Source organism: Arvicanthis niloticus, chromosome 14, assembly GCF_011762505.2.
Source record: "Arvicanthis niloticus isolate mArvNil1 chromosome 14, mArvNil1.pat.X, whole genome shotgun sequence".
NCBI classification, from domain to species: domain Eukaryota; kingdom Metazoa; phylum Chordata; class Mammalia; order Rodentia; family Muridae; genus Arvicanthis; species Arvicanthis niloticus.
This window is the reverse complement of record NC_047671.1, coordinates 20344672-20416760: the sequence shown is the minus strand read 5'-3', so window position 1 is coordinate 20416760 and position 72089 is coordinate 20344672. Positions and strand designations below refer to the sequence as shown.

General features: G+C 40.7%; 1 long non-coding RNA gene across 1 annotated transcript; it reads left to right on the top strand.

The window, feature by feature from the left end:
• The first annotated feature begins 46097 nt into the window (after positions 1-46097).
• On the top strand, positions 46098-50753 carry LOC143434393 (uncharacterized). The gene is made up of 3 exons (XR_013103865.1): positions 46098-46289; positions 48142-48254; positions 50054-50753. It is a non-coding gene; the product is annotated as an uncharacterized LOC143434393 (long non-coding RNA).
• Positions 50754-72089: the final 21336 nt, after the last annotated feature.

Sequence of the window (72089 nt, the reverse complement as noted above, 5' to 3'; positions counted from 1 at the left end):
AAATAGATTGGGAAGAATAACATTTTGAATAGAGTCTGCAGTTTTTGTTTTTGTGGTGGACCCCAAGGACAGAGCTTCTGTTTTGGAAGGCAAGTTGTTTTTCTGACTGTCCTTTGTCTTTAACCATGACAAAGGGTAAGTTGGTGGTGTTTAAATTTTGGAAGGTGGTAGAGCTTTATCATTCATAGTTGTCTTTTGGGGAATTACAAAAGACACTGGAACAGAAATGGAATTGACAAACCCATTGATCCCATATCACAAGAGCAGAAAGGAGTAAAAACTGAAAAGACCCCTGTGTTTTCCAACACCCTGGAGGGTTCTTTCTGCTCTCACACCCAGACCACTTTCTGTTTTCTCCTCTGGAGGGTTCCAGTATCAAGTGTCTTTGTGTTAATTAACTCAGCATGTGGCACATAAAGGCCTGACAGCAGATAGCTAATGTTTCTGATATGCATTCAGTTTAAGAATTAGCTCCATTTCAAAGGACAACTTTGTCACAGTACCACTGACACTTGGGTTCGAGGAGAATTTCCATTTCTGGACAGTTTCCTTTGCCTTCTCTTATGCCTTTTCTCAGAAAAGGCAAACTGATTTGAACACTTTTGTACAAACTAAATAAAATCATGAAGGCATGTGTTTCAGTTGCCAATAAAGATAGACAATGAGTAGAACTCCATAATGCATTGTGTTTTTATGTCAATATATATTTCTCCAAGCATAGGAGTGCTATATAATACTTTAAAGAATATATTGAATGTATAAGTTTAGTTTGAAAGGTGGTTACATATACATTGGAACCTCAAATCCAGTTCTTTAGGAGAAATGGATATTGAGAAATCAATGTGGTTTCTGCTTTGGCCTGAGTATAATTGAGTATGGAGTAGCAGGAAGTTGCAAAATGGCTGCCCATATGTCTATCGCAGGCTCCTGACCTCACTTCCTTTGGTTTTATACAATGAGTATGAGAGAGGGTAGTTGGAGAAGGGAACATGAGTGAGGAGTGAATGTGATCATATTTCATTATGTACATATATGAGAGTATAGAGGAAAAATAAAACAATGACAGATGAAAATAAGGGAGATTTTTGTTGTATCATCTGTCTTTTAAGGTTTTCTTACAGGTCTGCATCCCTTAGGCACAGATTGACAGGGACCAAAGGACCACTGCTTCTCATTACAGCATATAGCATGATGTCAATCTCAGCTCAAGGGGGCAATGCTTGAAATGACAATTCCTGAACTCAGCATCACTTTCTCATTTTTATGTCCACCCCAAGCTCACTGAGTCCTCCTGAGCCTGGTGCCTTGCTAGATACTTTGCCCAAAGTTGGCTAGGATTTAAGACATGCTGGGTGGAGTTGGGCCTGATTCATTGTAGCCTCACATCTTATTTGATAGAGTGTTATTTACCATTGACCAGCTGCCCGGCCATCACCTGGTAAATTCCTTTTCTAAACTCCCAAACAGTCAAGCAAATGTAGAATACTGTTGTGTGGGAAGGTTGACAAGTTTAGCCATTTGGCATGGCATTCAGGAGTGGATTTAGCAGTAGTTTTTAGTTCTCTTTCAAATGCCATGACAGCTGTCCAAATTTATAAATGTAAAGTATATGTTATCACATACATTTGCTGAACATGCTATCAAATACACCACTAATATATGAAAATAAATCTGTCTGCCACTCTACTGACTCATGCTTCTTGAGATGCTGAGGAGATTTTGGGGGACCTACAAGAGCACCTCATGACTGGAGAGTTGGCACCAAGGCTTCCATAGTCCTTTGCCAGGAAATTTGTTCAGAAAATCTTCACCTCAGAATGGAGGAACAGAAACAGAGGAGTTATGAGATGGATAAAAGCTCTGGACTCTTAATGTCCTAGTAACGGTTCTCTATGGCATCCATTAATTCATCTTATTCAGTCATTTATCTATCCTTTCTGTTTATTGAATACCTATTTCATAATTCCTATTATTATAACTGACTCCATGAGGATATAAACACACGAACAAATATATCTGCTTTTTAAGCACTTCTGTGGATTTTTAGGTCTGCCACAGCAAAGCAATATATCACTGGATTGCTGAAACAACCTAACATTATTGTCTTGGTTCTAGCAGCCAGAAGTCTATGGTTTAGGCACTAGCTGGTGGCTTTCTTCTGAGCAAGAATGTGTTCCAGGCCTTGTGTGTGTGTGTGTCTTTGTGTTTCTATGTGTTCTTGTGTGTAGCCTGAATAGAGGCCAGAGGATAATTTTGAATGTTTTATTTAATCTCTCTTTACCTTATATTTTGAAATAGGGCCTTTCATTCAGGTCTCATCAGCTGGGATAGCAAGCCCCAGGGATTCTGCGAGATGGAAATAGAGGTGTACATCACCTACCTGGATCTTTTACATGGATCTGAGGATCCTAATTTAGGTCCTCATGCTTGAATGGTAAGCACTTTGCTGAGTGGGTCATCACCCCTGAGCTTGTATTTGTAGATGGCCTTTTCTTCCTTCCTGTATTTTCACAGGCTCTCCAGACCTCCTCTATCTCATGTTAGTTCTGTTCCTTCTAAGGACGAGTCATGTTGGATTAGGGCCTACCCTAATAACTTCATCTTAACCCCTCCTCTCTCCAAAGACTCTATCATCAAATAAGAGCACAGTTCAGGTATTGAGAGTTAGAAGTTCAACATGCGTTTTTTGGTAGACTGGGTGGAGACCACACAGGAGCTCCTATGATAGTTTCTATGCTGTAAATTAGAATAATTATTTTCTTTTAATCAATCCTGCCCTACTTATCTCTAAGCAATTCATAAGGTGATAAAAATGGTCATTAGCTTAGCTTGACTCTGCACACACAAAAATTCAGTTGTTGGACCTAGAGGAGAAATTCAATCGGAAGGTATGTGTTTGAAATCGCAGAGAGAGCCTGTGGTCAAGAGTGGGAACCCAAGTTCTCGCTGGTGTTTTCTAAAAGGATCAGATGCTGTGATAGGTAGGTGATTGCAGGTTTGAGTTCTTTGGGATAACTTCTGGGAGCATTAAAAAAAAAAAAAGGTTAAAATTTGAGTATCACAAAGAGTGTGACATGACCTAGATAATTCTCTTTCCTGCAAGGGCAAAGGGATAAAGAGCCGGAGAGAAGCCAGGGAACGCAGACGGACAGGTGGAGGTGGTGGAGAGGGAGTCACTAGTGCAGAAGGGGCAGGGAAGCACTGCTAGGACGATTTGGCTGACATCCTTGTGCTAGATATGAACACTGGTGTTCTTAGAGAAGATCATGGAGGATGAACACTTCTGGGCCGAGCTCTGAGGCAGTGCTGCGGGGTGGGGCTGCACTGCGGGGCAGGACAGTGACCCTTTGGACTTTTCTTCCAACTCTTCTTTTGCCCTGAAAACTTTGCTTCATCCCTCTAGCATTCTCAGCCAAGCACAAGGGACAATCTTAACCACTCTTGAAATAAAAAAATTCTGGTAGGAAACTGTCCTGGGTCAACATGATCCCAGAGACAAAGGCACATGCAGTAGGTAACAGACCTGCTGTATTTGCCCTTGAGTTCTTTCTGGATTCACAGTCTGCTCACACTAATGTAGCAGTAGCAGCCTTTCTTAAACCTTAATAGACTTGCTAGTTATCTGAGTGTTGTGGAGCTCAGTCCAGGAATGACATGGTCATTACTCTCCTAAACTCTTAGCAAGAGTTTACACTCTTGCTACACACTCAAACTTCAAAGTTTGGACTCATTAATGGTTCACCATATTAGAGGGTAACGGAGGAGGGGAGCTCATGAGTCCTCACGTTTTCCAGAGGATCTACTAGCAGTGGCAATCTCTGAGAGACTTTTTTTTTTTGGTGATGAAGACTTTTCTTTGGTGATGTAGCCCCTAACAAGTTGCCTATGCTTAACCCCCTTAAAATCGGGGGTTCACCAAGCTACACTACTGTGGAATGACTTCTTTGTTTCAGCTGTTGGTGTCTTATAGGAAGGGGTTGAGGGGTTATCAAAATATTTTTTCACATCTCCCCAGGAATTTCACACAATACTGTAAATGTGGTTAAGACACAGACTCTGATTTACAGAGAGAGTTGGGTGGACCAACTTGCTAACGGGCACACATGGAATGGAATGGCTAAAGTCTTTGGAAACATGGAACCCACTGAAACTCAGTGTCAACATTAACCTCCCCTACAGAAGCTCAAGGCTCAGGGGTCTTGCTGGTCAGGAACAGAGGACTCCCTTCTTGGCTACTCCCATCACCTTAACTTTTGCTAGCGCCTGCATTCATTACAAAGGTTAGGAGGAGGAGAAAAAAAAAATAACAATAGCATTCTTAATTGGATCCCTGAAAGAGATACTGCATTTCCACTGATTAAGGCAATTAAAGGTGCAGACACTGCTGCTCAAAAGCTGACATCTTCAGGTGTCTCATAACAAAAATGAATACCGCTGCTAGCTGTGCCACCTAGCCATGCTGTAAAGTAAATTAATTACTGCAACCAAACTAATAATAACAGCGCAGGCAGAGTTGTAGCAGACTTGTGGCTTACCATTGGAGACTGAGCGGGGACTTTTGCCTCTGTGCTACCCATGAGCACAACCCAGCAATTGCTGACTGTAACATTTCTATTGTATGGTTTATGCTAAATATGCATATCTTAATTGCATTAGTCAAAATAATTAGCTAATATATTTTTGCATAATGACGAGGTAAGCAAATATCACCATAGCTCAGTGGTTCTTGCATGAGTAAATTTGGAAAATTAATAGACTCCCAATTTCCTAATTATGTGTCTTTTATTCCATGCTCAAACAAAGAAACGCTGCTGCTTACTCCTGGGCATCTCGTAATTTAGTTTGCACCTTGAAAAATTTAAATTTAAAGCACCTGTGTTTGTTTTTCTCCTTCTTTTGCAAAAAAAAAAAAAAAAAAAAAAAAGAAAGAAAGAAAGAAAAAAAAGTACAAAGGAAAAATTACACATTGAGTTCCCTTTATCACCCTTAAATTGAAATGTGAAGGAATTTGTTGGTCAAAACATTTTCATTTATACATGTCAGTAGAATCTTGACTTATTAGACGTTTTTGAAACATCCGAAGAGATTGTCAAGGTTCTGTCGGCAAGGTGGCATTTCTTCCCACTGTCCTTCCCCTTGGATGGAGCTGTTACTTCTGTCTAGCTCTTTCCTCCTTCCCTCACAACTCCAGAGCAGTTGTCTGTTCCCTGCCCCTGAATGCAACAGTCTCCACCTGGCGGCAGACAGGAGCTTGCTGTTTTCCTTAAAATGCGTGGTGGCCCCCAGCTGGATTCCTTTGGGTTCCCCCTGCTTTCTTAGGGCCTGCGATTGTGAATGTGGCTAACACACTGAGCTACCTGTGGCACATTCTGATTTAACAGAATCTGCCCATTCCCACTAAAGGTGTCAGCCCTTCCTCACAGCCCTTCCTTAGCATGCTAATGGAATGCATACACACACAGCAATCTGCCCAAGAGGGCATTTGAGCAATATGCTAATATCCTCTACAGAGCTTGAGAGATGCTTGCCTTGCGCCTTTTGATGGCAGATTTCAGGCCACCACTTAAACAGAAGAATGTTCTGGGGCCTGTTGCCCGTCACATCTGGACAAAGCCCTCACTCCAAGCCTAAAGCCATCAGGCTAATGATAGGCAAGTCATTTAGACAAGAAAGCATCTGGGTGAGTATTTCCCTTAAGTTTCTGATGAGTGTTTAGCTATCTAGTGGCTTATGGGAAAGCAATCTGTAACCTGATAGGGAAGGAGAGCTTCACTTGATGTCTCTTTGCCTCTAAACAAGCTCTGATTGGATCAATTCCCTGAGCAGCTGTGGTGCTTGTCAGGCTCCCAGCTGTGAGGGCACTCTGGCAGGCTGTCAGCCATCCTCAGGTAGGTATCTACAATAGGTCAGTGTTGTAAGCTGGGACCCTTGTCCTTGTTCACATGCATGTCCCAGCAACCATGAAGAACTGTGTGTAAAGTAAGTGTAATTTGTATGTTTGCATAAGGCTGTCACTAAGATGGGAGAAAAGACAAAGCCATAGTCAGTGGGGTGAATGGGGGAGACCATGACACTGTAAAGCCCAGTTTTGTAGGATGGTAGCTGGCACGAGAAGAATAAACTTGGAAGCCAAATACTTACTTATATGCCTTGCCAAATCAGGAGAGAGCCAGAAGTCGCAGGGCGCTCACTAAATTCCCATAAGTAGCAAACAGGAGACAATTAGACATCTGGCAATTGAAATCTCGGAAGAGAAAGAAGTAAAGGCTTAAAGGAAGATATTCCTAGAGCAAACCCAAAATTCTTAGAGATGGAACGAGAGTCTCGGAAAAGGGATTGGCCGCTAGATCAAAGGATGGATGAAGATAACAAAGGCAACAATGGTGGATGGCAGCATCATGACCAAAGTGCCCAGGTAAAAGAGATCAAGGAATCAAGGAAAGTCCAACAATGATGGAAGAAATGTTTGCTGACTCCTCATGGTACAGGCCAGAGTGTTGCTTTTGATAAAAAATGATGTGCCTGGGTATGGATTATGGAGAGCCCTTTATCAAGACAGGAAGATGGTGGAAAAGAGAAACAATGTGTTCTTCCCTTTCCTTAACTCCCCAGAGTCCTAACAATGTCTTATATAATAGCAGTTTAGCACTGAGACCTTATACATGAAGAGACAGCCTGTATGTGACAGCAGGGTACAGTGCAGGAAATGAAGTCTCCACTAGAGAGGGGACAGGGCCAGGCCTTGCTTGCTGCTTTTAACACAGCTTGGGGAGTTTGAAAAGAACCCTGAGTATATCTAAGATGCAGAAATGGGAGCAAAAGCATAGCGGGGCTTACATTTGGATGGAATAAGCTGTCAGTTGTTGAGTATATAGCTTTCCCATAAGAGCTACGAGAATGGAGTATACTCCTCTTCAAACAGCCAATTATCTATGTGAATAACTAGTTTTGTTTTGTTTTGTTTTGTTTCATTTTAAACCCAAACACTTCATCAATATAGAAACCAAGTTTCAGGAGAGGCAGCCTATGGTAGCATGCAGATCACTACTGACCAAAATGTGATACAGTGTTACAAGGGAGCTTAGATACATGCATACTTTAAAACAACATGAAATACTTTAAAAACAACATGAAATAAAACAAAACAAAACAAAACAAACAAACAAACAAAACCAAGTGCAAAGTCATCCTGGGTAGACAAGGGTAATATGATGGAAGAATTCACATAGATTTGTTTAATTGATCATTTTCCTTATCTGTTCAGTCCAGTGCTTCAGGAAGTTCAAAAGAGCATAGGATACATTCCCTGCAAAAGTAAGTCCCTCAAGGTGCTCACCATGTGAGGATTTAAAAACACAGGAAATGGAAAGACTAAACAGTTTCCAGTTGCTACACTAGTCAAACTCTGGGAAAGGCAGAATGGTATATAGTTTGCATACTCTATGTGCATAACTATCCAAAAAATATAAACTGATTAACCTTTCTAGGTTAATGACCTTCAGACACTTAACTAGAATCTTTCAGCAGTGTGCCAAACAAAACTTCTCATACGTACTTCAGTCCTCCGTTCTTGCTCCAGTCATTCTAGGTATCACGGATTTGAAACACTGGGTTCTCCTATGCCTTCCTGTCTTAGGGTTTCATTGTTATGAAGAGACACTATGGCCAAGACAACTCTTATAAGAACAACATTTAATTGGGGCTGGCTTACAGATTCAGAGGTTCAGTCCATTATCATCAAAATGGGAGCATAGCAGCATCTAAGCAGGCATGGTGCAGGATGAGCTGAGAGTTCTACATCTTCCTCCAAAGGGTCCCAGGAGAAGACTGACTTCCAGGCAGCTAGGAGGAAGCTCACAAAGTTCACCCCCACAGTGACACATTTTGTCCAACAGGGCCACACCTACTTCAACAAGGCCACACCTCCTAATAATGCCTCTCCCTGGGCCAAGTGTATTCAAACCACCACACCTCATTGCTCTCATTGCTCCCACTTCTTTCGGTGGCTTCTTTGATTTCTACACATACTTTGGTAAATTCACACTCAAGTTCCTAGTGTCAGTTTATATAAGATATCACTTTATTCTGGTCTTTGAAGATTGTGTGTGTGTGTGTACACGTGCCTATTCGTGCATGTACAGATGGGTATGGGAGTGCAGGTTTGGGCAGTGACCAGAACAGGATATCAGATCTCCTGGAGCTAGAGTTATAGGCAATTGTGGGCCACCTGACATGGGTGCTGGGAACTGAATTCCCATGCTTTACAAGAGCAGGAAGTGATCTTCTCAACCATCTTTCCAGCCCCCTTCTAGTAAATGCTTTGTCTATCCATCAACCGGGACTTCTCTGTTACTCTACCTTAGCCCTAGTTTCCCATGTCAATTGATATTTATTATGTGTGCTTCATGTTAGGCTCTGAAATTTTAGTGCAGATAGAATATCTTTTTCATATTTTTCTACTTCCCTGTGCACCCTATGCTTTGTACTTAACAGACACTAAATTAGTGAAGAAGATAAATGAATGAATGTCATCAATAGAGGGTTTGTGTGCAAGGCTGGAGAAACTGGAATTCATCGTGCAGGCATGGTAGGCAAAAACTGCAGGAGGAAAATGCTTAGATTTAACTCACATGTTATGAAGTAAAATTAGAAAGGAGGAAAAAATCAGAAAAGAGAAACACATGGACACAGAGGAGAAGGAAAATCTATGGGAAAAAACAGTGGTACAAATCTACATGTTCATTTTGCAATTAAAAAATATCCTGCTTTTGTATCTGGAGATTGGAGTAGTTTTAGATGACAGAAAACATATGATTTTCTTATAAACAAATAAATCAATAAATAAACAAACTGAGAAAGCTCTTCTATAATCTCAATCAGTAGCAAACATCACCCAGAAGGGCATGTTGAGGTTGCCTTCTCTGCTACCTCTTGATGACGTGTGGATGTGAAGTTTAGACTACTGCATCCTTCTCTTATCTTTTCCAAGATTATATTCACTTATGCCATCTGAAGCCTGGAGCACAACTCCAGGAGATGCCCTCCTATGGATTGCTAACAAAGGCAAGTATAGGTTCCAGAGAACTTACCACTAGCCAACTGTTTGTGCCTGACCCTACACTTTTGCAATTGCATGAGCAGAACCTTTGGGTAGCTTCATGTTTGTGTGTGTTGCAGAGATCTTGAGACTGTTTAGCAGACTCTCGACTACCTTTATTCTACTTTGAGCTGCCCTTCAAAGTATCATTTATTAGGATACAATTAATAGAGCGAAGAATAAAGTCAAGGACTTTCATTATTAATTCCAAGTTTTAGGAACCATGCTGCGAATTTGGCAAAAGGATTTTGTCCCAGGGAACTTTGGAGAGCTCTCAAGACAGTGTTCTTAATAGGCCCTCCATTCTAACTGTAGCTTTGGACATAGGCTTCTTAACTCAGGTTCCTTTTACTTCTTCTTTCTTTCTTTCTTTCTTTCTTTCGTTCGTTCGTTCGTTCGTTCGTTCTTTCTTTCTTTCTTTCTTTCTTTTTTCCCAGAATGTTGGACTGGGCTGTTAAACAGCTGCTGTGTTTCAGCAAGATGCCGGTGTGTTTTATAGATGTGAGTCTTGTGTGTATGTGTGTGTGCACCAGTAAACAAACATGTGTATATTTAAAACCAATATTAACACAGTGTTAAGACTGAAAGCTTTGCATTCAAATCAGGAGATTCCAAAGTTACTGAGCTGTAACAGTCTCCTCTGTGTCATTTCCTGCATCTTGCTCCACAGACCCCTGAATCTCACAGGAGGGGATATTCTGTTCCAGGCTTCAGCCTAAAGCCACTTAGTGACTTTTCCTGATTTTGGAAGTGCTTTCATTTTACATCTCAAATTCATGATAACAAATGGAATTTGATTTAGAAATGTCAAGGGAAACAAACAAGGGGGTGTGGCTCAGGAAAGGTGTTTCCATTTATAAGTCAAAAACAGGCAAGTCTACTTTTAGCTTCTGCTTGATGATCATTATCCAAACAGGAGCTAAAAGGGGAGAGGAAGTGCTCCTCATCTTAGGTTCAACACTCAATTGTTTAAACCTTCTCCACTCAAAAATAGGAAACCATTTTTCTTCAAAATTGGCTCCCATTGCCTTCCTTAATGAGGACGACAGGCTTGCCAAATTTGAAGTTCACAGCTTCAGTCATTTTGAATTGCAGAAGTACAGCTAAAACATTTTAATAGTTTGTTTTTTTTATGATAAAAAAAAATGCAACTTTTTCTGTCTAGGTGTTTGACAATCCATCCTTGGATATATCATGTCTAAATTTAGATTCTCTTGAGTTCTCTGGGGTCTCAAGTGTTGGGTAGCTAACACAAATGACTTTTGTTCTGTCACTGTGTGCTTGTGCTGTCTGCAGGCTAACCTTCCATCTGGTTCCCTCTCCTGGCCATTCTCTGGGTAGAGTGGACTGTCAACAGGTGCTGGTTGGCTGGGAGACAGGATCTGATTGGTTAACTACTTGATACTTGACTCAGTGCCCCGCACATACTCACGCTTCGGTCTAACTTCTTATAGCAATTCTCACTTGTTTTTTCCTGCTTCCAAAATCTTCAGAGAGTTGCCAGATAATAAGAGACAAATTGTGCAAATTAAATGTCAGGAAATGGTGCATTCATCAGGGAGCTTTTTTGCCATCCATGGTACAGCCAATTCTCCTCTCCAAGCCAAGCATTTCTCCAAATTGGAGTAGGCTTGATGAATTTCTTCCTCCCCCCCCCCTTTTTTTGAGTTAAAATATGACAGCTGCTTATTTTCGTTTTTGTTCATCTGGTGAAACCAGAAGGGGCCCAAAGAAGTCATTAATGTCCAGTGTGTGAGGGATCTAGGAAGTGCATCGAGGGTGGAATGCATGAACAGGATTGTTCACCATATGTAGGCTAGAAACATCCTTATGTTCAGGGTCCATGGGTAAGGGAGCGAGTGTGTTATAATTAACTGTATAGTACATATGGTGGACTGGAAAGTTTACTCCTTGGAGACTAGTTGAGTTACAAAATCAAACAAACAATGGAAACAGTCAATTAACAATGACTCTATCAAACGTTTGTCACACAGCTCCTGTGGCTCCTGTGGCAGCTCAGGGGTGAGGAAGCATGAACATGTCCTGATCCTGGATCCCTACTTTTTTTTTTTTTTTTTTTTTTTTTTTTTTTTTTTTTTTTTTTTTTGATCAGAAAGAACAGACTATCACAAATGAAGTTAACAGATCCTGTTTACAAGACAGTAGCAGCATGTGTATGTGTGTGGGGTGTGTGTGTGTGTGGGGGAGAGGGTGGCAAAAATGAGTGAAAAAGCTTCACTGTAACTTTGCCAAGAAGCACTAGAAAGCTTTAGATTGAGTCCTTTCTCCTAGAGCCAATGCCTGTTCATCCTAAGAGTCTCTGTCCAAACTGTACTCCATCCGACAACAGGATAAGTAGGACCTGGATTTGAATACATTGTCTCTCTTGCAGTTCCGTTTCCGGGAAGACTGGTTGACTAGGTCTTTGATAGAGAACAATTTCTGGCTGGTGACTTTTATCCTAAGGGGTGGCAAATACTTTAAACTGATTTGTTTCATCATCCTCAAGTCAAAGACAAGCCATTTATGCTCCTAAATCTTGTCCCTTATCCTGCCTTCCAACTATAGTAATGTGTGAGTTTGCAGCTAAGCAAATGGGCCTTTGAATACTTTTTTTTTTTTTTAAAAAAAAGCTGATATCTTTTAGACATGTATCAACATACATTTAACAACCATGATCCCCTCGTGTATATTAACAGGCTCATTCTTAAAATGCAACCTCTCGGGCCAGCAACACGGTTCAGTGGCTAAAAGCACCTGCTGTACATGTTTGATGATCTCAGTTTAATCCCTGGAACCCACATGAAAGGCAAAGAAGAGAGTCAGTTCCAGGGTTGTTTTCTCACCCCAGCACAGGCATCATAGCTCGTGTGTATGTGTGTGTGTATGTGTGTGTGTGTATGTGTGTGTATGTGTGTGTGTGTGTATGTGTTTACATGGGCAAATGTTTGCACATGTGGTGTGTATGTATGTATCCAAATGTACAAACAGGCACACACACCAATAACGAAATACATAAAGAGTAAAAATAAAGTTCTTAAATATAGCCTCTCCTTTTGCATCGATTGTGACACAGTTCACAGACTAATCAATCAATAGCTAACTCAGAAGTCTCTGATAGCTTCCTACAACTCTTGGGATTAAGCTAAAATATCTAACATAGTCTAGATGACTTTCATTCTCCATATCTTTGGTTTTGTTCCCTCATCTTTCGTGATCCTGTATGCCCTGCATCCGGGTTACATTAGCCCAGTGGAAGTCTTTAGTTTCCAGAGATTCAGGGTGCTTTGTTAACTTTTCAACCTTTCTGGTCTCCTTTCCACTACCAGCATCTTCTTAACTAAGCCATTCCTGCTCCATCCTCATATATGCATGAATACCTTGTGCACACGGATTGTAATATTCTTCATACCTCTTTCTGTCTGCGTATCCTCCAGAAGACAACTTCAGTGATCCTAGGGGCCACCGTCTATGCCTTTGGGGTTCTGCACCAAGCTTGGCATCAACTGGGTAGTCAATAAGCATTTGTTAAACAGAAAACTGATTGATTTATTATTCTAAACACTAAGATTAAATAAGTATTCATCTAAAATTTCTTCTTTTGTCCTATGTGGTTAGCTTGGGAAGCATCTCATTGCTAGTTTACCTTTATTTGGTTCTGCTTTTTAACCTTGGCTTCCTTGCCTTTTTTCTCAAAGTCTCCAAGAGGCCTTTAGACTGAAATGTTAAAGTGTACAGAAATAAAAAGCCCCTTGGAGTCCAGACATGCTGTTTATAGCATCCAGGCCCTTGGGTTGCTTTGCAGGCATTACCAGCTTCTACATAACGTTGGAATCACAGAAAACATTATCCCCTCAGCAATGTGTGGCTGCTTCAACTAAAGTTCTGCAGTACAGCAGATATCTTGTGTTACATGCAGGCCTCTGAGAGTCTGGCAGGCAGAGTCACACATCACAGGGACTGTAGCATAATCAACTCCGACGAGATGGAGGCTTCCTAGGGTAGGGCATAGACTCTCCAGGGTTGGGAAAAGTCATCTTACTGTCAAGTTCTGCTTCCTGCCAACCGTGGTACCTAAAATATCTCTCACTAACATCTGCGTTCTTTCATTATTCTATTACTGTGTTGAACAAATGCCTTTTTAGGTCAAAACATAGTAGCATTGTGGTTTAATTTCAGTCAAGATGAACTAGGACACCTCTTAAAAGAGAGGGCCAGCACTGAGGAAATTTAATTACCACACAAATAACCATCTTCACGAAGGAAAAAAGTACAAATTCCAAAGAAATCTTAGATTCATGGCAAACAACAGGGGTGAGATGGGGAATCTTAGATTCTCTCTCTCTCTCTCTCTCTCTCTCTCTCTCTCTCTCTCTCTCTCTCTCTCTGTCCTCTCTCTCTGTGGGGGAGGGGAGGGAAGAAGGGAGATAGAGACAGAGGCAGGGAGAGGGAGAGAGAGAGAGAGCTCAGGTACCAAGAAAAATGTGGAAGGTGACACACAATAAGTTCGTTCACCCTTTCGCAGTCAGGTAGTCAAGCCCATGATTCTTTTAGACAGGAACTGAAAGGACAAAACACAAACTGTACTCCAGCTTCTCTTTTTAAAAATTAATTAATATTAGTTACATTGAGTTGAGTGCACATGTAGAAGTTAGGGGCAACTTTAGTGAGTGGGCACATTCCTTGGATCATGCGGAGGAAGGGTCTCTCTTGTTTCTGTTGCTGTTCTCTGTAGTTTAGGCTAATTGCCTTGCAAGCTTCTGGCTTAGTCTCTGGTATCTGCTAACCATTTTGCTCTAGGAATGTTGAGATTATAGATGCATGTCTCGGGGTCCCGATTCTTACATGGGTTCTGGGGCCTTCGGGCTTTTGTGTTTAGTGCCTTTATCTGCAGAGGCATTTCCCCAGACTTGAAGTTCTAGTTTCTCTAACTTCCTGGCTCCTGATTGGGTGGAGCTCAGACTGCTATAAACTCCCAGGATAGATTACAAATACCAACTGCTTAACCTCACATCATTTGTTCTTTCTGTCAAAGGGTGCCACACAATCAAACATAAGAAGCAGCACTGTACTTCTGCATCTGTGGAGCACATACTTCCTCAGTGCCCTCCCCAACCCCCCAAATTGGAGAGTAACATTGCCCTTGATCCCTTTTCTAGGGCACAATTTCTCCATCCCTCTCACACATCTGGCTGCTGCAGTATTTTCCTTCTCGGACAGACATGCAAGCTATGAAAGTTTCCCAGGAGAAGAGACTCCAGTGTGGAAATCTGCAGAAAGACTAGCTGATGCCCAGAGTAGATCTGCCCAGTATTTAGAGTCTTAATTTCAGGGACTGGAGAGAGTGATGCTTTTGGAGTGTACAGACCAGCTGGCACTAGTGGAAGTGTGAAGATACGCTGATGGGGGGTGGGGGGTGATACAGAGAAGGTTTGTGGTTGTGTTTTGAAGACTGTTGAATGCAACTGGTTTAATTGCCTTTATTCATCTGCTCTGGTACTTGCAGCAATTCGAGGGGGTCAATCTCTTCTCACTCCAACACATTTGGTGAAGTGTGCTAATCCTATGTCACTCAGGAGGCTGTCTCTGGGCAATAGATGTTGTATTTTGTTTGTATTAGGACATCCTCTCTGAGAGGACAGTGCAAGTCATAATGTAGCTCCATCTGGGGCTCATGTTTGGAAAAGATGAAGATGGAAGTCAGAGAGTCACAGACAAAAGTCAGAGGAGATAGTTCTATGTGGTGTGAGAGCCCACTGAGAGATGGAGGAAATGAGGGAGGGAGGGGGAGGAAGAAGGGAGGGTAGCAGGGAGGGAGGGAGACAGAAAGGGGAGCAGGAAGGGAGGAAAAGGAAATGGAGCAAAGATAGAAGCAGGAAGAAAGAGGGGAGAGCAAAGATGGGAGAGACAGAGAGAGACAAAGACAGAGAGAGAGAGAGAGAGAGAGAGAGAGAGAGAGAGAGAGAGAGAGAGACTTAGTTAGGGTTTTACTGCTATGAACAGACAGCATGACCAAGGCAACTCTTCTAAGGACAACACTTAATTGGGGCTGGCTTACAGGTTCAGAGGTTCAGTCCATTATTATCAATGTGAGAACATAACAGCGTCCAGGCAGGCATAGTGCAGGAGGAGCTGAGAGTTCTACATCTTCATCTGAAGGCTGCTAGCAGAATACTGACTTCCAGGCAGCCAAGATGAGGACCTTATAGCCTACACCCACAGGGACACACCTACACCAGCAGGGCCACACCTTCTAATAGTGCCACTCCTTGGGTTGAGTACATACAAACCATCACAGAGTGCGTGCACACACGCGCACGCGCACACACACACACACACACACACACACACACACACACACACACAGAGAGAGAGAGAGAGAGAGAGAGAGAGAGAGAGAGAGAGAGAGAGAGAGAGAGAATCTGAGTGAGCTACAAAGAGAAGTATTTGGGGGAATGAAATTTGAAGCAAAGAAAAGAAAGGAGAGTAGGAAGCAGACATGGAGAATGACAGAAAGGACAGAAGAATTTGAAGAACTTGGGAAGAAGGATGAAAGATGGGGAAAGAAGAAGGAGGGGGCGAAGCATATGTCACCAAGACTCAATCCTTTTATTTGAATGCTCTGTGCTGTTTTGGTCCCCCAGGCTCACCCATATGTACATGATGTTTTATTAACAAACCAAAATGACTCATAACTTTTCAGTTACATGCACTGCAGCACAGTGAGTTAAACATTCATAAAAACCCAATCCTCACCCAAAAATTTTCATACAAGTTAACCATATTTTTTTGTACCAAGTTTTCTTCAGAAATGTTTACAGGGGTGTGGAGGAGGGGTAAACTTCATATACTAAGTCCAGATTTCCCTGAGTGATATCAGCAGAGATAGTTCCTTCTGGAGAAATCTTTAGTTCTCTTTCCAAGAACCTGTCTGTGTTGTGTCTGGCTCTTGTAGGCACTTTCTGGGCATCAAGGGGTGCCAAAATTTTGGGTGGTCCAGTGTGCAGCATTCTAAGATGAACTTTGCATAGTGGGCTATTTTAATGTTTCCTTTGGTAGTAATAGTTTCAGAAGATCAGTAAACAATGTATGTGGATTATTTATTTTCCTTGGTGCCAACACTTGAAAGTAGAGCTATTTCATTCCACCATCATGGAAGAAATAGGAAAAAAAATGTTAAAGCTAATGTGACATTTAGCTAATGCACATACAGGAGTCAACTCACTTATCCACATAGTAAAGAAGGTTGTCTTTCTGACTAGAGAGCAAACGGCACTCACATTAAAAAAGGAACCAAATAATGATGGTGATACTACTAGTGATTGTACTACTTACAATGGGCATGGCTGCCATTGGGGACCAACCTTCTCTGACTGATACCCTGTGTTGGCATTTAGTCTAGGCTCCACCCCACAGTTACCTGGCAATAGCTAAGTGTGTCTCACTCAATATAAAGGGGGCTGCTTGCCCCCTCCTCTCCCTCTTGCCTTTCTGCTCTTGCTCTGTCCTCTTGCTCCTGCCCCTTCTCTCTCCCTATTCCCCTCCCCCCTCTTTCTTCATGTGTTCATGGCCTCTACTTTTCCACTCTCTCTGCCTTTCTCTGTCTCTACTCCCTCTACTACCCTCCCCATTCCCTGAATAAACTCTATTCTATATTATATAGTCTTGTGGCTGGTCCCTCAGGGGGAAGGGATGCCTCAGCATGGGCCTGCAGAGGCACCCCCTTCCCCCACATCTCACCACACCTCCACCAAACATCTTCCTTCTTTTCCTTATCTTTTCATAAAGCAAAACACCCTGAGTAGGAATTCAGTTTTTCCCTCATCCTGGCTCAGCAACTATTTGATGGTGGCTCTGCTCTTTGCAACTTTCCCTTTCTTAAAAGTTTCTTGTCGTTCTGGGCTCTGCCTCATTCTTCATCTTCTTTTTTTTTTTTTTTTTTTCACAGTACTCAGTGCCATGCTTGTCCCAGGTAGATGTTCAAGGCTATAAATTGACAACAATGGTCCCTGGAATGTGGGACAAGAAAACTGTCACATTCACATCCCATTGTCTGTTGCAGAACTGAGATGTGGAATAGCTGAATGTCTAGTGGGACTTTTGCGAGCATCACCCTAGTCTTTTCATCAGACAAACCAGTGAAACTTTAAATCTTTGGTTTGTTTTATTTCTTAATGATAACATAAGAGTAGGAAAGGGGAGGGAGATACAGATGGGGAAAGACTCCAATAGAGATTGTGTGCCTCCAAGTTCCTACCCAATGCAGATGATTTGTTTACCTAAATTAAACATGTCCCTCTTATGCATGCTTACTGTATGGTGTCATAAACCAAGAGCAAAGTCAAATGAATTCAACCCAGACCTACTCTTTCCATCCACACGCTGGAGCATCTTAAGTGGTATATATTATATTAAACCTGTGGTTTATTACTGTCCCATTTTGTCCAACAGGCACCTGACTGACACTTTATTCTTTATTTTTTTCTGTGGCAAAACTGTGGTCAGTAATGTTTGAGGATCTTAAGGTAACTCTGGTTCATGTAGTCTTTTGGATATTCAAGAACATTTTATAGTAAGACCCTGCTGAGTAGAACACACAGAGAGTCAGCACTGACTTTTAGCTAGCAACAAAGGGTGCATGCATTTAACAAGTGGAGTAGGGAAAGAAACATGAGCATCTTGTATTTAAATAGCATAGAGGAGGGATGGTTCTTTTTGTGTTCTTTGAAGGTGCAGCATCTCAAGATAGACTCTATAAGTGGGGGTATTTTAAGGTTTCTTTTGGTAATGACTTTCAGAAGATCATGAGGGGATTTGTGACTTTCACTATTCTTTCCATAACACAGGAGCTCTTCTATCAAAGTAGAGAACAGAAAAATTAATGTTATCCACTAACACATATTCACTGGAAGGCATGTTATCATATAGCAAAAACAAGGCCTTTAGATGGAGCTCTAACTAGTAGTAAAAACTTAGACATACTCCGACTCTCAGGGCTATATGTTCTCACCTGTAGTATAATGAGAAAACAAACATTGGGCTTTGAGAATCCCCTTGTTCCTGAGAAGGCTAAGCTGATTCCATGACAGGCTTCAAATAGGCAGTCAAGGAGACTAGGCCTAAATCTCTGTTTCCATGAACTGGGCAATTTCAGGCAAGACAGGCCTCAGAAGCTGCCCTGCCACCTGGCCTGAGGTAAGGACAATGCTTCAGCAGCAGTTTCCAGACCTACCCAGCAAGTTTCCAGCCCAGTTTACACCCCAGTAAGGGAATGTCCTTAGTGAAGGACCCAACAGATTAACATAGAGGTCGCCTACCCCAGAATTCCCTAGTGTGCCTACAAGCTCACTTGGTTGCTGTCTCTCTGTTCTGGTAATGGGAGGTCCCAGTACGCTAGACTTCTGTGGAATCGAACACTCTTTGCATTTACATACGACTTGCGTCTGGTATCACTCTTCAGCAGATCATGGAGCCTTACATTCCTTTCCATTGGACTCCTCTATGAACAGAAGTGAGAATTAACTTCGGTTCTTTACAGCCTTCCTGTCTTTGTCCCCAGTGTTGGTATCAGCCTCCGAACCCAGTGACGTCACTTTTAGGCGACTCCCACATTGCTGCCGAGGCGACAGGTACACGCTCCCAGAATCCACCTGGCTCCCTCACCTGTACCTGGGAGATACTACGTCACCGCCCATATAAAACAGGTAGTACCCCGGACTCAGGCTCTCTTTAACTTCTTATCTCCCCCACTGTCTCCCCACTTTTGTCCTTTCCCTGAATAAACCTCCTCCCCCCCTTGGAACCGCGTGGTCTGGAGTGGTCTATTCTGCACGGCGGCCGGATTTTCTTTCATCTTTCTTTCACCCAGAATAACTTTGGTTCTCTACAACTTTCCTTTCTTGGTTTCCTAAGTCTTTTGTCACCTCGACACAAAGGTACAAATTTGTAAGACGATGATCATACAATCACCAAACAACTTTTCTTTTTGATTTTCTTCTTTTATTGCTTTATTTCTTCCATTTATTGCTTCTCAAAAGGCATAGAAGGAAATCAACAGATATGTTAAAGTCCTAATATGTTAAAGTGACATCAAATTACATTTTCTAAGCAGAAGCAGGGGCTAGAGAGAATACTTTGTCATTAAGAGGACTTGCTATGCACTAGGAACAGACTTGAAATCCCAGAAAACATATACTAAGATGGGCATTGTCTACTTATCCTTGTAACCTCAGTACTGAGCTGGAGTAAAGACTGCAAGCAAGGTTGCTGGGGTTTGTTGGTTGCTAACTTCACTGAAAAACATGGACTCCAGGGTCAGCCAGAGACTCTGTCTCCAGGGAATAGGATAGAAAGTCATAGAGAATGCCTGTTCTGCTCTCAGGCCTCTTGTAAGCACCCTATACACACTCCACACATAGATCATACACACGCACTCTCACACACACAGACACAGGTGTACACACACACACATATATATATATATATGTATGTATCAGATACTCACACAGGTATACATAACACACACACACACACACACACACACCCCACACGGGGAGGGGGGGCGGGAAGAAGAAGAACAAGAAAAAAAAGAGGAAGAACAAGAACAACAAGAAGAAGAACAACAAGAACAGAAAGAAGGGAAGGAAGGAAGGAAGGAAGGAAGGAAGGAAGGAAGGAAGGAAAGAGGAAAACACATGGTCATGGTACTAGGGACCACAAGCCCAAGATCTTTTTACTGGGGGAAGCACACTCTCAAACCTGAAGCTTTCATGAAGATTTTGGAAGGAACATAATTCCCAGAGGAAATCCCTTTTCCCATTAAAATGTCTAGAGTAGAGTGAACTGCTTTTCTCGTCTCTGTATTCCTTCCCCTACTTGACACTAGAATTGATTCAGAGAAATGGCTGTACCCACAGCACATAATAAACATCTCCAGAAGAGCCTGGGAGGATGGGCAGAAGCAGAAAGGAGATGAAGGAAAATCAATTGCTTGGCGTTGACAACTTCTTCTTGTAATAACACTATTCTGTCACATTGCATTAGCAGCACTTTGCAATTGTATGTGTTTTTGCTAACAGGCTGTAAAAGTGTAATCATATGAGCACTGAATACATTGTATTAGTGGGAATGAGGAGATGTGTGCTTTATTATACCAGTATGGTGTATAATGTCTTGCTTACTGAAGTGAGACTCATCATTTTAGTGCAAGAATGTTTATTATTGGTTTCTTTGTTGTGACAACAGCACCTCCCTGGTATAATATATACTATATATAATATATAACATATCATAGTATAAAATATTAATATATATTTGAGTTTTCTTTCTTCTCTTCTGTCTTTTCCCACTCTGCATATCTGAGCAGCATGTTCCTGAACAATGAGATTAAAAAAACAAGTCACCCTAGAGTACCAAATTCTCACCCATCTGAGAAAGCAATGGCTCTGCTTGGGTTTGCTGACACCATTTGTAACGTTAATGGAATTGCCACTGCATTGCATCTTCTGCAAAGAAAGTTGTAGCAACAAAAGGAGTGGAATTTCACACTCATATGGCAGTGGCTGTGGAGTATCCCTAAGAAGGAAGCTTATGCTGAGGAAAAGGTGGCCAGAGTTAGAGACAGAATGGAGGAAGATAGGCAAGATCTATGATTCCTGGCTTCAAAGAATTTTAAGGGACTATATTCCACCCAGGGTTTCATTCAGAGTAATTTAAGATGGACTCTTCCCCGACTTAGTAAAATCTACATTGATCTTTCTTTCTCTCTCTCTCTCTAAGTGTGTGTGTATATATATGTGTGTGTGAGAGAGCGCGCACATGCGTGCATGCGTTTTTTCTGTTCCATTGGCTTATCTGTCCTTGAGCTCAGAAACTGTGCAGTATGCAACTTCTTTCTCCACTAACACTTGTCAAAGGTGTTATGAGCAGCTCTTTCTCAGCTGGATTAACTACAACTGGCATCTGGATCCATACTTGAATCTGTTTACCAGTGTTGCTGCTGCAGGTCAGTATCATACAGTGACTGGTTTATACAACAGAAATGTATGCTCTCCTAGTCTGGAGGGCAGAATCTACATGCACAAGCCTTATTTCTTTGAGCAAGGAATTCCTGCAGGACTCTCTTAGATCTTGGGTGATCCTGATGTCTTTTTGGTAATCAGTGTTTCTGGGGTTGTAGGCACATTCCTCTGATCTATGCTTTCATCTCCACCTTGCACCATGTTGCATGTGGTGTCTATGTCATCTTATAGTAGGGCTCAGTTAACTCCAATATGACATCATCTTAATGATTTATGTCTGCAATGTCTTAAATAAAGGCATAGACTGAGGTAACAAATATTAGAAATTCCACATGGAATTTGGTAGATTTGGTTGTGTGTTTGTGTGTATATATTCATGTGTGTGTGTGTGTGTGTGTGTGTGTGTGTGTGTGTGTGAATCAACATGCAACAGTACTCCACCTATTGTAGTTATTTACAATACATATTTTAGGTCAATACATATTTTAAGGTCAACAAAATTTTTCTTATATAAACCTGGCTTTGTATACTATTATAGTTTGTATTATAAATATCTCAAAAGTTCATGTGTCAGAACACTTAATCCTTGACTGGTGTGGTACTATTGGGAGGTGATAAAAACATCAGAAGATGGGGCTTACCTGGAGGAAATGGACCAGTGTTGTAAGCAAAGGCAAAGTAAAGAAACGACTATGTAGATTTTGCCCATGTATACAGCCTAGCCAGCTGGACTCTTCCACAGTGATCTCAGTGGCTTTGGGGGGAAAGAGATTGTTAGTCTTAGGCTTCTATATAGAGAATCATCAGTCATTGGCCACCAAACAGAGAAGTGTTAGTCTTTGGCCAGTAGTCCCAGAAGACCTGAAAATTTTTCCTGTGGAGGAAACCCTTGCAGGACTGGCCTACAGCGGTGGAGCAAAGTGAAACAAGGGACTCAGCAGTGTCTACAGTTTGAGCAGGGTCCTGTCGGTGGAGAGGTGTGGGGACAGTTTGTTCCTTGTGGTCAGTGTCAACACATTCAAAACAAGCTCCAAGTAGAGTCTATTGGTGTCCATCTTTTTGCAGATGGCTGTAGGGCCAAGAAGCTGGTATTTCTGCCTATCAGGGAAGTAATTTTCTTCAATCACTTTAAATGCTGTACTCATTAGATTTCTCTGAAGGGGTTGAGGGCAATCATCTAGTACCTGAGTTTGATTATTGTTTTACATGAAACAAACTTTATTTGTTTCTAGTTATGTACTTCAGGATCAACACTGGCAACACTTACCAAGGGCTAAAGCTTCTTCCTGTAAGTAAAGCGCATTTGTACTTAGCATGACTACAGACATAGTTTTGAACACATTAAAGAATTTGCTTGATCATACAGTGACTGACCCCCAAATTACCATTTCTCAACTATCTTTTAACAATTTACAAGTTTGTAGCTTTTATAAGATTAGAATTTTGCAATTTTATCTGTTACAGTTTGAACCTTAAAGACTTTGAACTGAAGATCTTGTACCATCAAAATAAAACTTTAAACCATGAATGCAGTCCACAGAGAGACTGAAACCCTATTTTCCTGTTTTTTTTTAAATAGCACCCTTTACAAACTATCAATTTTTAAAAATATGACTCAATTTATCCAAACGCCTAAAGCTTAAGAAAGTCAGCAAAGACAAAGCAGCTATAGAGACGGCGTCAAGTGAGTTTCTGATAGCCTGAGTAGACCTTAGGAATTCATAAACTGTAATCACCCAACATATGCTGTTCCTTATAAAATATCTTAGAAGTCCAGTTAGCAAAGACATAAATGCTCACACATACATCTCTAAGTCAGTTTTTTGTTAGTCTGAGTGGATCTTTTTAACCTTAGGAATTCATAAACCTTAACCAAATATTTGTCGTTAGTATATCCCATTGTTCATAAACAAGAATTAAATCCTAGTTATACATACGGTAAGGTACATCAAATTAAGATTACCTATGCATAAACTTTTAACTATGAAAACTTTTGTTATACATTTTCAGCTAACTTTTTTTTTTTTTTTTTTTTTTTTTTTACAGATTTTATATAATTTTTAACCATACCTAATGAATGAACTCATAAGGAAGTCCTAGATAGGGAAACTTTACAAGACTGTCTTACAAATCTGGAGATAAAACAAAGTTTACACTTCAGCAAAAACTTAGAGTTATAGGGGGGGGGGAGGATATTTAGAGAGTTAAACATCTGTGATTACATTTAGCCATTTTCAAAGATAGCAAACAAAACCAGGAAAATCAGTATGAGATAAGCCGTCGTAATCTCTGTTGGCAAGTTTACCTCTTAGCTGTTTTTAAGCACACAGTGTTTTTTTTTTTTGGACTGTTCAGTTTTGCTCTCCTTCTTCCTGTCACAGAGTCAGGTGGCCAGACTGTCTTAGTCACCATTTTATTGCTTTGGGAGGAGACACCATGACCAAAGCAACTCTTATAAAAGAAAACATTTAATTGGGGGCTTGACTATAGTTTCAGAGTGTAGTCCATTATCGTTACGGCAGAGAGCATAGTGGCTTGCAGGCAGACATGGAGCCAGAGTTGTAGATGAGAACTCTACATATTGATATGCAGTCCTCAGAATGAGAGAGACCCTGGGTCTTGCATTGGCTTTTGAAACCTCAAAGCCCACCCCTAGTTATGCACTTCCTCCAACATGTCCACACCATCTAATCCTTCCAAAGAGTTCTACTACCTGGTGACTAAGCACTCTGGTGGCCACTCTTATTACCACCACAGTTACTTTAGAGGAAACTTACAGAGACTTGAGTATGTAGTGAACAGGCCATACCTAAACTCCAGAACCAGGGTTTTCAATAGACTAGAACAGCATGTGTCATACCCAAAAGGTATTTGAATCTCTGTAAGACTGAATCGAGTGAGCAGGGGAGGGACGGGAGCAAAGAGCAAACATGGCTTGGAGATAGATAAGAACTTTTTGAGAGTGTAATATAGAGAAAGCCTAGAGATAAGAGATTTTCCAGATCATTTTCTTATGTGGTTGCAAAAGTTGTTATAAATAATAAGAATTTGAGAATGCCATTTTTCCCACTAAAACTTATTATGTAGTTTGTACTGAGGCCAAGCTGTTTGCCCTAAGACAGTCTATGAAACCTCTGAGTCCAAGAAAGGAAGAGATTAAGGAAGGCAAGCGTGAGGAGTTGGTGAGTCTAAAAGAGCCCATGGTTAGTTCAGGCTCCAGCAGGAGAGAGAGAGAGAGAGAGAGAGAGAGAGAGAGAGAGAGAGAGAGAGAGAGAGAGATCCATCCATGAGATATATTTGGTGGTGGAGAGGGAGCCAGAAAGAGTAAGATCGGAGAGTCTCAGGTAAAAGGGTCACAAATCAGAATTCTGCCAGGTGAGGATTCCAATAGTGTAGGAATGGAGACCTGGAGGGAGATAAGATAAGATAAAGAGAAAGTCCCATGGGGCAGAGTTTCAATCTGAGAATGTCCCCAGGGGGATCTGAATCACAATAGAGAGGTGTCCATTTCTATGTGATGGACACTCAGAAGAGACATCAGGGGGCAATGTTGTAGTAGGTTCCAGGAGTTGAGGGAGAAAAAAACCTGGCAGCTGCAAGTGAGACACTTACTGAGTAGACAAGGAGAGACCAATAAATAGTTAAAGGAGATGGAGAAGAAGAGGGCTCTAAAATTCAGAGTCAAACATGTTGGGTGGCAGATGCCAGCAGATGATCCATACTTTAGGAGGGACAAATTAACAAGTTGGTTCAGATGAGAGAGATCAGGTCCTTTGGAAAGGTGGCCCATGGTCCTCCCCTAGGTTTTGGCAAGAGAGGTAAGCAAGGGGCAAGGGCACAGAAAAAAAAAACCCACCAAAATGGCCACTCCATAGTTAGGGGACACTCCATAGTTAGGGGACAGTTTTTTATTGTAAGTAAGAGAGAGAGAGAGAGAGAGAGAACAGCTAGAGGCATCTGGACAAGTCCAGAGCAATGAGAAAAAGAAGCAGACCGGCCATGGCCAGGGCTAGATAAATAGGACATGGAGAACTCTAGCAGGGTGTAAGGAGCTGAGGGGATGGAAGTCTGTGACCTGGAATAGTCTGGAGCCAGCATAGTGAGGAAGTGAGGAGGTGGGGAGGGCCAGAAGTAATGAGAGGAGATTTGCTATTCATAACAGGCACATGTGAATGAGACCAAAAGAGTCTGGAAGATTTTGTGGGCTTTAATGTGCAACCACTGGTACATACCAAGGGAAGAGGCCCTTTATGGCAGCCAGAAACCCATTTCACACATTTCTGAGGAATGTTCTGTGTAAGCTTTTATCTCTCCAACAGCAGTCCTTATATAATCCAGCTTGAGCTGTGAGCCAAGACACGTGTGACCTTGCAAGTGTGCTGGCCTGCCTTGCTCTCTTCTCTTTCTCTGTGTTTGCTTTCTGACTGATGATCAGCTTAATTTTCTGGCAGGCACTTACACACGTGTGTGTGTGTGTGTGTGTGTGTGTGTGTGTGTGTGTGTGTGTGTGTTGTACTGCCGTGACACTAAGTGGTCATGGGCTGAAACTTTGAACAAAAATAAAACTGTTCTTCTTTTAAGCTGTTTGTCTCAGATAATTTGGCAGAGCAATGCCTTGCGTCCATCAAATGTCAAATGTTGGGAGTCTTCTGCTTTAGGGGTTGTACCCCAACAGTACAACCTACCAGGTGGCAAGCATTATTCCAAGTTGTTCTAGAGGCATTAATTCATTAAATCCTCATGGTCTCGTGATGAGGTATGATTCTTAGCTACTTTTCTATTGTAGTGATAAAACACGAGGACCAAGTTGAATTGAAGAAGAAAGGCTTTATTTTGGGGTTGTGGTTTTAGGGGGGAAAGAATGCCTGATGGTGGCAGCATTGCAGGAAGCAGCAGGCACACTGGGAGAAGCAACAGCTGAGTGCTCAGCTTCTTATCACCATCATCACCATCATCATCGTCATCATCATCACTATCATCATCATTATTATTATTAAAATTCACTTTACATCTCCATCACAGCCTCCTCTCTTCCCAGCCCTACCCTTACAATTTTTTCCCCTCATTGGCTCTTCCCCATCTCCTCAGAGAAGAAGAGACCCCTCTTGGGTATCACCCTACCCTGGGGCCAGTAAGAGCTTGGCTTCTGCTGTTTAAGCTTCGTGGCTGATCACTTTATCTTCCCAGGGTTTCTCTTGTTCACAGGCCACATCAGTCAAATTCTCCATAGCTCTAGCTGTTTTCTGGGAATGAATTTTCAGCAGAGCAGAGGCCGACAGCAAGCTATGAGTTCAGATAAGCCTCGAAAGACTTCAGCTACTTGACAAACCTAAAGATGAGATGGAAACAAGTTAATTCTGTTAATAAGCCTGCATTGTTTTCATTATTTATGCTTCCTTGTTTAAAAAAAAAAAGAATAATGGTATTTCAAGATTCCATGTAGCAGTTAATTGGGATTCTGTTATCTGATATAAATAATATCAGGGCCCTTTAATATTACAAGTCCCTGGTGTGGAATATCTAACTAATGAGGGATGACAGGTGGTCTGTGCTCAAGCCTTACCATCTTGTCCTAACACTCACCGTGATAAGTAACCCATCCTTCCATGTGGGAAACTCCCTAGGTGGCTCTCAAGGGAAACACAGGAAAATGGCAACATCTTCAGAATGATGACAAGGTTGGCAGAGAGCTAAATGCTGTACCACACTTGAAACTCTTGATTGTCGTTGTTTAATCAAGGCTGGAAGGCTTGGGTGAGTACCAAGTAATAATGAAGTCAGGGTTCAGTCTCTTCTGTAGGGTTTGGGCCCACTGGGTTCTTGATCCTGGATGGTTATTTCTCTCCATAGTGGGCAGGCAACATTCAAGAAGGGAGACGAGAATCGATTAATTGTTCTGACTTGGTAATAAAGGGGATAAGACATAGAATTAGCAACCAACAGTTCACTAATAGAAAGCCTCAATATTTGTGAAGAAAGGGTGCAGGATCTATATCAAAACATTTACCAATATTTTATCCAAAAGACACGGACTGTCTCTTATGGGTGCAAGATCCAAAGCTGTCCCTGACAGTTTAGGGGCTGAATATTTTCAAACTCACATTTCGTCGACTCTGTTTAGGTACAGAAACTCTAGAGCTAGTGGCACTCACAACTTCCTTCAAAGAAAAATCAGACATAAGTCTCATGGGAAGAACTGAAACAATATGTGCTCTAGGTGGTCTTGGGATGCTATAAATGGCACTCAAACTTGGTGGAGCTCATAGGGATGACCAGAAACTAACATGGCACTAATGACCCAACAATTCGACCGCTGGGGTGGAAACAGTCTGGTCATTGGGAATTTGGGAGCTAGTGAATATTTCTATGTCTTTGCCAAGGAGAGAGGCAACTAGAGCCTAAATCCTGGTTCAGATGGCCAAACCAATAATAAATTCAATTTAAAAAAAGCAATTCAATAATAAAAATGCAGGTGGAATTGGAGCCTTACACCCCACATTCCTATCCAGTGGCATGCTTAGATGAATTGGAGTGTAAGGGACACTGAGAAATGTCACTTTTTCTTCACTAACGTTTTTCAGGCGTTTTTATACATGGTTTACATGTTTATACACTGTCTATTGCTTCAGGACACATTCCCAACCCTCTGCGCCTCCACTGTAGCCTAGTCTGCTGCTTCTTTCCTGACCCTGCCAGACTGCTTCTGGATGTCCTACCTTTTAAGGCACAATGCTCTGCTTCTGTCGATCACCTGTTTTACTCTTGTCTCTGGGGACTTAAGTTAGGACACAGCCCGTGTTCCTCTTATTTTTGAGCCAGCTCTTTCTTCAGACATCTCTGTAGCCTGCACAATCTCATGCTTATTTTAAATATTCAGCAAAGCATCTTTGCACAGGAAAGTGATCATTACCTAAATCCTAATTTTGATTCTTGAGAAGCCTGAACGTCAGAAATTTATTTCAAATTATAGGGATCTTTTGAGCAGACTTCAATGGCATTTACCTAAGCCTTTAAACACGTTTATTCTATGAAGTAGATTAAACATTCCCTTCCAAATCTCTTGCCTCTAGGTGAATTTTATGGACTCAGTGGATGCTTTCTTTACAAACAGTATAAAATATTTTAAATCAGTTTTTGTCCAAATAATAAAACATCAAAGAGGGTAGATTAATGCAGGTCTTAGTTTTGTCCAATATATCCTGAAGTCATTTAGATTTTATACTCAAAGCAAACATTTAGTATGATATTAACTTGCACGGCCTGTTTTAGTTTAATTCATTACTTAAAATCCCTTTTTGGATAAACCCTGCTTTAATATCTTAATTTGTTCACAACAATTTACCCTTATCTCCCGTTTCCTCTCTACATTTTAATGATTTTATTTTGTTCCCCAAGCTCATAAGTAAAACGAAATAGCAATAAAATAGGTATGAAAGTGATTCAGATTCTAAAACCTTGGAGAATCCAGAGAGCACCTTTCACTCCTCCTTACCTTCATTCTTTAAGCATCAGATGATGACTTTGTGTTGAGTGTTGGGTTCCCTACCAGACTGCCCCATAATGGCAGTCTGCCCACAGCATAGGGCACACAGCTCAGGACAGCATAGTGTGTACCAAGATGTTGAACCACTGAAGGTGAATTGCTTCATTTATTTTTTCATCGATAGAAAGAACAGAAATACTATTATTTAAAATCTTACATTTTCTTCTCTGGAAGAGACTTACTGAGTATGGTTCATATTCATGACAACGTTTCAAAGATTTGAAGACTACCTTTATTTCCCATCAGTGAAACAATTTCTGTTAAGTGTGAAGAGTCTATTTCATTTGAACTTATCTGAAACACATACAACTTCTTTTGTTCTCCGCATACACTGCAGCTTGTGCTTTGCTAATTACAGGTTCTTCCAGACTCAGATGCGACATCCCTTGGGGACTGTGGTGAATATCTCACTAGGACTAGGTTCTTCCTTGTACGTATCTCTGGGAGCCCACTGAAGCTCTATGTGGCTACAAGAGCCATCCCCTTCCTGCTGACTTGTGAACACACTGCCATGGTCAACAGTTCAGCTATAATCAGGATGCTCTCAAGAGGCATTGCACATGCTCGGACTCAGTTTCAGAACATTGTCATCGTTCTGATGCAATATAAGCATTTACCATACCAATTCCTGATTTTGTCATTACAGAATCATTCATTAACTTGTTTTTGGATTCATACCATTGGCAATTTTTTTTTTATTAACTTTTATACACCTCACAGATCTTGTCTATTCTTACTGCTGTCAGCTGCTTGAATGGAAGTCTTACTTCCTGTTCTCTTTAACTTTGGTTTGGACCAATCCTGGCATAATCCCAGTGTAGGCGTCCTGTTCCAGGGCCTACTACCATCTGTTTTAATTTTACTTTCTTTCCCTTTTCTTTCTTTCCTTTCCCTCACTTTCTTTTCCTATCTTCTTTCCTTCTTTATTGCCTCCTTCCCTCTCTTCTTTCTCTCCTGCCACCATCTTTTCTACCTGATGTCCTTCTTTCCTTGTTTAAATCCTAGAAGAAGAAACTTGTCCGGTCGTGATCCTGATAGCATATCAGCTTCCCTGGGTTCAGTTGTCTTGTCAACAGGGAATGTCTTACAGGGATGATTAAGTTGATTAAAAAGAAAGAATGAAAGAAATAGAAAAAGAGAAAAAAAGAGAAAGGAAGAAAGGCAGTTTCCATATACACGTGTGTAATCTAGCAAGCTGCTCCCGGAAGCTCATCCTTGTGACTCTGACCTCTAGATTGACTCAGTCTGGCAAATCCTCTGAGAAGCAGCTTTAATAATATTACCAAAGGAAGTGAGATTAATCTGACAGGGAATTCTCTTGATGGGCTTGCTTCTTGGATTTTTGTCAGATTTCCTGAGAGGAATATAAACTATCACTTTAATATCACCTTTTTGAATCTTCCCCAAGATCAACCTTCTCACACATGACCCAAACCACAATTTATATTTGCACCTCTCTAGTGACTATAATTCTTTATCAATAACAGTTAGTGCTTCAGCAATCTCATCTGTTAATACATGGCTGCGTGGACATAGAGAGGTCCTGGGTAGACAGCCCCTGAAATGAGGACTTACTCAGTTGCTAATGGTACAGCTCGTAGGTAGCTTCCAACTGTCCCCAGTTGCACTCCCTTACTGCTAATTATCCTGGGATGCTTGACAAAATCTAGCCAGCACATCAGGGTTTGATTTAAGATAAAATACACATCTTTATGTGGCAAACTTGGAATTTTATTAAAGGGCAAGACACACCCAGAACATGGATACATGGATATGGATATATATATATATATATATATATATATATATATATATATATATATCAGATTTTAAGGATGAGGATTAAGAAAAGGAGAGGAACTGAGGGAAAGGCCAAAGTGCTTTCTAATGGGACAGATGTCTGGGGTGGGGTTGGGGGGGGGCAGAGAGAGAGGGAGAGAGCTGGAGAGAAACATAGAAACTAATGGTATCCAATGTTCAGAAATTCTACTGGGAAAATGCCATACACACATGTAACAAGAAAAATTCTTCTCTCTGGCTGGGCAGGCGGCTGTAGTAATGTTCACAGGCAGTAAGGACATGGTCCCCCAAATCTCAGCAGCAGGAACGCAGGAGCTGGGAGATAGATAATCAGAAGAGCATCGTGCCTGGCATATGCCTCCCATTCACGCTCTCCCCCATCTTTGAGGAGATTAAGACGGCTTTGCGCATGAATCTGTATGTTAATAAACCTAGGAGAGGATGAGATACTATTTCAGCTCTCTTATTCCCGAACTGCGTGTGGCTTCTGAGAAATTTCCCTTCCGTTAGTATTCAAGCCACTGGGAGAAGATTCCAAGACTGCAAGGACTGACAGGAGGGCTCGGCAGTCAGGATTCTGGCTGTTGTTGACACTTTGAAGTTACATCTGTGGGTGCCAATCTGGTGCCCCGATTCCCTCCTGCCTGCTAGAAGGGCCCCTCAGTATCATCACCCTCCCGACACCCCGGCCACCTGCCAGTTGGCATTCTGTGTCAAACTGGAGGCAGAGTGGTCCACCTTCCTTCTGGGTGAAAAAAAAAAAAAAAAAAAAAAAGGAAGAGGGCTGCAAAAAAGCCCCGGGAGCCACCCCTCGTGCCAGACATGCAAGCAAAACTGGCAGAGTGGAAAGAAACTGAAAAGGAATGTAAATGGGGGTGTGTGAGACAGAGCACAGAGGGCCCGGAAATGGCACTCTTCCTTTCTGCTTGGTGGAGGAATCACCTTTTCTCTCTGAACCTGGGGCAGGATAATGAGAACCGTGACAGCATCGTAGGGCAGCAGAGATTGGCCTAGCTTCCATCAGACAGCTCTAAGGGGATGAGACCCTTTGATGCTCCATGGAAGAGAGGAGAAAAGGAGAAGCAAAGTTTGTAACAAGCAAGTTTGCTCTTGAGTACCTTCAGCTTTTATGCTTTCATATGGTGACACTCAACCAGGTTTGGCAGAGGAGGAAGCAAACTCGGAAGCTGGGGGCTGCTATGGCATTGCACAGAGCAGAGAGATCCTCTTAGGGGGAGAAATCCAAGAAGTTGGCATGAAGCGCTCTCCTACCTACAAGACACTGTTTGGATGGTGACCAGCATTTCTGTGAGTCCACTCCTTCCTTTTGGAGGGTAATTCCCAGGTCAGATTGAAGGAAACTGGTACTTTCCGCTCCTGGATCTCAACTCCGAGATTTCAGACTCAAATATTCTTTACTCAACTGAACGTTAGCGTAAATAGGCTCAGTAGATTCTTTATAACCACTCCATCTGTGCTAAAACACCATGACCGAAAGCAACTTGGTCAAGAAAGAGGTTACCATGTACCATCATCCACGGGACTCAAGGCAGGAGGGGGCTAGAGGCAGGAGCTGATGCAGAGCATGGAAGGGTGTTGCTTACAGACTTGCTCCACATGGCTTGCTCAGCCTGCTTTTGTATAGTACCAAGGATCACCAGCCCAGGTGTTGTACTGCCTGATGTGATTCGGGCCTTACCATCAATTGTTAATGGAGAAAATGCCCTACGAGCTTGCCCACAGACCAATATAGTGAGGGGACCTTCTCAATTAAAGTTGCCTTTTCTCAAATGACTCCGTTTTGTGCCAAGTTGGTATAGCAGTAGCAAGCACACCCTCTAAGGTGGGAATCAAAATTTTTATCACTTTGAGTAGCATATTCCTTCACATTTCATGGCATTATGTTCTCTTTAGTATCTGGGTCAGATACCTGACCACCATCTATTTGTCCTTGCTTAACCTACCTTTATCAAGCTCGTCAACACGCCTGGCTGACCTGGAGACTCTTGCTCTTTTGTCTGTCCATTCTGTTCTTTATGAAGTTGGTGCTCTAGTCAAAGTGATCTTATTTTCCATCTCTTCTAGCATCATGGTCTTTCCAGTAGGCATCGTACTAAAGGTCACAGTACGATAGCGATGAAGCAAGGGGTAGTGTCATTAACTGCTACCGCCTTAAGTTTGCCCATTTATTCTGTTGATGTTTTCACATCAGCTGTCTTTCAGAGGAATTACAAGATTAAAATCAGATGGTATTACGTGACCTTCTTAGAAAATTCCATAGAAAATTGTAAGTTTTCAAATCCTCATGCACATACAAACATATACTACGTGTTGGCGTACATTGTTATAAGAATCTTGAAATTCCACGGCCCATTGGTTCCTCTCCCTGACTGGGTCAGTGTATTTAGAGATATGTATAAGCCAGTTCCTAAGCAAATTCTGTGGTTTAGAGAAACTGGTCTTTGACTGCTCCCCTTAAATGTGAATGGGAACAACAGGAGATGCTGTCTACTTACCTGCCTTGGGCACTGTGAGCAGAACAGCCCTGCTGACTGGAAGTGGGTGCTGCTTGCTGGGTGGCCTGAGTCAGGGACGCTATCACTGCTAGTACTTTTAATTACCCAGGAAGCTGATGTGTGATCATTGCATGTGTCCAAGCCTGCCTTCCATTTTAAACTCTAGCAATAATTGTTACCGCTTGCGTGGAGTCTTGTTTTTAATTCCTGTTGAAGGATAAAGTTGATGGGTATCTTCCAAGCCCAAGAAATGATTAAGTCTTTCCAGTTCAAGTCATCTGCCTTCACTGCAACTCAGGTAGTCTCAGAGGTACCTAACTTTACTGTCTTTTGTATTGTGTCTTAAATGTGTATTAAGGACACATTTTAAGAAAGCAAGTAAGAAAAAGGTATTACACAATTCTGTTCTTCTCATTTCCCTTCTAGAAGGGAAGAATGGGAAGAAGGAAGGGAGGGATTAGGAAAGAAAAATAGAGGGAGTGAAGGAGAGACAAGCATTCTATTAAACAGCAAATGCTTTTAAAGTTTGATCCTGACAGGTCAGATCTTCTGTGGTTGAAGAGTCTTCTTGGTAGCATCATCTTCAGATAGACCTTTCTGCAATCATGGAGTTCATAGAGATTCATCAGTTCTCTGGTATCACTTCATGCTCCCTGCATCGGATCCTGTTTTTCCCAGCTTTAAACCTTGAACAAATTCATCCATTTGGATGTTTTTCCCCCTTCTTTTTGAATTAGATATTTGCTCCCAGCCTGGGAGATTGCATGCCAACTTCCTGCCAGGAGCACCTTCCGCACAGCTGCGTTATAAATATCTGGGATGAAATCGGGGAGGATTAAATTGGAGATTGCAATAATCTTCCTGCCAGTGCCAAGGAGTCCTGAGAGGTTCGATAATAATATCTCACATTGCCCAATTAGATCTTGAGCCTACCGAGCTAGGAGTGGATCCAACTTTTGTTGGCCTTTCTCAGGGCTGATGGTATTTAAAGAGGTGCATTGCTAGCTAGTGTTAATGTCTCTTGGTAATTATTCTCTATTATTGGATTATTCTTTATTTAAAAGCATTGTGGGTTTTCCCCCCACTGTGGGAAAAAATAGATGCATGATCCCATCAGTATTTCTGCCATTTGAATTTCATGAATCACAAGATGCTAGTGGTTCCATTCCAGGGTCCTTATTTTGGAAGACAACAAAATTGTTTTTAACTTGTAAGAAGGCAGGTAAAAATAAGGAAATCTAGATGAGACTTTTGGATACTGCCCTGAAAAATGATTTTTCATGAGGCATGAGCAAGGCATGTCCTTGAAGTGGACAGAACACAAGCTGTGGCTGCTGTAGCCTGTGTCTTCCAGGGAGACAGAACTAACAGGAAATCTGCTTATTTTTTTAATTGCTCACATGATTGTGAAGAATGAGATGTCTCACAGTTTGTAGCTGCAAGTTGGAAGGCCAAGAAAGCCTGAGAAGTTAGGTACTTGTTCTTGCAGAGGACTGGGAGTTCAGTTCCTAGCACCTACATAGTGGTTCGTAAGTATCTGTAACACCAGTGCCAGCGCCCTCTGCTGACCTCTCCTAGTTGCAAGCACTCAGATGGTACATATTTATGCAGGCAAAACACCCATATATACACACAAAGTAATACAATAAATAAAAATAAATAAATAAATCTAAAAGTTATAAAAAGAAAAGGGAGCAGTTCATTTTCTTTTCCGTTTTTGCTCTATCCAGGCTCTTGGTAACTGGATGAGTTCTACTCACATTGGTGAAAGAGAAATCTCAATGTCTGTTGTCTGTCTCTCTCAGAAACATCTTCACTCTCATAAAATTTTTATTATGTTATGCTTCTTATTATTTGTGAATGCATGTGTATCTGTGTTCATGTGTGTGTGTGTGTGTGTGTGTGTGTGTGTATGTGTGTGTGCTTGCATAGGTTTATGTGCACCTCATAGAGATGTCAAATGGTAACAACAGATTCTTTGGAATTGGAGTTACCAGCTACTAAACTACCATGTGTGTAGCAGGAACTGAATTCAGGTCCACTTCAAGAACAGCCAACAATCTCTGAGCCATCTCTACAGTGCCCTGTGTCTTATTCCTGATTATATTTTTCTCATCTTAAGTATTGAGTTTATTGTTTCTTTTCTTTCTATTTGACAATACTTTCTTCTGTATCTACTAAATTTAATGTCTATTATGGGCAGGATATAATAATACTAAAATATTGGTCTTTTTGTTTTCCATAGAAAAGCCTTTTGTTAGGTCGTCCTGCCCTAGAGAGATGGCTTTAAGTAGCATGGTTTTTTTTTTTTTTTTTTTTGAGATCAAATATATTTTTATTTTTCCTTCATGATTTTTTTTTTTGTGGTTTCATGTTTAGAAAACCTTTTCCAACTTCAGGATTACAAAAAAGCTCACATTTTCTTCTCATATTAATTGAATAATTTATCTTTCCTCCACAGGTTTAAAATGTCATCTTTATCATTTGCTAATTCTTAAATATATATCAGCTATTTTTGGATTTTCTACTTGATTCCCCTGATGTGCTTATGTTGGCACCAATTTCAAAATCACTTAACAATCATGGTTCATGACATATTGGGTTATCTGCTAAGGAAAGCCTCGACTTATCACTTTTTGATTTCAGACATTTTTCTCCTACCGGTATTTCATTAATCTCCAAAGAGAAATTCTATTTGGGTGTTCAAAAGAATTATGTTACATTTAAGATCAAGTTACAAAAAAATCTGAGCAATGTTAGATATTCTTTCAATAAGACCACAGCTTCTCATTTTTCAACTTTTCTCATGGGACCTCCAGTAAAAAGATGCCGTGTGTTTTCAGTTTATTCCTAGATATTTTATGGTTTTGGTTACTACTGTCAATAGGATATTATTATCATATATTTCAAGTTTGTCATATGTTTGTCATAAGAAAATAGAAAGATATTGCTTTGCTAGTCAGTTTTTTTGCTTGCCTTCTTAATTATATGTCTTACAAGAAATCAATAGAGCTATAGCCTAAGAAACAATCAATTGGCTTAACCATTGTCAGAATACCCATAGACACCAGTATGAGTCCTTGGTGGGGTTCATATTTTAACAGTTATTTTCTGTCTCCTTAATAGCTTGAGTTTATTTTAGTTTTAAATCCTTCTCAAGTATGTGATTTATATTTTCCTAGAAAAATAATCCATTCTGTTGGCATTTCCGTTAGTAAAATGAAAAAAAAAAACTAATAATTCTCATATTTAAAAAATATTGTCGGATTTATATTTATTTTATGTATGTGAATGCCTTGCCTGAATGTATATATGTGAACCATGTGCATGCCAGTGGAGGCCAAAAGAGGGTGCAGAATGTTGTAGTAATTATTTTAAAAAAACGGCCACTGGTCAAGCTGGCTGCAGCATCTCTGCCTAGATCAGATGCCATGTTCTGAGGCCATGAAGCCACGTGTGCACCGCAACTCTAAACAGCCAGCCAGAAACACCAGCCCTGCCACCCATGAGACACCAGCATGAGAGATGGCTCTTCCAGTCTTCCACCATCCCACCAACCACACGGGCTCGGTACAGATGAGACTCTAATGCTTAGATTATCACACGGGCTCGGTACAGATGAGACTCTAATGCTTAGATTATTCAAAGGCTTATATATTTGGTAATGATCAATAACAAGATACCCATACAATCAGAAGTGTAACCCAATATCTAACCTAGATATATCAACTACCTTTGACTGTTACAGACAAGCGAACAACAACCTCCATGTCCTGCTCTCTCGTTCTCCGTCTCTCCCCTAGCTGCTCTTCCTCCTCCTCTTCCTCTCTTTACTCCTCCTCTTCCTCTCTTTACTCCTCCTTTTCCTCTCTTTACTCCTCCCACCTTAGCTCCTCCTACACAGAATCTCCTGGACCTAGAGTTAAGGATGTTTGTGAGTCACCATGTGTGCGCTGGGAACCAGATCTATGATCTCTTCAAGAGCAGCAAGTGGTCTTAACAGTTGAGCCATCACTCCAGCCCCAATTCTTATATCTTTATATTTTAAAGATAATTATGTGTGGTGTGACCAGTTGTAGTTATTTTCCATGAGAAAGCAGCTGAGGAGTAAGCAGGATTTTAGTTGTAATAATTTTTCAAATAAATCTCCTTTTCTAATGTCTGTTATAGGTAACCAACTATAATATCTAGAATTCTAGGCCACTGTTTCCAGTCTTTAGGATATTTTGCTTTTAGTTTGAGTCACACTAACTAGAATTGCAAAATCATCTTAACTGAGAATAGTGATAACTAATGATCATTCCTGGTCATGCTAGAGTCACTCAGGAACAGGTGTACATATACATATTACACTAAGCAAATTTCTATTTTTTTTCTAGATTGGGAATTGGTGATGAATTTTATCTTTTTTTTTCCCACTTTCCATAAAGGTTGTTGTATTTGTTCTCTCATTTAGCTTTCTAAATTGATATTTTCTATTAATCCATTTTATAGATTGGAGTGTGAGTGAGTTCTTGCCCCTTTGATGAAATGCCTGACAAAAATACCACTTAAAGTGGGAAAGGATTTATTTGGCTTCCTAGTTTCAGAGATGTCAGTCTCTCATGGCAGGGAAGGCATTGCAGAGCAAACCACTTCCCATCATAGAGGTCAGGAAGCAAAGAGAAGAAAACAGAAAAGGATGTTGGGATAGCATAAGATATACTCCCAGTGACCTGACTCCTCCAAAGGCCCCCTCCCAGTAATGCCATCCATTATATTATTCCACCAAGGAATTAATCCACAGATCAGGTCAGAGCCAGCATGATCCAATCTTGAGATCCACTCTTACAGACACATCCACAGATGCAGTCTATGCAGACATGTCCTAATCCAGTCATGGTGGCAATCACAGTTGACCACTGCTGAAAGCATCCATTGGGCACTATACAAAACTCTCATTATGAATCTAAAGTTAACTTGCTTGTATGTTATTTATCATTTTTGTGTGTAATAGCTGGTCACAGTATTAGCTACAATATTTTTGTGTTTCAACATTTTTTGTTAATCACTCTATTTTTGTCAAATTGTGTGCTTGTGTCTTCTTTATAATCTTTTTCAAAATTTTACTTATTTTTATTTTATGTGGCTTTGTGTTTTGTCTGCATGTATGTCAGAGTGAGGGTGTCAGATCCCCTGGAACTAGAGTTACAAACAGTTGTAATCTGTCATGTGGTGCAGGGAATTGAACCCAGATCCTCTAGAAGAACAGCCAGTGCTCTTCACTGCTGAGCCACCTCTCCAGACACTCTTTTTATAATGTTAAAATCTAAGTGATAGGAGATTTTCTGCTTCTCAAAGGAGGTTAGAATGCCGATTGCCGTGATTCTGGGATCAGGTTTTTACCTTTATTTTCTTTCCTGAATAGCTTCAGCTTGTTTCTGTTTTTAAAAATCTTTCCCAAGTATGTGATTTATATTTTCCTAGAAAATAATCCATTCCATTGGAATTTCAATTTGGTCGGATGGAAGAACCAATAACTCTCACATTTCGAAGGATAATCACACCTGCTGCAACATATACTTTTTGTCATTAATATCATTCTTTGTTTGGTTAATAATGACAGATGTGTCCTGAGTACTTCCCAAGCAAGTGATCTTATGATATAGGATTTTCATACATCACCTCATTTAACCTCAGAACAAGCTGCTGGTTTTCTTCAGAGCATGCGCATGAGCACTGCGCCTGGGACTATGCAAGCACTCTCCCTGTCACAATATATATTTTTTTAGAATAGATACTCAACAATTAAATTTGGGGTCCTTTGTTATACAGTAACATAAAACAACAATGAGCTTTTGTAGCAGACACTTACCAATCACTTCCTTCTGGTTTGTGTGGATAGGAATCTGCATCCCTGAAGTCTACTCTTCTAAGGAAATCAGTAAACCAGCACTGACTAACAAGTCAGAAGTATAAAGCAGAAGTCACAGCTTCTTGGTTTGTGTGTGTATGTGTGTGTTTGTAATCCATACGTAACCAGCAGAAAACAATTTCAGAGATATGCAAATACTAGTATAGTTAATCCACATTGAGTATATGACTCCATCCAGCATGAGGCACAAATGGAAAGTGTCTCACAGGATATGTGGCCAGCAGGGGTGGGAAGGCAAGGCCTTCCTAGTCAGTCTCAGGTGTTTCTGTTACCATAGCTTCTTGCTCTGTTGTCTTGCATTATCACTGCTGGTTTGTTTCATTTTATCCTTTGCTTCATTTGACCCAGTATTAAAAACTGACAATGGAAGAGGAAGAGGAATCAGTTTGCGAGTAGGGATGATGGCTCTATGATAGAAAATTAAAATATTGGAGACATTTTAAAAAAGCATTCAATGTCTTTGTTTCTCATGGGCTTTATTTAGTCTATTAAATAAAGAAATTTATTTTTGAATGATGTTAATTCTGACATAGAAAGTATTAAAAATCATTTGGACCTTTGAAAACTACAAGATCGACAAATGGGAGTTCAGGAGTATCTTGTGGGGATAAAAGATTCGTTCAACATGAGAGAGGAGAATCAGGGTTGCGGTCCACGCCAGGTAGCCTAATGTCCATTGTAGCAACGTCTTAAGCTGGACAAAAGAAAGAAAGAAAGGAAGAAAGAAAGAAAGAGAGAAAGAAAGAAAGAAAGAGAGAGAGAAGGAAAGAAAGAAAGAAAGAAAGAAAGAAAGAAAGAAAGAAGGAAAGAGAGAAAGAGTAGTGTAGTATGATTGATTGATTGATTGATTGATTGATTAGAATGAGACTGCTCCTGACTGGGTAATGAAGACATGGGTGGAGATGTCAGAATGAGATCCAGGAGGCTACCGCAGTACAAAATGTCATCACATGAATAAAACAGATTCCAGTGCTAACATGTCACCAAGAGTACATATTCTTAATGGTCACAAGGAACCCTAAAGCTGAAGAAATCAGAAATACACACTGCATCTTGGGCTAGTGTGGCGGGAAATTGTAAAGAAAGCCTATTGTCTGTTTGTAACTCGGAAAACTCCACATACCTCAGTGAAGTTCTATATTTTCAGCGTGTGCTGAATTATCACATTGCAGCCTTTTTGGAAAGAACTGTGATGTAATTTTGGAAAGGACTGTGTGAAGTGTAATTCTTTTCTTTCAGCGTGCATGCTTAGCCATTGAGGGCAAGTACTCAAGAAAGAGCTTCAGATAATGAAAGGTACATTTGTGGTGGAGAGTTGGCCCTTGTGACCTATGAAAACTCTCTCACAACCAAAAAAGAGAGAGGCTCATATGTTTCAGAGCAATCAGCTCTGTGAGATATGAGGTTTTTCTCCTGTTTATATGGAATACACCCCTAGAATTTGGAGGTTCTGAGAGGTAGGGAGTTGGCTCAGTATAACAGTGACTAATGACATTTGCTTGGACTTGGTGGATTTAAAACTCCTAAATGTAAATTCTCTATTCCAGTCTTCTCTGTATCCTTGTCTATCTTCTGCTTGATTAGACTTGGGGATGTTTACTGGTTGCAATAAAGGGGAGAGATTTGGGGTGTAACTGTACCATGTTTATTTTGAGTTACTATTTTCTTATTAACTACATTATAGTTCTCTAGAAATGAGTCATTCATCCTTGCACACTGAGTATTATGGATCCATCCAGTTAATTGTTTTAGTTGTTTGATCACATGTGTATTTTTATGAGTGCTTACTGAAGCAGCTATGAATTTATGATTTCAAGGATATCAGTGAGCAGACAGCCTACCAGAAGTCAGGAGCTGCTTCAAGGAATATGGATGGTACCAAGAACTCTAGAAACTCATCTTATGAACCATTCCCTATTTGAGCACTTCATGAGGCTCTCCCAAGGCTTGTTAGATGTTAAGTTTGTGTACCTTGCACCTTGTGAGTGCTGACTCTCAGATCTGTGTGACACTGGAATCCCCTGGGAAGCTGTCATGTTATTGAGACCTGGAATTGACCTCCAGGAATTCTTATTTAATCAGTCTGGTATACAACCAATGAACAAATGGTTTATCAAGGCTTTCTAGGTGATTCTAATGTGTAGCCAATTTTGAGAATCCATATGCTACTTTTTATGTTCAGGGATCAGCAAATTTTCTCTTTTTTTCTATAAAAGGCCAGATTGTGAATATTTGAAACTTTGCTGGCCATATGGTCTCTGGCCTGAATATTGAACTCTGCTCTTGGGGCACTAAAACAGCCACAGACAACATATTAACAAGAGAGCATAGATATGTTCCAATAAAACTTTACTAATGGACACTGTAATTTGAGTGTCACAAACTTTTCAGATGTCACAAAAGAATATTATCATTTGCTAGTTAAAATACTTCAAGTTGTAGAATGAGTGTAAACAAGCTAACAAAATGAATAAACAAACACACTAACAAACAAATCCTAGTGCAGATTCTGCCGCAGGGGATGAACAATCCGTACAACTTTAGGGCCGGATGACAGGGACAGCAGCCACTCTTAGCTTTGTTGCTGAGGGAAGTGTGACAAAATCAGCTGTCAGATGGGGAGAGTAGAGTTAGGGTTTGACCACAACGCTCAGCATCTCTCTGAGAAAGTGCTGACATGCATCTTCAAAATATGCTTTTTATTATTTTTTAAATTAATTGTATTTGAAGACAACTGAGGTGAAGAAAGCCTTTCTCCCAACCTCTATTTAAAAGTCGTCATGGAAATGCAACCAGTAGCAATGACTATACCATTTAATTTAAAAATAGTTTGGGTGGTGGAAAGAAGACAGATCCCCAGTTAAGAACACTTGCTGCTAGTGAAAGCAACTTGGGTTCGGTACTCTGGACCCTCATGTGGGCTCACAACCACCAGTAACTCCAGTTTCTGGGGATCCAACACCCTCTTCAGGCTTCTGAAGGCACCAGGCACACAGGCAGTACACCTATATACAGGCCGGCAAACACTCACACAGAAAATGAAAACAAATCCATCTTTAAAAATCAGAAAGTATCTTGAGCCATTGTCCAACTGTCTACACCCACATTGCTGGGTAAGACCAAACCTGTCATATGTTCGTTTGAGTGATTTCCTCAATGTAATTGAAATATAGTTTCCCCTTGTTCTCCGTGTACTGCCAGATCCAGCAAATAGTGTTAAAATATTATGGTCAATTATACTTATAAATCTTGCAGAGCTAATGAGCATATCCTCTAGATTGTGGCATTGGCTGGACACTTATCTTACTCTTCAAGATAAAATACCAGTCTGTATAATGCATTGCTAAGTTTTCTCCTTACTGCGCACTGTGTCTAGAATCCCGTTTTTCCATTAAATAATAATCATTGTAATTAATAGGCTGGTTATGTTATCTCTCTGATCTGGTTACAGTAATTTATCACAGGCATGTAAATGAACACCAGGAAAGTGGTACATCCTTCTTTTGAAAAGAAGGTAAAGAATATAAAATGTAATAACCCTCAAGGGGCCACGGCAGATGTACGTGGCTTGAAACTCACTGGAAAAGTGCACTGTGTGGAAACAGTCTCTTTTGTCATCAGGGCACTGTCCACTCTTCCCTTGCATCTTTCTCCCATAGTGATTCTACAAAGGTTGATGAGTGAGTGATGTCTTCTTCAAATTGTCCACAGTGCCCTGGGCTGGATCTGTGGATTCATTTCCAGCGCTGTGTCTTGCTACCAAAAAGAGAAAGAAAATGATGTTAGACAGAATCAATTCAGAGCTTAGGTGTTCTTGAGAAGGATTTTAAAACTCCTTTGCCTTACCCCTAGTTCTTTAGAGAGAAGTTGTTTCCACCTCCTTTGCTCCAGTTCTCAGGCACTGACCATTTATTATTATTATTATTATTATTATTATTATTATTATTATTATTATTAGGCAAAACAGGGAGGAGATAACAAAGATGTCAGTTGGGTTGGTCTCCAGGGTCTAGTGGAAGTTCAGCTGCCTATCTTCAGCTGGGTTGATCTGCCTGCCCTTTATTGCAAAGGCGTTACTCAAGCCTGTACATTTTATAATCCATAGACCTCATTTAAGAGAAGGGCAAGAGAAACCACATGATGTTAAGGTAACTTTGGCTCAGGCAGATGAAAGCATGAGTTTTGATTCAGGGGCTGGGTGTGTAGCTCAGTGGTAGGATGCACTGACAGCTAACACGTCTTAGACTCATATAATTGTGACAGACTCCCAGGTTGAAGGCTTTGGGGATGAAGTTAAATAGAAGACATCTCAATTCATCCTTAATAGAGCAGCCCTAACAACTGGTTTGCAAAGAGAATTAAATTTGAGTGTGTTCTTTAAGCATTAGAATAGTAACTGAGCTCCTTGGGAAAAATAAAAGGAACTAATGGGAAGGGACGGAAGAGAGAGAGAGTTGGGGCATGAGAGGAAGCATGGCCAAAGTACATCAAATATTTGGAAAAAAAAATGTTGCTATGAAATGCAATATAAGCATATGCCAATAAAGATTTATCTTCCTCGTGTTCTCTTCCTCTTCTTGGTCCTTCTTTCTTTCCGAGGCTATGAAGCTTGGGATAGAAACTGTCCATCTTTCTTCCTGTCCCCCACTCTTTCAAATTTTTCACTCAGAAGAAGAGGAAAAGAAGCAAACAGAAGCGATGAAAGAACAAAACGAGATCTTGCCATCCCCAGTATAATCCCACCAGAGACCTCTGTTGTTCACAGAACAAAGACCAGAACTTTTTGCCGCAGTGTTTAGATGATTTCAGCTGTCTAGGCCATACTGTCTTCCTCTGCGGCCAAGCTCTAACAAATGACCACAGACTTCAAGGCTTAAAAGAGCATCTGTTTGTGAACTTGCACTTCAGTAGCTCGGGTGCAGCTGACTTCTCCGTTCAGGTTATCACACAGGTTAGATCAAGTGTTGGGTAGACTCTGGATCAAGGTTTACATAGATCCAGTACTCATTTGGAGGCTCTGAGGAGAATTCCTCCTTCCAGCTCCGAGACCCACAAGTCAATTCTCAACCGGCCACATGAAGATTTTGCCTTGAGGTTTTACGATCGGAGTGAGGGAGGCATAGAGGCTGTATTGTAAAACAAACAAACAAACAAACCAACCAACCAAAAAGAAAAAGTAAACAAACTTGCTGCTCTGCTCCTGAAAACGTACGTCAATCCCAAAGGCCCCTCCGCAGGAAAAGACTGTGACAAATATTTTCGGGGGAAGCAACAAGTATGTGTGTGTAGTTCTTCTGGTTTGGGGACGGCCAGGGAAGCATCCAGGGGCCCCGAGTGTCAGGCAAGCGGAGAGGGTGCTGCTTTTTCCACCGACTGCTGCTGTTCTCCAGTTTCGAAGCACCAGCTGTGAGATGCTTGAACGGGTTAAAGCCCAGTGTGACGACAGCTTGTGCTGAGGTTCCTCCCTCTCCACTGTGACTCTTTGGAAGGAGCAGGAGAGTGAGGGCATGAAGGCAAGGAAGGATGTTTCTCTTCTTTGAAGCATCAGGACAGCTCCTTAATCGCCACTTATGTCTGGGTCCCAAGGTTTTCATTCAAGACGATAATAAAAAGACACCTCAAACCTACAGGGAAAACTCAACTACTTCGAGCAGCTTCGAGCCAAGCCTCTGGAGTTACCAAGCTCGAAAGAATCTGATTAATGACAGCACCTGAGATAAGTGGCACTTTAACCAACCTTAACTGTTGATGTATGATGACATAATGTCCCCTCCAATTAATGACAAGGATATAAAACACCTGTATTTAGCAGAGCAGATGCTGCTTTTATGGTTAGATGCGCAGATAATACTGACTTCTAAGGACCATCTATAACTTACTTCCTTAGTATTTGTGTCTATATTTATTTCATTTTGTGTTAGAGGTGGAGGAGGAAACATAACCTCAGATTCTACACCCAGGATGCAAAGAAGGTATATGCTTTGCTGTGATTTTACCAAAGACAATTTGCACCCCATGGTTGAGGTGATCTGCTTCAAATTCCAAGAGTCTTTCATATTGAATGAGTCTCAAGTTTGCTCATTTTTAAAATAAATATGAGCAATAACTTTAGTAAGTCAGACAACCAATCAATCAACCAATCAACCCAGCTGGTTAATAAATACAGCTTACCTATTTAAATCTGCTATAAACACTTATATGTAGCTTCAGCAGCACAGTTATTATATATTATTACATACACACACATATATAATATTGTACACACACTCATATATATGCACATATTTGTCTGTATTAGATGGCTTGAGCTTGTATTCTGTCGAGTTTCATGTCAATTTGACACAGCTAGATGAGCTTGGGCAGAGGGACTTCTAGTGGAGAAAAAGCCTCCAAAAGACACACGAGTGAGAGACATGGCATGCAGTATTTGTCTGTTGGTATCTGGTTTGTTTCATTTAACATGATGCTGGCAAGGATTTCGTATGGGGTTGCAGTTTATCAGGGGAAGCAAGGCATGAACAAGACAGTTAACATTGCATTTTGAGAAGAACAATGAGCAGTGGGCATTGGAAAGCCCGGGTACAGTGGGGTTGATGATGGCTGGGAAAAGCATCTCAGAAGAGGTGGATGAATGTGAGTGGGACAAGGGTGAGCAGGTAGACCACAGAGAGGACTAATCAGATAGAAGATTCTGCTGCTGAGTCAAAGACAATCCAGAATCTGAAGTCAAGGAAAAAATTGTTGTTTATAAAATGAATACTAGATCAAGGTCCACTAGACTGAGTCAAAATCTTCAATGCCATTGAAGACTAATTTAACTTTGTTTATTTGATAGAAATAAACTGATAACCTTAGGGTTTTTTTTTTATGTGCATGAGTATTTTGCCTACGTGTGTGTGTGTGTTTGTGTGTGTGTGTGTGTGTGTGTGTGTGTGTGTGTGTGCCTGATACCCATGGAGGCCAGATGAAGGCACCAGGTTTCTTGAAACTAGAGTTATAGATGGTCATTAAGCTGCCATGTGGATTCTGGGAACTGAATCCTGGTCCTCAGGCAAAAAGTACCATGTGCTCTTAATCACTGAGCCATCTTTCTAACCCTCAATTTCATTTCTTTTAAATGACTGTTTAAGACCCAAGAATAGGGGGAAAGTATGGGGAAAAAAATCTTCATTTTCTGTTTAACTTTAAGTATTTGTGTATCACTGCTACTGGGTTTTCTCTATTTTTAAAGGTTGCAAAACAGAGCTGAGAGACTCTGACGGTTGGAGTTTAACCTGATATTCAGAAGTCATGTCCAGATGACCCATGCTGTTGGCTGAAGTACAAAACATAAGAAGAGGGAATATTGGAAAAGTGGCCTTGTCATCATCACCGTTTGTCTTTGAGTAGAGTGTCTCTGGTAAATTCGTAGATGAAAATAAGAGTGATTTTTATTTCCTGGAGCTGGGGAATTCATGGCTTTTCTAGCCTTTCCTTCTAACTATGCTCTACTATGCAGAAGGAGGTAGATGTAGGTAAGCATGTTTTGGGATATTTAATTGGCTTCTGCTGAAAGCGATGACTCTTGCTTTGCTAAGGAAAATCTTTTCTGCATGCTCTTACTCATCTTTATTGGGTTCCCGAGGCCAGAAAGGGCACTGGACATAAGGCTGCCATGTTGGGAATGAATCCCCAGAAACATCCCTCCTTTGAAGTATCCCACTCACTCATGCTTTCACTCCCTGTGCTAAATCGCTACCCCAATCTCTTGCTGAATGAGAGACAGGAGGACTTTGTTAGTTCTGTTTTCAGTGTTGAGCAACTGGTTGGCCCTTTTCACCTTCCGTTTCCCACTGCTAGCCACAGGTTGGATCACTCTTACATAGCTGAGAGACACCTGGGGTAAAGGAAGGCAAAGCAGACAAGGTAGACTTAGTATCAGGTACAGGCTCCCAGGGAGTTAGTGGTCAGACAAGGCCCAAAGCATCTACAACTACTTAGACTAGTTCTGTTGCTCTTGGTTACACATCATAACTAGATGTTAGGACCCACTGCTGAAGATACCACTTACTCCGGATACAGAAAATAGAGAATCAGTCTTGTACTGATCAGGAAACTTCCTCCCTCACAGCTAATTTACATAGTGTCAGAAGGTGTTCTGCATTCTTCTAGGGAAGAAACCATATCAATGGTCATATCCAAACAACTACAGCTCCTACCTGCTGCATTACTGTCCTGACAGGTGAATTGTGCCCAACGTTGCAATAACATCTAGTCTGTTTTGGGAGTTACCAACCATTCTCTTGATGGGATTTGAAGCTTGCCCTGTATGTTTGACAGGAGGTAGTTCATGCCTGGTTCTATAAAAACAATCAAAATCCATGGGCAGAGAAGTCATAGGAACAAAAAGAGAGCCTATTGATGTTATCTTGTCAAACTATCTACTAAACATTTGCATGTATATTCATAGATTTATGCTCGTCAAAGAAACTTCTGGTTTCAGTGGATAGTGGGTAATGTAGAGATTCATAAATTGTCAAAGTACTGAGAATAAGTGATTCTGTATCTTCATTGGTAGATGGGACACCTATGCAGGGCTCATAAAATATATATATATATATATATATATATATATATATATTTTATGATATATATATATCAGAGGAAGAATGTGCCAGCCAGCCATTGTGGAAGAAGTTCGGTGCAATGCTGTCCTTTGGACATAACATGGCTGTTGCACACATGAACTCACAGTAGTTGTGATGAACTCGAACATGACCTTGAAAAGACTAAGCTAGTAAAACTATTTAATATGGAGGAGGGAGGGCCTTCTATCCCTAGTTGAGGGCATATTGGGGAAGAATCACTTTTTTTGTAGGTGTGCCTACTGGTAGGTTGGGTGCCCATACTTCCCTGTGTGCACAAGGGGAGTGTGAACTGGACTCAGTGGGTTATTTAAAGAAAAAAAAATAAGAGGCTATGAATTTGGGAGACAAATGTGATTGGGGGTTGGAAGGAGGGAGTTGGAATGGATATAATCCATATATAGTATATGCATCTGTGAGATTTTCAAACAAACAAACAAATAAAATCAAACTTTTGACTCCCCTACTCACCCACCAAAAAAAGAAACAAGACAGAACAAAACATGTTTTCAATAAACTTTCAAACTTCCTTATTTATTCCTGTATTCCCTGTGCTCCAGTGTTTGAGGTAGGCCACCCAGCTTCTTGGGACACTCATTTACAACTTTGCTCTTCTTGCTCTTTCAGATAAGGATGGCAGACTAGAATCTACCTCTGTGGGAGTCAGTGAAGGAGATTCAGAACACAGAACAACTTTGACATCTTCACTTCTGTCTCGTGGCTTCTTGGAACCTTCTCTGGTGACTAGAAACACTGGTTTGTTCTTTCTAGCCTCTCACAGTGCATTAGGGATCCCCTGTGCTGTCATAGGTCCCCAGATATCTGCGTTGATTTGTTGTTAGTGACATGCAGCCACTGTATTATGTTTTAGAAACCATTACAAAACCCACAGCTCCATTGTCTGGAAGAGTTGGGAGCAAGTATAGTTTTCTTGTTTATCCTCATAGAAAATTCATTATTATTATTGAAACCATGTCATTTTGGAAGAAAGAAGAGAAAACCATGTTTTCATGTTCCTTGTGACAGCTTTTCAGACCTAGTATTATTAGCAAGATGGTTTCTATTCTCCACTGCTAGTCTAAAAATGGAGAATTAGAACCACATTCTGTAGAACTTGGGAATCTCTCAAGTTATGTAAGATAAATAGGGCCTATGGTTTGGGATGAGAATAGAGCCAAGAAGTATGATCAAGACTGTATTCCCTTAGTTTTAACTCAGCCACTTAGGACCCAGTTGCTTTTAAATCTTCATATCCCATTTTTTTTGTCATCTGTCAAATGGAGTAATAATAGCAACTACTTCCTAGAGATGCCATATGGATTAAGTAATTAATATCTGCAAAACTCTTGGAACAGGGCCTAGCAGATAACATGGATATGAGAGATGTTTCTTAGTAATACCTAAGCAGTCATTTGCTGTCTATCTGCAGCCTGCCAGAAATTCTGCTACCTCTTAGGAATATGAAACGACTCAGTCATAGAAATGGTATACGTAAGTTACAGGTGGTGGTGGTGGTGGGGGAGGATGCAGAATCAAAGCTCTCAATGAGCTTGAACATTTTACCATCATCAAAATACAATCCCACTTGACAGTGGCAAGATGCTCATGTACTCTCTTGTTCCAAGGGTTGGGAACAGGGGACCATGTCTTCTTGGTCCGTACAAGAAAGCACTGTCTGGATACATTCTCATGTACAGGTGTTATAAGGAGGAGACATACTAAGTTACCAATATGTAGCTCAATCTTTTTAATTTTAAAAGATATATGTTTTTATTTGTATGTGTGGGCATGAGTACACATACACACATGTACATGGGTGGCCAAAGAAGCCAAAAGAAAGTCTCCACTCCCTAGGAGCCTTGTTATAAAGCTGATGTGGGCTCTAAGAATCAAAGCTGGTCCTCTGAAAGAGCTAAGTTAAGTTAAGCAGCAGATAACTTTGGAGGCACTTACCAGTTTAAATATCTCACTTTCAAAAAGGGTGTGTGTGTGTGTGTGTGATTCTGACCAGCAGAAGTAATGTCTTCTTTGCCTGAAACAGCAGGGTGCCTTATCTTCTTTCTCACATGTGTGTCCATCTTAAAACTGGCTTTTAAGCATAGAGTATTTCTTCTTAGAGAAGAGTACCATTTTCTCCATCCAAAAATAGTGTCCCTTCCAAATCAGCTCAGCTTTTGATTTAGTTTGGTTGGAAGTGAGACACTCATCTTTTGGACTGATATGTTTATTTGGATATCTATATATTTTTTTTCACGACAGCATTATATGAAAGTTGAATCCTACGATTCATAGAATGTAAACAGATACCCTTTCTCACACATTTGTGATTCCAACTGAATTTTTGGTCAATGCTCTTGGTCCTGAGAGTCTAAGAAAGGCTAGCGCATCCCATAGTGATCAGGAAGTTGTGCATTTCTGGGTGAGAGTGCTAAATGGAATTAAACAACAGTAATAGGTTAAGGAGACAAGTTAAGGAAGGCCCAGTAGCTGTAAGCTACTCGAAATGAATGATGTCTTTTTCTTCCCTCTGTTGACATAGGAACACAAATAAGCTTCCAGAAAGATGGAAAGGGAAAGTGTGGGTATTGTAATCTCGTCTTCCTGGTAAATCTGCGAAAATCAGAAACCACTGCAAAGGGGTTAGTTCACCCCCTCTCCCTGCACCCAGGAGACATTGTTAAATAAGGGCTCAAGAGAAAGCAAACCCTGCAACTCCAACCTTGGCTCTCCACCTTCATCATTCTTGCATTGGCTAGAAAGTAGACATTGTTTCTCTGAGCCTGGTTTGCCTGGCTATGGACAGTTCCCAGAATGACTGCTTGTTAAAAGCAGCACCATAACCAGATGAATCTCTGCAGATGATTCCATAAGATGACAAGGGACGTTTATGAACAGTCTCTTTAAAGATGCTGTACATTTGCAAAGCACTGTGGGTAAAAAAACATCATGTGAAGGGTGCCGAGTCAGGGGCCAGAGCAGCTGGGAACTCAGAGGCAAAGGACACAGGCAAGCATACGTCTGCTTCAGGTTACTTACCTACTTTACATACAGAGCTGAACTTATTGGATGAAAAGCTTCGTGAAGCTAAATGGATGAGGAAGGCAGACACCACATGTTTTCATGTAATGGCTTTTCTACTCCTCATGAAACAGAAGATCGGTTTGGGTGTGACACAAGAGAGATGACTCCATTGAAGACCCGGTTTACTCATCTACCCGAACAGCAGTAGATTTCCCCATCAAGGTCTTTCTGCTTTTTAACGTTCTCTTTTAGAGTAAAACAATGACCATAATAATAAGTAATGCATAATAATAAGTAATGCAATTTGAGGATATACACGGCAACACCATCAAAGCCTGTGTATTACCTCATCCTCTCTGAACCATTCCATGAGGCTCTTCCCATTACACGGGGTGCTGAGAGAGGATCTGTTAATTGTTCAAGATTAAATATCAGATTCATTGTTCACAGTGTATGGTCTTAGAGAAGGTCAAGGTTGGCAAATTAAGGTAGACACAATGAAGCCAACTCAACCTGAGACTTGCCATGCCGGTCAGGGATAGAATACTGCTTCTGTACATGAGGGTAAGGGAATGTTCAAGTCTGAGCCTATCCAGGACTATGTGGGCACTAAATATAGTAACTGTGCTTAATGTTTAGTGTGTGTATTTTGGGCTTTGCTGTTGTGGTGTTTACAATCCATCCATGTCTTGGTTAAGATCAGTTAAGGTCAAGGGCAGTGAATACTGGTACGAGGTAGTACAGAGGTAACTATTCTGCTTGGCATAGATCTAGCCATGTCATAAAAGGCTTAGGAATAAGTGATTGTAAGGGACACCAGACCTAAGTAACAGAGGCTTAGCAATATATAATTTATTGTTAATATCTATCTAGATATCTAGATATCTAGATATCTATAGATAGATATCTATAATTTATTGTTAATATCTGTCTGTCTGTCCATTGTTCCAACCATCCATCCATCCATCCATCCATTCATCCATCTATCCATCCAGATAGATGGATAGATAGATATAAACTTGTAACCCAAGGGTAGGCAAAGTCATTTCCGGAAGTCATCCTGCTTCCAGGCTCCTTAGCTTATGCTGTTCCACTCTCATGAAGGATAGTTACTATTTTATGAAACAAAATGGCTGGCTTAGACTCCAGATATCAAATCCAAAATCCATTTGAAAAGAAGTTGGAACAAATGATGGTCTTACATGGTATGTTCATTTATGTTCCTTTCTCAGAATTTTATCTTTAGACTATGTTATGTCACCATGAGGAGGAACTAATTCCCTGCCACTGTCAATATTAAAAGACAATATGGTCGGGCTGGTGAGATGACTCCTCAGGTAAAGGAATCTGCTACCAAGCCTGATGACCTGAGTTCCATCCCTGTGATATGTGTGCTAGATTGACTCCTGCAAGTTGTCTTCCGGCTTCCAGACATGTCCTGCGGCACATAAGCACACACCTATGTACACACACTAAGTTAAATAACATGAATAAAAATTGTAAAAAATAAATAAATAAAGGCAGCGTTATAAAGACCCTCTCACTTAAGGGCCATCTTACATTTTCAAGTGGTATTTTCCATGGCAAGTATCCTTGCCTGAATCTTGACTATTCTCCAGTGACCCTCTATTCAAAGCTCACTCCCCAGCCTGTGATAGTACTGGAAAATAGTGGGTCCATTAGGAAATGAAGTCTCATAGACATAAGTTGGGTTGTTGAAGACGTACACTTGAAGTAGACTTTTGGGAGCCTAGTTCTTTTCCTTCTCTCTTATCTACTTCCTGTTCATCATGAAGTGAGTCACTTCCTTTACCAGGTGCTCTGTCATAATTTATGTTGTCCATAGGCCTAAAGGCAATGTGGCCAGGTGACTATGGCCACACCCTGAAATACCAAAGCAGTGAGAGAAAATTAACCTTTACTCCTTAGTGTTGATTGCCTGAGGTATTTTTGTCATGGTGACAGAAAGGTGACTAACTCTTGCAGATACCTTGTTAATGACCAAAAGAATTACTTTCATAGAGAAGAATCTTCAAGGGAGTTTTCTGTAAAATTCAAAGTAAATAACATCAGGATTCTGGGCTGAAATTTGGGGCCAAACTTCTGTTTGCTCACTCCTGAAATCAAGAAAAGATTGACTAAAGGTAAGAAACTGATCACTGGGGAAGTAGAAAAAGATCGATTGCTTTCATCCCTCTTTGAGGGCTATGACTGGAAAACCACATGTGTAGAGATTATACCCGGGTTTGAGCAGTAAAAGTCACAGCCTCATGGAGACTAGAGTTGCATCTGGTTGCACAGAGTCTTTGAAGTACAGAATATTAAAGCTTTTGTCTTTGTTTGTGTTCTGTTGCTGTGGAGAGACACCATAACCATGGCAACTCTTATAAAGGAAATCATTTAACTGGGGCTTGCTTACAATTTTAGAGGTTTAGTCTATTGTCATCATTGCCAGAAGCATCATGGTAGCAGACAGACAGACATTGTGGTGCTGGAAGTTGCAATTTCTAATCCAGATTTGCAGGTAGCAGAATTACAGAGAGCCCCTAGACCTGACTTAGACTTTTGGAAACCAAAGCCCAACTTCTGTAACACACTTCTTCCAACCAGGCCATACCTACTCCACTGAGGCTATACAACCATTGCCTCTCAAGTTGCCTTACTCCCTAATGCCCAACCATTCAAATTGATGAGCCTTTGGTGACCACTCCTATCCAAGCCACCACACATTGGTATATATTAGTTACTCAAGAGGCATAGTTTACCAACTGTTTTTTTTAATTAAAAAAATATTATTTTATTTTCTGTGTTTGGGTGTTTTGACTACATGTAGGTGTAGGCACAGCGTATATGCCTGGTACCGACAGGGAAGAAGGCATTGGATCACCTGAATTTGGAGTTACAGACAGATGTGACCTAACTGTAAGTAATTAACACTGACTAAAAATTAACATAAATAAAGAAAATATTTCATTATAAGTATTAGTTAATCTAACAATAAGAGTGTTGGGCATCATTATATCTACAGATATCTCAGCCAGAATTCGTGACATCAGGAAAAATATTTATGTTGATCTCTTAGGATTCCCTATAGATAACCCAGCTTCCGCCATTTTCTATATTTGGATTATTGTTTTCTAGATTCAGCTGCACTAAAATGCACCTTAGTGATAGAGTGGGTATCTAGCATGCATACAAGACACACTGGGTTGGATCCTCAGAACCACAAAATATTCTCAAGAAGTCTGAGTTACTAAATTTGAATCTAATACCCTCCTGTTGTCTAAAAGAGGATGATCTATATTGACAAAGTCACAAGGTCAAATGTACTTACAGCAGTGGTTCCAAAGCTTCCCAATGCTGTGACCCTTTAATACAGTTCTTCATGTTATGGTGACCCATAAACATAAAAATTATTTTTTATTGCTGCTTTATAACTGTAATTTTGTTACTGTTGTGAATCTTAATGTAAGCATCTGTGTTTTCTGATGGTCTTAGACAAACCCTGTGAAAAGGTCATTCAGTCCCTAAAGGGTTGAGACCCACAGGTTGAGAACCTCTGACTTACAGGCTTGTTTACCACAGAAGACTTAGGACACTTGTAGGAGGAAAGGAAAGGACCACTAGAAATCAGAAAGGATGGGTTGTGTGTCACTAACATGCAAAGGAGCTTGAGTAACAGAACAAATCAGAGACTCAAATGTCTCATGGTTCAAAAGCAACAAGAGGATTGGAGAGATGATTCAGCCAGTAGAAATCTTGCCTTCAAAATGTAAGGGCCTGAGTTCATATACCCAAAGCCTGTGTAAAAAGCCGGGTGTGGCGACTCTTCTGCAATCTCAGCATTGCAGGATGGGAAATGGAGGGCTGAGGACCCCTGGAGGCTGGGAGAGGTGATGCAGCTATCCTGGTCTAAGTGATTCTGATCTCGGCCATGGAGAGACCCGATCTCAAAGCAAATGCAAAAAGACCCAGACACAAAAAAGTGCACACGTGCATCAATGCACATTTAGCCACACACGTACCCCAGTAAGATAGAGAGCAAATCTGTCAAATTGCACAGAAGCTCTTGGATTAATAAAGAAAAAGTCCAGAATCTGGAATGTTGACAAGGTCTACTTCAGATTCCCAGTCAGGGAGGAAAAAGCAGCTGATGATGAGGAGCTGAAGACAAAGGAAGACCATGACATTGCGTATGGTGTACGTCTTGCTGATCAGATGCTGAGAAACATGGGTAGCAACTCTGCCTCACACTCATGGATAGCTCCATGCTTCTGACAACCTCCAGGATGTCCATGAGTGAGGCCACATCTACATCACAACATTGCTGCTAGGATCTAAGCTGTCATCTTCCTCTTACTCTGAGCCATTTGGTCTAGCTGCCATAAATAAGGGCTTTACAGCCAAAAAGCTTCCGATTCAAGTCATGCTTACTCTACACGTCCATGTGTTGCTGGGAATGTAGCTTAGTGGTCAACTGTTTGACTAAAATCTTGACATTGACCCTCATTAGCACACACACAGACACACACACAGACACACAGACACACACACACACACACACACACACACACACACACACACACACACTGAATTTCCTTAATCTGTTATTTTTCATTTGTAAATGGGAGATTTTCACACCTATCCAATAGAGCATGTGACCCAATTACCTCTGAGACCTAGCAAGTAGTGTACTTTTCCTCTTTGATGCTAGCTCCTTCTCTTGCTCTCTCTTTCTGCTCACCTCCCTCTCTCTGTACTTATCTAGATACTCTTCACATGGGCCAGGCAGAACTGAAATCTAGGAATCTAGTGGATTCGGGGAGGTGGATAGTACTAGCCCATCTTAGGGGATCGGAGGAGCCCTCTGCTTCCTGGGTGTGCGGCTGATAAATTCTCAGGGAGATTATTGGTGGATACAGTTGTTAGCTTCCTGGCTGCTATATGCCTTCCTACAAATGGGGTGACTTAAAAATGATACGAATGTGTCATCTTCTGACTCAGTAGGTAGAAGTCTTCCTGGGCTGATATCAAGGTGTTGGCAGGGTGTTGTTCCTTGCTGGACACTCCATGGGAGACACCATTTGTTTGTCCTTTGACCTTCTTGGGTTGTGGCCTCAGATACTATCTCTGCACCCATCGACGTCTGAATAGGTTCTTCCCATACTGCTTCCTGGTAAGTTCTTTTTCTTCTGCCTTCTTGTTCTATTCAACAGCTTTGATGCTGAGATGCCGTCCACGTGACTAATCCAGAGTACTACTCTTAAGATCAGCTGATGGCAAATTTCATCCCATCTGTTAACAACATAGTTACCCATTTTCAACATTTCAAATTCTGGACTTCTCCTTCATTAATCTAAGAGCTTCTGTATAGTTTAGGCAGAGTTGATCACTATCTTATTGGGGTATGCATGTGGGGTATGTGTGATATTGGGCATCACCAAGTTGCCCAATATAATGATAGCTCCCTGGATTAGGACATGGACATACCTGGGGACTATTATGCTACTTACCACAATCTTAATATTTTTTTAGACTCATTCAGTGCAGCCTTTCTACCAATACATTGTTTTATCTTTTCTATTTATACTAGGGATTGCTTCCTTCATTCCCAGATGGTCCTATAATCCCAAGATAAGGCAACCCAGCCACACCTACCTCAATTTGAAAGTATCAGCTTCTCAATGACATTTTCAGACCCATCCCACCACATTCCAGGATTCCTGGATCCTCTCCTTCTGATCTATTGTTTTCATGGCTCTTCTACCTACGTTACATACTACGTGTTTTCCTTGTTATTTTTATGTTTGGGTCGCTCCCTACCACATGATGTGTCTTTTACATAACAAGCAATAAGTCATAACACAATTAATGAAAACAAAATCATCATGAATGCTAAATGAAAGCAACTAAAATGACAGTACCCAGGCACGAGTGTTTTTATGGCAATTCCTAATTGTCTCTAGCTTCTAGAATTATTCGCATCAAAACCTTCTGTCCAAATTTGAGGACACCACAAATTCTGCTAATAAGCCCCAAGAAACTTCAGCTCAAACGTGTCTTTGGCAAACAAACCAACTTTAACTTTCGGAAAGCCACAGAAATCTTCCACACGGCAGACTGTCTATTGACCTTGCCTTCCGGGAACTATTTGTGCCGGATGGACGTCTTATGAAGTCTGCACCAACAGCTCGGTTTGCTTTCCCTTCAGGCAAAGCATCTCTGCTCTTGAATGCAAGAGGCCCCACCAGTGTCCTCAGGATTCCAGGCTACCACCGCAGCTGTCACAGTGCGCAGTGCGCTGTGGTATTCAGGAATGTGGACAGAAAGCCCTATATGAAAGGGGGCACCAGACAGGCAGGGAAGAGAGAACAGCCCCCAAACTTGTGAATGGCGGGGATTTTTCAAATCAATCTCTACAGTACAGCTTCCCTGAATTCGCTGAAAATGTGCAGTTTTCCTTTTGCCAGCAAGTCAGGTTCATACCCCAAGCGAAGAAGAATTCCTTCAAGCAGGCCAGCAGCTGCAGCACTCCGAAGAGAAAAAGGAAGACAATACATTTTCTTGCTTCAGTTCTGCAGTGGCAGGTGCGCACCCAGGGGCCCTGCCTCCAGAAGGAACTCAGTCTTGGCTGGAGAGCTGTCAATTAATCATCCAGGAGAATGCCTGGGACAGCAGGGAGAAAAGTCTCATTCATTTCCGCGGGACCACACGGCAGCCACCAAGTGCAATGTTTTCTGCAAATAAGAGTTCAGCTGCCTCCTGGCTCCAGGGGTCATTTGTTTGTTCCTGCATGTTAAAGAACAGCTCTCTACAGCTTCACACAGGCCTATGCTGAGTCTGCCCAAGGAATTTGGCGCATGCCTGGTAGTTATTCACTTTCACTGTGCAGGCATCGAATGTGCCTACCCTATTTCTTCACCCAAATCAATTCTGTTCGGCCCTCACCGAGATCCACTGCTGCCTGGTGCCACAGATTTCTCTTCTTCTTCTTTTTTTTTTTACTCCCTTTGATGAATAAAATTGTTGTGGTGTTGTGCCATCATCACTTACATCGACTATGATTTAAAAAACAAAAACAAAAAAAACCCCAACCTGCCTGTAACCACCCACCACCCACCACCCACCACCCACCACCCACCACCCACCACCCACCACCCACCACCCACCACCCACCACCCCGTTCCCCTTTGGCCTCCTCATAACTGAAAGTATGTTCTTTGTCTCTGTATCTTTAATCTCTGGATCGATCTCTCTTTTGCTCTCTCTCAACATTTTTCTCAGTCACTCTTTATTATAGCTTTTGAGACAAGGTCTCTCACTGAATTTGGAGCCCACAGACTCCTCTAGATTGGCTGGCCAGCAGGCAAGCATGTCCCAGTTGCTAGGGTTACAAATGCGACTTCCATGACTGTTTTTCTTTAGGTAGGTGCTGGGGATCTGACCTTGGGTCTTCAGGCGTGCCCAGCTAGGCTTCTACCACTGAGCTGTCTCCGTAACTGTGGTTCTCTATCTTTAAAATGAAAAATTTCCCTCTGAATCAGAACTGAGATTGGGTACTAACCCTAAGTATCAGTAAAAGCTCTAAAGTGTCCAGTTTGCAAACGGTTATTTCACAATAAAGAATGGTTGAATCTTACACTTCCGGATTCAGGTGGTGAACCAGTCTCTACCATGTAAAATTCATTTCTATATCCAAACCCACTGTAGTACAAGCTCATAGGGACATGTCCTCATCAGAATGGACAGAAGTATGATACAATGCCCACTAATCCTAATGGGTCCCATTAGATATATTTTTCTTCTCAGTTTACATTTTTTGCTTGGAACTAAGGAACACCTTTCTTGAGAGTAAGAGGATGCCACAGAATCTATGTTCTATCACGGTCTTGGAATTGATTATCAATTCCTCCATACATTAAAATCACATGCCAGGCAATATGATGGAAGGCATAGAGGTTCCATAACCTCTGCAAACTGTGCCACCACCTGGGTAACAAGCGGTCAACATGAGCCTATGAGGGACATTTCTCATTCAGATCACCACAGAAAGGAACTAGAGAAATGCACATTTTAACGTTTATAAAAGTTAGACTCAGGGTTGGTGAGATGGCTCAGTGGTTAAGAGCATTGACTGGTCTTCCAGAGGTCATGAGTTCAAATCCCAGCAACCACATGGTGGCTCACAACCATCTGTAATGAGATCTGATGCCCTCTTCTGGGGTGCCTGAAGACAGCTACAGTGTACTTACATACAATAAATAAATAAATAAATAAACAAATAAATAAATAAAACTTTAAAAAGTACTTATAAAAAAGTTAGACTCTAGTTTTTATTTATTTTCTCTTGGGAATAAGCGATCCTTTAATTGTTAAAGATTTCTACATTATTAAAAAAGAAACTCCCCCTTATGAAAGGAGAGCATGTGTGCCCTCTGACCTCTTCCTTAGCTTTTTAAACACAAGGAATCCGAATTGATATTTTAAAAGGTTTTAATGACAAACCCGGATCTTCAGTGAAGGATGTTGTGAGTTTGCCTTCTCTGTCCCTGATGCCCAGTGAAATCGTGATGAAGGCTGTGAGAAAAGAGGTTTGTGCTCACACGCACTCCTAGAGCACATGAATCAGGGCATGGATATTTTCACCTTCCTCAAACAGTTTTTCCCATGGAGCCAGGAGGAGAACCAGCAGTAGCATCCTGGGGAAAGGGATAAACACATCTGCCAAGGTCTCTTTCATTTCCAGTCACTGTCCTGGATTCTATAGACCAGAGGGTCTGTTTGAATGAAAGGAACAACTTGTTACTTTGATATTTTAATCACAATTAGCCACTGGCTGATCTCACTGAGTCAGGAGTAAACATGTGAATTTAATTTCTCCTGAGTCAGAGAGAGAGTTTATTCATTCTGCCTGTGGGCCTGTCTGTGGCATCAAAGAATGTCCTTGGAAGAACACGTTGCTCCTTCAGGGATCCCTGAAAGGTCCCATGTAGACCACAACTCTCCCTGAAACCATTCCTTTCTCCTGTTTCCTTTTCTTACTCAGATTTACTTGGCATTATACAAGTATTTACTTTGTTTCATCTTAAGACAATTTGGTACTGTTGTGTCTAATTTCATTAGTCTCTGAATTTTAGTGCATGATTGCACTAAGTCTAAAGGTTAACTTGGGAGCATTAAATTATTTATAAGAAGTTACTGAATAGCCGGGCGGTGGTGGCGCACGCCTTTAATCCCAGCACTTGGGAGGCAGAGGCAGGCGGATTTCTGAGTTCGAGGCCAGCCTGGTCTACAGAGTGAGTTCCAGGACAGCCCGGGCTATACAGAGAAACCCTGTCTCGAAAAAACCAAACAAACAAACAAACAAACAAAAAAAAGAAGTTACTGAATAATATACTATTACATTTGATAAACATTTATTTTGATTTACCCATTTTTCTCTCATATTTATTGATTCTTAGTTTATATTTTTATGTGTTCACTTTTTCTGCTACAGAACATCCTCAAGTAGGTTTTGTAGGTTCAAAAGTATGTTGGATAGTTTTTTGTTTGTTTGTGTTTAGAATTCTAATTAGTAAGGGTGGTGATGGTGGCACACACCTTTAATCCCCATATGCAAAAGCAAAGGCAGCTAGATCTCTGAGTTTGAAGCACAACCTGGTCTACATAACAAGTTCAAGGCAAGCCAGTGAGAACCTGTCTCAAAAAAGTAAAACATTCTATATAGATAAAGATTACTTTTTAATATTTTTTATTCCATTTTCTTCTGGCATCTGTTGTTGAATAATTTTTCTGTTGGCTTATTTGTAGTTCCTCTGTAATAAAACTCTCATCCTTGCTAGCTCTGAGAATTTGTATTGATGTTTAGGATTCAGAAACTATAGGTCTTTAACCTTTTTCTTGTCTTTTCTTTGTGTGTGTGTGTGTGTGTGTGTGTGTGTGTGTGTGTGTGTGTGTGTGTTATACATATAAAGGCTAAAATTGCTTTTTGTGGCACTGAGAATTTAACCAGAGTCTCACACATGTCAGACAAATGCTCTACCATAAAACTAAATGCCAGCTCTTAAATTTTTAAAAAAAAAATTAAATTAAAGGATCTGGTCAAATTAAACAGATTTGCATCTAACTCATTCTATGGCTTAAGGAAGCCGTGAGGGCACCATCCTCTTGCCTCAGACTCCCCATTATCTAGGATTTACAGAACCTTGCTACCTTGCTCAGCTCTGTAATGTTCTAAAACTCAGGGCTGTCTCATCAAATAACCCCTACTACCGACTCATTCATAGACATAGGATGCAAATTCTCACTGAGCCATTTATATACCTTGAATTCTCATTCATAGTTTTAAAATGTAGATAATATCTCTGGGCTAAGTTTTGTGACAACCCCTCATTCTTACTTTCCAGTTTTCCGTGTGGCTCAGTCTGGGATTCATTCCATCTATTGGGTTTTAAAATTCAACGACTGTATTTTCATCTCCAAGTTGGTTTATTTATAAAAAACGTTCCACCTGTTCTTCTTTTACTTACTCGCATCAATAGATATTTTTCATAATTTGGTCTTTGTGGATCTCACCCCTTACATCACCTCACTGAAGGTTGTAAATATATTCTTCTAAAGTTCTTCTAAGATGAATGCCCTATTATTTCTGTTTCTTTGTGAATGAATTCTGTTTTTAAGTTCCTTGACTATCTTTGGGGATATTAGTTTTCTTTGTGTGCTTTTAGTTACAGTGCGTAGATTTGTCTTAAAGAGAATGGCCTCACTTTCTTCCCAACCCTTGTTTGTGGCTTTTGGGTGTTGTTCTTCATTATTCCTGTTCCTTCCATGACACATCTAATCATTCTATGACAGCATCCTGGAAAACCACCAAAATCCTATCCCAGAAGCATCGCTTTGGGACCCATCTTACAGAAATATCACAAGTCTAGTTTCCAAGCCTGTGGGCAGTATGGTCATACCCTATCGTCCTGGTGCTTGCTTATGCTATTTCCAGCAGCTCATGTAGAGTATCCCAGTCCTGGACTGTGTTCCCTTAAAAAATAATAAAGTTGATGTATGTGTGTGTGTGTGTGTGTGTTGTCTGTATGTATGCATGTGCACCATGAAGTCCAGAAGAGCATTCCATTCGATCCCCCGCATCTGGAGTTATAAATGGCTGTGAAGTAGCATGTTTGCTGGGAACTGAATCCAGGTCCTTCGCAAGAGCAGCCAGTGATGTGCGCTATCTCTCCAGCCCAGCATTGCAACTTTAAAGTATGTTCGTTGTGACATGAGCTCATCTCAGCCTGAGTTCCCATTCCACTCTTCTGCCTTGGGTCACCTTTCTTTTTTTGCAACTGGATTCATTTCCCTTCCTATCGAAGAAGTTAATTACCTGAATGTCTCTATTTCCAATGCTTGGCTCCAGCATGGTGATTTTAATATACCTTCTTGCTTGCTACTGCACTTGGGTGGTAGTCCCATTTGAATGTGTGTGGCATTCACCTTTGTTTGAGGATGGTGTGAAGATTACTTTTCTTGTTGCTATGACAACATACCTAACAAAAGCAACTAGGGGAAGGATGGGTTGGCTTTGCCTTTCCTACTAAATAATCTCTGCAGTCATTGTATCAGATAACTCTCTAACCTTTCACCTCTCTAAGTTCCCTGCCTTCCACAATTTACTCTTGTCAATCTCCCCACTAGCCTTGGTATTTTAGAATCCATTGCATTTTTTTTCCTGTCTTCATCTTGACATCTTGGTCACTTTTGGCATGGTGACCACCTTTTGAATGCTGCTGCTATTGTTGCTGTGTCTCTTGGGGGTGCTGGACATGTTGATTCTTCTGTTAACTCTGGCTACCGAATCCCAAGCTGCTTCATACTACTCAAAATATTAGCCTGTCTCAGTTATCCACACTAGTAGTGTCTCTCTTTACAACCCTCTCTTCCTTAGCAAGCTCTCCTAGTCCTCCATGCTTTAAATTCCATATTCATATCCGTCATGCCCAGACACTCATATCTTTAGTTATGAGCTCTTTGGATTTCCAGAGTCAGATACTTAAATAACTACCAAACATCTTCCCAACCATAAAACAACAAGAAATAAGGCATTGGGTTCTCTGTTTCTCCCACTCCCACATGCTGAAGTACATATGCCACGAGTCTAACCCAGACTCGTAATGATGTACAACTGCAAATAACTGACTTGCAGGACAGTGACCAAGAAATAAAAATGACCTGGGCATTGTGGAAAATAATGCAGGCATCATCAAGGTATTCCATTGCTGACTCTAGAGTTTATTAATCTTCTTGCTTCTGTGATCTCTCCTACGATGCTGAATCTATTTTTATACCTCACGTGGGGGAAAATGCAGTCAAGGCATGCGCTTGCCATTTGTATCAAACTGTTTGCTTGTGAGTTAAGTATGTTTTGTAAAAATATAAACAAGATTTTTTTCCCTTCCATACCTCCCCTAAATTACTGTCCTCTTGCCCCAGCTCACAGGAAAGAATCCCTAACGTTTGTCCTCGTCTAATCCTGGAAAAGAAGAAACCCGTGTTGTCTCACGATGAATCCAGCTGAGTTTATGGCCTACTAAAGGGAGGGTCTTTCTGGAAAAGCTTTGGCTGGGCTTTTAGATTTTCCACTTTTAATCTACTCTGTTTACAGCTCTTATCCATGGTGCTTTGAAAATAGCCTGGAAGGACATTCCAATCCTGGTTGTTGGGGGGACATTCTTGACCAAATAACACACAAAATGACTGGTAAGAAGGCAGTCCCACAACCTCCAGATGCTACTCAAAGTGTCCTCAGACCAGGGGAACAAGAAAACTCTGTGGCCAGGAGTTCTCCTTCCAGCTTCTCTGAACTTCTGTCCCTAGACTCTGGAGGCATCTGAAAAGGACATGATGAGGTGGGATCATATATGAGTTCTATCATCATGGATTTTTGAGTCCTTGCATTTTGAACCACACTCTTCTTCTAGTGAGCAATATATCAAAACTGTATTGGCATACAGTCATGGTGGAGTCTCATGTGGTAATAATGTTCTAAGTGTGACATTTCAGTGGCACAGCCAGCAAGGCAAGAGGTGGTAAATCGGTGGGTGCTCAACTTTGCATCTAAAAGAATCAATACCCAAGGACTTACTATAGTAAGGATGAATGCAACGAATCACTTCATATCCCCTACAGGTTTGACCTAGTGTGGTATTTGTGCCTGTAAGGTTGCTATAATGATGAACAGTCCTTTTTTTTTTTTTAAATAAATGTGGCTAAAGGGGAACCTGTATGAAGGCCTGACACAACTCGAAATATGTGGCCACCGAGGCTTACTACTCTATAATTTCCTATAAGTTCTTATTCCCTTGTCACTTGAGGTAAACTCAAGTTCTTTAATTATCCCTGGTACACTGTGCTTTTACAAAAGGTAACCCTTTCATCTGCTAGAATAAGAAAAAATACAAACACACAAGTGGGTAAGACCCAATACATCTATTTGACAAATGTAAGATGTTATCCCTACAGTGATTAAAAAATAATAACAGCAATTAATTGCTTAAATATTTAGCACACCAGAATCTGCACCTTATATACTAAATCATGTTAATTATACAACTTTTAAAGAATGTCATGCTATGGGATGTCACTATGCTCAGTTCTCTCTGATCAGAAGATTTCATAGAGCGAAGCAAGAAAAATATTATTTGTGCATCATAAAAAGCCATAGGCTCATACATAAGTCTGGGGAAGTGTGTGTGTGTTTATGAAGCCATGTGACTCCCGTTTCAGTTTCGTCTTTGTTCATTTAGGAACTGAGCTGCCTTTTTGGTTTTGAAATCTCTGATGTGTTCTTCCGTTTGTCTGTATTCCCATGACATTTCGCAAAAGATATTTTTAAAGCCTGACTCTCGTCAAACGGTTTATTTTCAATCACTTGGAACTTGGTTACCGTGTAGTTGCTTGATTGAATCTGACTGGTGATTTTTCAACATAACTACTTGCTAAATTAAAACAGCGAAGTTTACACACACATTTGTATGTCGGGGCCGGAGTTTGCATGTCTGGTCCACAGCCATGTTTTACTTGCTCGGCATCCTGATGCTTTACCTTTTAAAATCAATTAGTTGTCACGTTTTTAAAGTGAGAGGATTGTCATTTTTGCCCTGTCATTTAATTCTTTGACTTCTTATAGAAGAACAGCAAGCTGAAGACTTGGCAAGTCTGAACTTATGTTTCCATTTCCATAACGGGGTTTAATGATCTCTGCCTTAGCTAGATCCTGAGTCTTCAATTTAGCATCGACCCTGCCAATCCAGACTGTCCAGTGACATATAGACCCTGTCTGGTCTCTGGTAGTTCAACTTGCACCACACAGCTATATGGCTTAGTGTCTTCCCAGAGTAGGCAGTCTGGAACAAGAAGCTGTGTTATATGAGGGAGGCATGCTTATATGTCCGTGTTCCTGGACAGTCTATCCATCATTCCATCATTCTCATTCTCTCTCTCTCTCTCTCTCTCTCTCTCTCTCTCTCTCTCTCTCTTTCTGAACCTACACCCATACCTGGTCAGTTTTTACACTGTCTGTCACATGGGTTGATAAACTATGGCCAAGTCTTTGAGACAAGAGCATATGATCATTCTACAAATCTTTACTAACTATTGCTTTGTACCAGTCCTAATGAAGGTTAAGAAGATACACCCTTGAGGAGAAAAAGCCATACTTTGACTTCAGGGGTTCTCATTCTAAAATAGTCTAGAATTCCTAGGGCTTTACAGTAATGAGTATACTTTCCCCACTGCCCTAAGGAAAACCGTAAGGCTCTCTCTTGTGTGGGATATGAAAAATTAGGGTTATTTATCTGCAGGACGCTAAAGAAATTTCATCTTTCCCATTACTAAATAACTTACCAGAAGATTTTTGGCAGTAGGACACAATATCCCAGTTCATTTCTGGCCTCGGTGGTAGAGAACACCATGTTGTGGTGCTACTGGCACAGTAGGGCTGCAGAGGCTGGCTGTGAAATCAACTCTCAATCTTGCCTTCCTCATTTATTACTGGAAACTAAGGTCAGTTTAAGGAGACTCACAAGAAGATTATAAGACAGAGTATGGAGCAGTGAACTTGTCTGGAGTATACAGTAGTTAATAGGAAACTGTCTCAGACAATGTGTATGTTAAAGACCAGTACTAGCCATCTACATACGTACATAGCAAGCACACATCTGCATTCACTTAGACACACGCTCATACATACATATACACACAGAAATATGAATGAATGAATGAATGAATGAATAAACAAGGTAACAATTTCCAAACAACTGGTTGTTCATAGGTAACCCATCATTTATTTTCTTTTCCCCGACATGTTGGAGTTTCTCTGTTCACAGAATCCAGTCCACACTATGATTTTACCAAGTCAGATAGTTCCTTTTGTGATCTACAGAAATTGTGTAGCCTCTTAAAAATGGGGTCCCAAGATACTTTATGCCTGAACTATTTGAAATTCCTTTTTCAATGCCTGTCTTGGAAAGAAAATATCAATCCAAACCTTAAAATATTAGTTAATTATTCAAAATATGATGAGTGTACTGTTAAAAATAATAAAAGTTTAAATAAAATGATCAGTAGCAGAATGCTGTGATATATTTTTAAAAAGAAAATTATTGTTTTATTTCTTTTAGAGGAGTGACAGGAAATGTCTTAGTTAGGGTTACTGTTGCTGCAATGAATCACTGTGACCAAAAGCAACATGGGGAGGAAAGAGTTTATTTCACTCACAGTTCCACATAACAGTTCATCATCAAAGCACTGAAGGCAGGAACTCATGTACGACAGAGATCCTGGAGGCAGGAGCTGATGCAGAAGCCATGAAGAACCCAGAACCACCAGCCTAGGAATGGCACCACCCACAATGGGACCAATGATTATTAATTAAGAAAATGCTTTACAGCGGGATCTTATGAAGTTATTTTCTCAACCGAGTTTTTAGTCTTTCAGATAACTCTAGCTTGTATTAAGTTGACATAAAACTAACCAGGCCAAGGGGACTTAGGAGATATCAAACATTATACTAAGCCAAAACCACAGGAAAGGTCACTATCTTCCAAGAGCCTAAGACAAAGAGTAAAGTTAAAAATGGTAGCTACTCATCAAGATTATAGAATATAAGATTGGGTCATCATACCTAAGGAGATTTGCCCTTTGCTGAGACCAAATGATAATACTTGAGAGCAGAACATTCCGAGCAGGAAGAGTAACAAAGTAAGAGCATGCTCAGAGTGGCTAGGGTATAGAAGTGGATGTGCAGAGGATCGGGGAGGTGGGAAGTCATTTAGACAATGTCTTCAAGCATGGCAATCACACTAGTCTCTTGCATGATGGCAGACAGAAAAGTAAAAGAAACAGACTTACTCTATGTAACCCTCACCAAGGCTCTCACGTCATTGATCCCGTTTATAAGAGCATAGTCGTCATGGCCTCATTACTATCTGATGTATTTCTTCACAACACTGCTGTGGTGGTTTCAGCATAAAGTCCAGAGTTGTAAACATTCAGACCATAGTAATTCTGTGCCACTCTATCAGAATTTTATTTATTTGTTGGTATATAATCTTGATACACACACACACATTAAACACATATCCTTGTATTTTCACATTAAAAACTTTCTTAAGACCCTTGTTTAGTTTTTGCCAAGTTTTCACGCTATAGAAAGAAGGAGACTAAGTAGCTAGAAGAAGCTGACTGTCAATTGGTTTGAAGGATTAATAACTATTAAACATTTGCCTAAATTGAACTATTGGTTTAAAAGATTAATAACTATTACTTACATATTTGCCTAAATTCAGCATATGATTTTACTTCCGTTTCTATGTGATACATATATTATATATGATATGTGATACTTAATATAATATATAATATATAATATGATGTATAACATATATTTTATATTATTACATACTGTAAATATATATTAATATAATACTATATATTTATATAATATGATTATATATAAATACAATATATATCTATATATCTGTATACACACGCATATACATATATATGTATATATATCTCAGTTTTGAAGAACTTCAGTCTTGCATGGATTAATAGTTAATCATAAAACTGAAAGTATTTGGTAATTTTGCCCAACAAAACACTATCCAATAATATTTATGAAATGTGAACTGATTATCATGCACTGAGATTGGTTTTAGACTCAAGAGGGAAAATATGTGTCAGATACGTATCACATATGTGTATGTGTGTGTTCTTAGAACCATTATATGTAGATACTTAAATATGAAAAATGCTAAATACAATAAAATAACCAGTAAGTATTCTAGGATGTGGTCTCACCTGCTTGCAAAAAAATCTCTGAGTGCTTTCTAGAAGTCTAATCTGATGGAGGCATTGAATAATCAGGGGAATTTATCCCTTAGCAGTCAACCCTTCCATACTGGAAAACAGAGAAATCTGACTTAGGCACAGAGCCTGGCACATGGGGTGCTGCTCCCCATGATTTTGTGATCTCCTTCTCTTCAGGAGAAAATGCTTGCAAAAGTACAAGGGAAGTAAGGAGGACTGAAACTTAAAATGCAAGTGTATTCATAGTTATTCAGTAAAGAACAGTACATCTGAGACACTCCCGAATGAGGGCTCTGACAGCCCACGTTGGAACATCTCCGCCCTGCACTGCACCCAAAATCCTCAGCCAAGATGAGTAACAGTTCCTGGCTTGAGGAAGGGACAAATGACTCCATGGCATCTGACTACTCAAGTGGGCATCTACATTTTTTAGCAGATTGAATGTGTCTTCCTTTGAAGAGATCACCAAGTACACCGAGTCAAACTCTCACAATGAGGGGCATTTGCCTTTGGAAAATGGTATTTTGTCCATGCCAAGGTGGTGGAAGCAATCCATCTAAATTAAATGCTGTTTTCTTTCACAAGATTCAATCATCCTTGAGTATGAATTCTCTTCTCTCAGTTAGCTACTTGAACATGCTGGTGAACAGAATCAGGACTTGTCCACAAGCACATTGATGTTCTCTCTAAAACAGAGTTCTGATCACGCTGCACACTTGGAGATGAGCCATGTGTGGCTACCTCTGCTACACCTTTGTATGGCCACTACCCAGTTGGAATAAATGTCCAGTGAATGTCCATGAACAATTTCAGGCTGAGACTGAATGTAAAGTCTAGGCTACTAATCATGGTAGAAACAAAATCTATTTCTGATATCTGTGAACTCTTCCTGGAAATAGTGCTACCAGAAAAGGTTACCCAACATATCCTCATGTCACATTCGGTCAAGTGACCAAATATTACACATGTCCAGATTAACCAACTTGAGATGAGAAGGTCATAAAAAGCCATTTCTGAGGTTGATTGGAATTGTTTCAGTAGCTAACTCAAGCTGGGTGGATTAAGTGGCATTATCCATGGTGACTTTGGGAACAGAATGATTCCTGCCCCACAGGTAAAATGTTGGTCTTCTATTGTGGAATAAAACCCATTCCTACTGTGGGTTATAAGAACCTATCATAGGGTTGTACTTGATTAGGGCCTAAAAGTGTTGCAGACCCAAAGTAACTGGGACATCTATCCAATATTCTCCAGAGAAACCTTGGCTGACTCCCCATGCTTCCTGGAGGCCATCTGTTGCCTTCCTCAGAGAGCCAGCTGCCAGCAGCCTGTCCCAGGAGCCTTGGCAGCTACTGACTCCCTTTCAGTCCCCATTTATTTTTTATTTTTTTATTTTTGCATGAAGGAAAAACCCAGCCATCAATAATATAGACTCTCTAATTCTTTTAAATTATGAAGACATTTTATGAATTTATTGTAGATGGAAATTTGTTTATGTACTCCCTACCCACAAAGGAAAATTTTCACTCAAAGCATTTCTCCTCAAAGGGGAAGGCATTGGTTGGGTCTCATAACTCAGGAGAGCTGGCAAGCATAGAGGGTCTTAAGATTGTCTGTGTATCAGAGCCTGCCAGTTCTGTGACTCATGACATGGCAGAGGCTGAGCTGGCAGCAAAGCCTTGTCCCCTCCAAATGTCTCCTGCCTGATCAGTCTAATTTTCTACCTACCTCCTCAGTAGAGTGGTGTCTGGAAACTCACCAGTTAGTTAGCCATCATTTTAGTCTTGCATACCACAAACTTTGAAACCCCAAAGAGGTGTCTTAGTCACTGGTCTATTGCTGTGAAGAGACACCATGACCATGGCAACTCTTCTAAAAAAAAAAAAAAAACAGTTCATTGGGGGCTTGCTTACAGCTTACTGCTTACTCTTTCAGAAGCTTGGTCCATTATCATCATGGTAAGGAGGAATGTGGTGGCACACAGGCAGACATGGTACTGGAGAGCCAACTGAGAGTTCTGCATTTGCAGGCAGCAGATAGAGACTGACTGGACCTGGCATGGGTTTATAAAACCCCAAATCCCACTCCTAGTGACATGATTCCTCCAACAAGGTTACTTCCTAAACTTTCTAATCCTTTCAAAGAATTCCACTCCCTGGTGACTAAGATTTTGTATATGAGCCTGTGGGGGTGGGGGCATTCATATTCAGACTGCAAGAAGGTCTGCTTGGCACTTATGACTTAAATGGAATATGTGCCCAAAGTAATGGGATATCCATCCAGTGACAAATGTTTGCCAATATATAAGGTGCATTTTATTTTAATTTTTCTTCCTTATTTATTTGTTTGTTATTTGCTTATTTATTTATTTTTATGTGACAGGTGCTTACCATGTAGCCTTGACTAGCCTAAATCCACTGTGTAGACCAGACTGGCTTTGAAATGACAGAGATCTGCTTGATTCTGTCTCCTGAACGATGAGATTAAAGGCAGGTGCCATTATGCCTAGTATAAGTTGTACTTTAAATGATATGCGTAAAGTATGAATTGAATCATTGTGGTCACATTCTTTTTGTGTGTGTGTGGTCACATTCTTGTGACATCATCTCAACCCATTATTACAGCACATTATTTCACACTTAAACTTTATTATTTTTTAATCAAAACTTCTTTTCCTCTTTGACTCCATTTTGGAAAAATATAAAAAACTACATTGTATCTAAATTCTAGAATTATGCTCTTAGCTCCACCCATTTTTGATAGCATCGATCTAATTATGATATCAACTAACTGTGTTTCTTATATGCCTTCTACTAACCCTTGGTTACCAACCTGAAATAGATGCTGACAACTGTCCATGATCCTTCACTTGTGGAATCATTATGTTTTGAGGTATTGGTTGATAACATGAAACTGCAAAGTGGTCCAGCCAGCCACACAATAGATAGTTATCCTAACCATGAGGATAAATGTGAGATCTGAGCTCAGGTCATCCAGCCAATCAAAACATTTGTGCATTCAAGGTCTGCTTGTGTTTAACTGCTTGACCCCTCAAGGAGGAAAAGCAACAGAGTTTGAGGCATACAGAATCCTAGAGCAGTAAAGCACTTTAGAAATCAGCAAATTGATCTCATCTATGACAGAATGTTTGGACATCAGGAATCGAGTAGTATTCCTCAAGTCCTTAGAAATCAGGAGGTAGAACCAGAAGCACAGCTCGGATAGTGTGGGCTTCATGGATTCCTAGATGTGTCTTACTAGGCTGTAAACACATCAGCACACCCACAGAGTTTTTGGTTCAATGGGCTTCAGAAACAGCACTTTAAATAAATATGCCTTGTATGTATGGTCCATAATAAGTTTAGAAAATTCTGCCAACTACAAGATTGTGATGAACTTATGTGATCATGTTGAGTGAGCTAGACCGCTCAGTATGACTCTATTTTGTTTATATACAACTAGTGTTCCTCACCTTACCAGGCCTTGGGCACTTGAGTGGACTTTTCTTTTCCATGCTCATTTTGAGAAGCTCTGTAGTACTCCTAGCTACTTTAATAGGGCATATCTAAAGGAAATAATTTATCATGTGTGAATCTTTTAATTCCTTCAGTTTTTTCCTTCTGTAAGTTCTTCTCTGCTCACCTTCTCTTCCTTTTCATTGAGGTGTGTGTCTGTCTGTCTGTCTGTCTGCCTGCATGTGTTTGTGTGTGTGTGTGCATGCACGTGCGTGTACGCACATGTATGTGTTGTTTTTTGTTATTTTAGAACCTGATAAAAGTTGTTCAGGGACTGTTTAAGAAGAAACAAGTTAGGTGATGGTACTGGACTATATTTAATACAATTATGATAAACTGATAAATTAACAAAGTCAGTCTTACATGCACAATTAATAAACAATTGATAACATGTCAACAGAACGCTATGTATTATACTCTAACTTGAGAGTGAAAAAGATTCTTGGGATCTTGAGATACAACAAAGTAAAACAGGATGAAATAAGACAACAAGACAGAAAGCAGTGGGTGCCTATCATGAACTCATACACACAGGAATCTGAGATACAGAGGATGCAGGAGGCACTATGAAATATAACACTGACGAGTAGTAGCAAATTGGCTCTCAGAGATGGATTAAACATTTTTATAAGTTTGTTGAGAGTTTTGAGTTCTGTGCATGGTACTTTGATCACCGTC